This window comes from Cryptomeria japonica, chromosome 8, assembly GCF_030272615.1.
Source record: "Cryptomeria japonica chromosome 8, Sugi_1.0, whole genome shotgun sequence".
NCBI lineage: Eukaryota > Viridiplantae > Streptophyta > Pinopsida > Cupressales > Cupressaceae > Cryptomeria > Cryptomeria japonica.
In genome coordinates this window covers 631,740,151-631,812,239 of record NC_081412.1, presented here as the reverse complement: position 1 = coordinate 631,812,239, position 72,089 = coordinate 631,740,151, and the positions used below count along the sequence as shown (strand labels likewise).

Here is a 72,089-nt window from a genome sequence, read left to right as displayed (position 1 = left end):
ATATACAAAACATACAGGAAGTGAAGAATAGTGAGACAAAGGAGGAGGACCAAGAGGATGATCGATGTAATGCCTCAGTACAGGGAGAAGAAGAAAATAATGTTAGATTTGTTGAGACAGCTGATATGGATGAGGAAGATGATTTGGAGGAGGAAGAAATGAACTTGAATGATGCTGGATCCATATGCATATCCCCTAGTATAAGAAGAAGTGAGGATGAAGGGGAAGGGGCGAACCCTATCTGCAGTTTCAAGTATCATCAATCTTCATCGGTCTTAGTCTCTTCTTTTGGAAATATTCTTTCAGGATTGATTAAGACCCCCACTCTAGGTGATTCTTCATCTCAAAATTCCAATGGAGGTCATTATGATTTGGAGCAGAATATGGTCATTCTGGATTCAATGCAATCCCCTAAGGAAAAATAGAATATAAGTTTAGAGCAGATTGAGTTTGATGATGACATGAACTATACTAAATTGGAAAAGAAGAAGAAGAAAACACAGCAGAAATGTGGTGTCGATGTCACCACTTGGAATAGAGTCAAAGCGGACTGTGGAACTTCTCAGAGCACGGGAAGGAAATCCAATAGGTGGCAAAGAGAGCAGGAGTGTATGCAAAATATTGCAGATGGATCACAAAAGATGGTCCTCGAAAGTCTTTTAACTCTCCTAGTAAGAAATGAAGATTTAATCATAGAATATTAGAGGTATGAATAGTTGTCATAAATAGGACATAGTTCATAATTTACCTAGGGATCATAGACTAGTCATTTTTCTTATTCAAGAGACTAAAATGTGTAAAGAAAAAGTGGACAAAATTAAGTTTTTGAAATTTTGTTAGGCTTAAGGAAGTAGTTCTGGTGGGGCTTCTGGAGGAGCTGTCACTTTGTGGAATTCTCATTTTATCCAAGGTTCTCCTCTTTGTCATGACGATAACCATGTTGCTACATTGTTTAAACATACCTGAGATATTTTTTCTTGGATATTATCTAATATTTATGTGCCTAACAACAAAGTCTCGAGGAGAAAATTTTGGGCTAGACTTTTTTCTTTCATTGTAACCATCCTAACATCCCTTAGCTGGTTATTAGAGATTTCAACACTCCCCTCCAGGAGGTTGAGAAATTTGGGGGTTCTGAAATATAGCTTGATAGTAAATAGGATTTGGCTAATTTTAGCAATGATCAGTGCCTTATTGATCTTGACTTGACAAGATCCTCTTTCACTTGGTCAAATCATAAAGTTGGTGATGAGTTGATTCAAGTTAGATTGGATCGAGCCTTAATTTCTATTGAATGGATTCAATAACACTCTTGTTCTTTGAATACTATGATTAGAGTCAGCTCTGATTATTATCCTATTAGTCTTATGGCTGAACCCAAAGGTGGGCAGTGTAGAAATTTTCCTTTTAGACTTAAGAAGATGTGATTATCCCATCCTAGCTTGCATAATAGTGTGAAGGAGTGGTGGAGTATTCAAATTAATGGTACAACTATGTTTCATATAGCTAAAAAATAGAGATTTCTGAAGGAGGTGTTTAAAAAATGGAATAAGGAGATATTTGGGTATATTTTTTTGTAGAAATCAACTCTTCAAGTGGAGTTGAACATCATTCAAGACAAGATACAGAAAGAAGGATATGTGGGTGATAATTTTGCGAAGGAAAGTGATGTCTTGTCTAAATACCATAGCATCATAGCCTGTAAAGAAATATTTTGGAGACAAAGATCAAGGTTTTTATGGCTTAACAATGGTGATAGAAACACAAGATTTTTTCATGTCACTACTCTTAAACATAGAGAAACTAATAGAATTGATCACCTTGTTAGAAATGGTAGAAGGATAGAGAAGGAAGAGGATATTAGTGAGGTTGTTGTTGAGTTTTTTAGGGAGCTTCTAAAGGTGGACCCTATGTTGGATCTAGATGCCCAAGGTATTCTACTAGGTGTTATTCCTAAAGTTCTCTTTGAAGATCAGAATTGCAATTTCACATCTATTCCCTCAAATGAGGAAATCAAAATTGTTGTCTTTTCCTTTGATGGTAATAAATCCCCTGGTCCTGACGGTTTTCCTATGTTCTTCTTTCAACACTTTTGGGATATTGTGGAAAATGATGTTTCTAATGCTGTTAAAATTTTTTTTGGATCCAGGTCTTTTCTTAAAGAATTAAATGCAACATTCATTGTTCTCATTCCTAAAATTTATGGGGCTAATTCTTTGGATGCTTTCAGACCTATCAGTTGGTGCAATTTCTTTTACAAAATTATTTCCAAAGTTATCACCTCGCAGCTGCTATAGATTCTGCTCCTTCTGATCTCTCCTCAATAGAATGGTTTTGTCCTAGGGAGACAAATCATAACTCCATCATTACTGTTCATTATAATATTCATTCATTGATGGAGGCTAAATCTCCAAGTTATTTTTTCTAAAGTTGGACATTGCAAAGGCTTATGATATGGTGGATTGTTGTTTTCTGAAAAAAGTTCTTTGTGCCTTTGGATTTTCGGGTAAAGTCATTGGTCTAATCTGGAAGCTTATCTCTACTACTTCTACTAATAGTTTTTTTTATGGGTCGTCTTCTCATTTCTTTAGAACCTCCAAGGGGTTAAGGCAGGGTGACCCTATATCCCTGATTTTGTTTACTATCATGCCCGAAAGTCTGAGCAGATTTATTCATAAATAGACCGGATGGATCTTTAAAAAATTTGAAGCCTTCCTCTACTAACATGACTTGTTCTCGCCAGCAGTTTGTGGATGTCACAATCTTATTGGGGATCTCTTATTTGGGGGAGGCTAGAGTCATTAAATCCACCCTCAGCCTCTATGAAAAGGCCTCGGGACAAATGATCAACAAAGCTAAGAGTTTCATCTATTTTATCAATACTCCTTAGTCAAGGCAAAAGAAGATTGCTAAAATTATTGAATGCAAGATTGGTTTGCTTCCTTCCACTTACCTTGGTCTTCATCTAGGACCTAAACCTTCTGATACCTTTTGGCTCTCTCTAATTGACCAGTTCAATAGGAAGTTGGTTGGATAGAGGGGGACCCTCCTTAGTCAGGTTGGTAAGATTCAGGGGCTCAAATTCACTCTTCAGAACCTCCTGGTGTATGCTCTTAGTTTGTTCAAGATCCCCTCTAAATATGTAGATACTATTGAAAAAAATCACATAAGATTCCTTTGATCTGGAGTCGAGGAAAGAAAGAGAATTCCTCTGGATATTTAGTAACTTTAGATATTTGTGAGATTGTGTTAGGAAGTCCATGTCTTTTTGATAGACAAGAAATCTTTTATAGGGGGGAGAATAAGTATCATTTGTTCAAAGATGGTAAAGAGTACATAGTTAGATCACATAAATTTAAAACTAATCTTGCATTAGTAAATGCTGCTCAAGTGAAAATATTTGTAAATGCGAGTAAAAACCTTGTACTTATGCTTATAAAATCCAAGAATGATGATAAATCCAAGGCATTTAAGGGGTGTAAACCAGAACATTAAGGTCAAGTTGGTCAAAATTGTATCTACAAATGATGACCTTTTTTAGGAACCAAAGGGGTTGCCCCACAAGAGAGAGATCCAGCATGAGATACATTTGTAGTAGGACATGCCTCTTCCTAATATCAAAATGTATCACTTATCTATTCTACATAATGAGGAGATCAAGAAGCAGATTCAAGAGTTAGTCGAGAAAGGAGTGATTAGACCAAGTACATCTCCTTGTGGCTCACCGATTGTACTAGTGCCAAAGAAGGATGGGTCTTGGAGGATGTGTATCAATTACTGAGCCCTAAATAAGATCATGGTAAATAACAAGTATCCTCTTCCTCGTATTGATGATTTACTTGATTAGCTAAAGCATGCGATTTATTTTACTAATCTAGATTTGCGAGGTGGTTATCATCAGACTAGGATTGAAGAAAATGACCTTTGGAAAGCTGTATTCAAGACTAAACAAGGACTATACAAATGGTTGGTAATGCATTTTGGTCTATGCAATGCACTAACCAATTTCATGTGTGTAATTAATGATGTATTTCGTTCTTTCATTGACGAATTTGTAATAGTCTACCTAGATGATATCCTTGTATTTAGTAAGTCCTGGAATGATCATGTAAATCATGTAAAGAATGTTTTTCATGTTTTGAGAAAAGAGAAACTTTATGTAAAGATGTCAAAATGTGAGTTTGCAAAGACATCTCTAGTGTACCTAGGCTATGTCATAGGAAATGGTCAGTTGAAAGCCAACCCTATTCAAAGGTCTAGGTAATTGTAAAATGGCCTAAGCCAAGTACAGTAACCAAAGTCAGAAGTTTCTTAGGTGTTGCTCAGTACTGGAGAAAGTTTATTTCTAACTTCTCCTATATAGAATTGTTGTTGCATGCATTGACAAGTATAAAGAAAAATTTCCAGTGGGCAGGACCTCAGTAGAAGGATTTCAACAATTTGAAGGAGAAGTTGAGCACCACACCTATTCTAACTTTTCTAGATTTGCAGAAACTATTCGAGATAAAAATTGATGCAAGTTGGTTTGCCATGGGAGCAGTTCTAATGCAAGGAGGTAAGATGGTATGTTATCACTTTGAAACTTTCACATCTGTAGTCAATAACTATCCTACTTATGATAAGGAACTTTATGAACTAGTTCAAAGTGTAAAAAAGTGTAAGCACTATCTAATGGACAAAGAAACAATCATCCACATTGATCACCAACCACTACAATATCTATATTCACAATCAAGATCGCAACAAAGTAGGAACTTTAGATGGATGGGATTCCTTCAAAGATTTAATTTAGTAATTAAGTAGAAGAAGGGTGTCCATAATAAGATACCATATATGCTTTCTACGCCTCCTATCATGAATGCTTTCGTTATCTTTCAGGGAAGATTCCTGGTTCACGAAAGTTTTTAGGAACAATATGTTGTAGAAAAGAATTATGTATAACTATTCACATGTACTAAATAATCATGTAGATATCTATGTTAGGAAAATTATGTAGTTTACTTTCACAAAACACCTTAGGGTTATACAAAACAAAAGTGTGCAAACGCACCAAACACTTCAAACAAGGGCTTTTTTTAATGCACCAAATTAAAGTGTTATCTAATCTAATGCATACTCCCAATTATTTAGGTCATAAAAGAAAATACATCTCCAAAATGGAACCTATATGTAGCCAAAATTAACACCTAAGTTACATAGTTACACAAATAAAAGCAATTTCTCAAATAATTCTATAAATAAGTGTAACATTATATTGACTCATTATTTTATTTAATCCATCATTAATTGAAACAATAGATATTTTCTTTATTTAATAAATAAAAATAAACTACCATTCGTATAATGTTGTTATAATAATCAATGTCCAAGTAAATTTCCTAAGTTTTGGCATTATTTTAATGAAAATACGATTGTATCAATATGTTATAAATAATAGGTCTTTTGAACAATTAGATATTAATATTAACCAATTCTCTAAATTAATAAACTTCAATCCTCATAAAAGAAATAACAAGTTTCATACAAAATATACCTTCAAAGTTACGATCAAATTCACCTTCAAATTAATGTTCAAATTCACCTACAAATTTATATTCAAATTCACCTTCAAATATACATTCAATTTACTTCCAAATTTACCTATAAATAAAAAATAAAAAATAGGATATAAAAGATCATATAGGAACTTGGTCACCACAATTTTGACCAAAATAGTTCCGGCCAAACATGCTTATTGGCATCCTAAGTGATAATCACATCATCATTTTTCAATAAATTTTTAAACTTTTCACTTTTGTTGTATTTTTCTACAGTGAAAAATCTAAGAATACCCTTTTGTAGAGTTGAAAGTCAAGAATCTAGACATATATATTTTAATGTTTTGATAATTAATTTTCATATGTTTTATTTTTTAAATATTGCAATTATGTTTCTAAGTTTGAGAAGAGGCTAATTTGAAATTAAATAAAATATTAAATCAAATTAAAATATTTTACAAAATATATTTTTCACTAGAGGATAAAATATTTTCCAAAAGGGTATAATTTGTTTTTTTGCTAATGATGAATTTAATAGACAAAAAGTGACACCAAATGAAAATTATCAAATTCAGCTATGTTGGACTTTAAAATGTTATTATGAGGAAAATATACATCAAAATTTAATTTTTCCTTTTTTTCTACACTGCATATGCATGTCATTTATTTAGAGAATTTAAATCCCGAAAAAATAAGTGTGTTTTCATTCTTTTTGGTGATGCTGACTAGACCCCCTAATTTTCAACATTTTTCAACAATATTAAATTTGCTTTTAAATATATAAAAAACCATTTTTTTTAATATTCAAAACATCACAGGAATAAATTTCATGAATATTTCTAGATTTCATTTGTTTATGTCATTTTGAAATTCAAATTAGAAATTCCACTTTTATGCAATGGAAGCTGAATAGTTTTAGCTGTGTTGGCCACTTTATAAAAGTTTGACACAGGTTTGTGCTTTTAACCATGAAACCATAAATCAATAGTATATAATATAAGTTGAAAATAACCCAAAAAATGGTACCCAGATTATCTCCAATCTAAGATTCTCTATGATCTACAAAAATACGTACTAACATGTGTGACTTGTAGTACCCCTACTTGTTTGAACTCATTAGACTCATATTTTATTATTGGTTGTTTTCAGTGGATACATTACCATGATATGTTATTCAGATTTTTTATGACATTATGCTTTATCTGGAGATGAGATGTATAATTTATTTGCAGTATTTCAGTACTTGTGATTTATGGCATTTTATGGATTATTGCTATGTACTGACATTTTACTTTATCTATGCAATGTGAAATTATATGTTGTGTGTTTGTGAGTGTATTGGATGCAAGGAGACGATTTTCCTTCACTCATTTTGGTGAGATAGGGAATGTCACGATTCTCCTTCATCGATGTGTATGTCATGTTTCCTATATTATATATGTATATGCATGTGTGGTTCGGTGATGCAGGATATTGTAGGTACAAGTACTGGGTAGGTATGGGTGATCATCTCCACCTGGCTTCACAGGTCTAAGCATGCCTTATATTTTCTAATGGAAGTGGAGGAGATAGTAGTTGACCCTATTTTACTCAGTTACACTCGTGTGAGTGTTGTCAGTTGGTCATCTTGTCAGCTTGTTCGGCCTTCATATTTGTCATTTGATCTTTTATGGATAATTGCTTGAGATTTGTTTAATTTGAGTGTTTTAGTAGATTTAATTAATTAATTAATTAAGTTTATGAAATTATCTCATAATTGTATTGTTTATGCATTGAGATTATAAATTTAGTTAATTAAAAGAAATTATTAAATTAAGTTGCAAGCTGCATGATATTAGAAATATATTTTTATTTAAATGGGAAAATAAATTAGATTAATTATATTTATTGTTTCCTTGAATTTTAAATAAATAAATAATTAAATAAATAAATGAATAAAAGAATTAATTAGAATTGAAGTATTGTTTTAATTCTTTATTTAGAAAATTAATTAATTTGCATGAGAAAAGAAAAGAAAGAATAATAATTTTTAATTATTGCATGTTAGCTTATCTTTTGTTATAAAATTAGAAAAGAAAATAAAATTACTATTATTCTAAATTTAGGTTTTTTGAGAAAAAGCTATTGAACCTAGAATTTTAGTTTAAATAGGGGAATAGGTCTTTATTTTAGAATAGATAGGAGCAGGTCAGGAATTTAGGTGAAGAAATTTATTGGAAGCTTATTGAAAGGATTAGGGCTCTTCTACAAATTTCTTCCAGGAAAGCTATACCAGGTTGGATGAATTCTTAGTTGTGGGTTTTTAGTAAATATTTCTATTTTTCTCTGATTGATGTGTGTGTGTAAAATTATTGTCAAATACAAACCCTCTTCTGGTGAATTTGAGTTTTGTTTTAAAATCCATGCCTAATGTGTATTTCTAGTTTATGGGAAGAATGTAATTTTGGGAAACAATGGGAAAATTATTATAGAAAATTCATCAATATTGTATGATGCATGGAGAATTGCAAGATTTGTGAGAAAGGGTATTTACCTGAGAAATTATCTTCTCTCTTTTGATTTTGTTTTGGCTATGACAGTTTTGTTTATTAATGGAGTCTTTGTGAAATGGTTTTATTACCTTAAGAAAATAAATTTAATTAAACATTAAATTTATTTGGGTTAATTAAATCTTAAAAAAATATATATTTATGATGAAGGATTAAAATTTGTGAAAATGGAATTATTGGAAAAGTATTGTTTTTGAAATTACTGTAAAAAGGTTTTATTTTAAAAAAATAATAAATAAAATAAAATTTAAATTTAAAAAAAATAAAATTTTAAAGGTAGGGAACTACCTACGATAGCATAAGCTATCGGCAGTAGTACGTAGTACTACCAATGGTAGCATCTGCTACTAGCAATAGTACGCGATACTACCAACAGTAGTAGTGCTACTAGCGGTAGCGCTTGGTACCTATGGTAGCAGTGCTACCGGATGGTAGTACTTGATACCATGTGGTGGCATGAGCTACCGTGCACAGTGGCAGGGGTTGTTTTAATGCCTTTTTTTTTATCATGTGGTACAGTCCGAAAATAGTGTTTTCGATATCCATGCAGGGTTTTTTATAAATTGTTGTTCTTTTTAAATTGACTTTGTCTGTGTGTGTGTGTGTGTGTATAATTATATAAGTTAATTTTATGAAGTTTGGTATTATATTTATAATACTATGGAAATTACATTTTGAAGTGATAAACATATATTCTGTACTATAATTAAAAGTAAATTATATATTGGTATACATATAAATATATTATATGAATATAATTTAATCTATAATTACAATTATATTTTTAAATTATAGTTTGGGTGTTTTCAAATAAGCTTGTAAAGTCTAGATTTAGATTTATGCTTGAAAACATTAGGAGATAAATTCATATGTGAATTTATTTAACTTTATTGGACAAATGACAAAATTGATTTATTTAAATATGGTTGTATTTCTTATGTTCTAGGAAATTTTTATTTGCAAGTAATTCATGCTTTGGCTGTGTTGAGAAAAGATTGCTTGTAATAGGATCTAGTGTAAATGGTATTCTCGGTCAAGCTTAAATTCGTTGAAAAATTGGTTGTGTTGTTGTCATTATGTCCTATGTTATTATTTCTCCATGGTCAGGTGTTGTTGTATAGCCTTATTGATGTGAGCCATTGTGCGTTTTGTCCAAATGGTCAGACTTTGGTTAGTGATTGTGTATCTTTCACCCGTGCTTTGTCAGGATTAGGTATGGCTGTTTGTTTTGCCATAGAGTTCTTGTAGAGAAACATTTCCTGTTAGTGTCCTATGAGAGAGAGTGGCTTCAAGTGGGGGCCATGCCCGAAGTGGATGACAGGATAACTCATCGAAAGTTAGTTAAAAAAGTGATAACCTAATAATATATTGGGGGGGAGTGAGATAAATATTAATTAAGATAATGTAGCTCATGCATAGGTGCAGTGCTAGTATAGGGCTCATAATGTTATGAGAAGGCCTGGAATGGCAAACTTACCACCCTGTCTTCATGAAAGGATTGGTAGGGTCCGCATAAGACTTAGATGGAACCGGAGGCTCGGGAGAGGTTACCAGGAGAAACCCAGGATGGGGACTGGGACCTATGGAGGCTGTACCATGGTATCCACCGTAAGACATGTAATGACACTCTCTCCTTAGAGTCACTAGTGTTTTGTGAGTTGAGTCACATGGATGTTTGTGAAGTCTTGTAGTCCTTTCGTACTTGTTTTCTTTGCTTGCTTGAGGGTTTACTACTATCTCCTAGCACGGTGGGGTGGTTCCATTTCGGGATCACATGGTCAGGTGGCAGTGCCACTTCCCATTGAATATTATGGATTGTATCTTTAGGCGAGGAAAGGCTTTGTTGGTGTTCCTTGGTTCGTGGTTCATGTACAAGCTCTTGTTCGTGATCATTGTTCAGTTGAGACCTTGTGGTCATTGTATCAGACTTTTATGTAACCTTGATATTGTAACTTTGTAATCAGTGGCATAATTGGAAGCCATGTATTTATGGATATTGTAATATTATGTCAGTGAAATGAATGTTATTGCTTTGATCTTATGTTTAATGGTTTATGGTAATTGGATACGTTGGAATACTTTTATTTCTTTATTATGAAATTTGAATGTATGTGTAGTTTTAATCTTAAGCATTCAATTTATCTAATTAAATGGATTAACTATGGTGTTAATATAATCTATGAATTAATCTTTGTTGGTAACCCTTAGGAAAACATATGTTAGACTTCTGCCGTGTTATTAAACGTGCAATGGTTTTAGTTAGTGCACTTAGTCTTTAACAAAAAAAATAAAATTATTTCACCCTTTAGTTGCCTAGTTGTGTTGTTTTTCTTTAGGGTTCTTGGTGGGGCATTACATGACTCCCCCATACAACACCTTTATGTATCCAACAATTTTTTGCATCTCCTATTTTAAGAGATCCAAATTTCAAACGACATAAGTTTTGATCAAAATTTTTGATTGATGAACTATTTGAACTATCAAAAAGCTCATGAAGTTCTCTATCATACATAACTCGCTACATTGGTTACAACCACTTTTGGTCTCAAAATGTTTCTTTAACGCATTCAAATTGGAGAGGAAATTTTTGGAAAAATTTTAAAATCACTAGAAATAATAAGCTTATGTAATTGGAATGTTGGGGCACCATTTTCCCAACAAGATTGAAATGGATGATACTTGGGATGATATGGATGAGGATGTTTTATTCATATTTATGAATGGTTGAGTATGTTGATGTAGGAAGAATGTTTTGTGTAGTATGATACATGATAGAATATGATATGATATGTTATGATACAGATGTAGGATGGTGTTATAAACCTAGGATGATAGTTGGATGTAAATGTTGATACTAATCTAAGTTTATAATTATGGATGTATATGATAATGTGATTGCATTATCAAATGACAAAACTTGGGTGATAAAATTTTAATGTAAATAATGGTATGGTATTGTATGAATGTAAATACAAAATGTGATTGTCTATGTAGATTCCAGCCTAAGTTGTGGACAAAAGAGGGGTGTATGAAGGTTGATTCCTACAATAATAGATGCATATGCTAATGTAAATGACAATGGATATTATAATGGAGATATGGTGTAGATATACATGTTGGTATGATAGGGATATCGATTTTTGTCTAATCTAAGATATTAATGTCTATGAAGGATGATATGTGACTGTGGATGTTAAATTATGTGATAATATGGATGTGAAAAGTAAAGTGTAAATAAAGGATTGTCAAAGATTTAAAATAATGGACATATATTAAATGATAATGGATGTTTATGATGTGGATGGGGATAGTAGTCTAATTTATGGCAAATGAATCTATGTGAAGATGGAAACCTAGAACTAAATCAGAATACTAGTATATTATGCATACAGATAATTATCGAAACCTATGGTGATGGATGCATGTTCTAATTTAATTAAAATGGATGGGGTATAAAATGGAGGTAAGTGATGGTCAAACATAAGGTATGATTGTCTAGGAAGGATTATATATGAATATGAATATTAATGTACTTGATGGTATGGTTTTGACAAAGTGGTGGTATGATATGGAGGTGAGAAGAAAGGTTTATGTGAATGATGGTCGAAGATGTTGGATAATGGGTGTTTAGAAAATTAAAATGGATCTATCTGGGAGGTCCTTGCATCTTTTTGGTGTGGTCTTTTTGAGTTTTCTCTTGCAGATTGTGAGTGCTTTTATGGATCTATACTCTATACTCTAACGAATATACATATCCTATTCCAAAACATTGAATAAGATATACTTGTAGACAAATTAAATAAGATATGCACATATAAATATTAGAAAATAATTTAATTATATAATAAATACAATTTAATTGATTACTTCTTTATTTTTGTTTATTAATTTCAGAAAATGTATCCATTATATGATAGAACACCAAGATCATGTCACCTCAATGTTAAAATGGAAAAGAATTAACTCATCATATGTTAAAATTTATGATAAATTACAAATTAAAAAAATTAATTTAAAATAAAACAAATGACATGTATATTGAATATTTAATGATGGAACTAAAATTTAAATATGCACGTTACCCCTTTGTAAGACATAAAAGCCACAAAATAAAGTTACAAATAAAGTTGGTAACAATTTTTTTTTCATTATCGCACGACAATCCTTTTTTCTGGTTCAGTCCAACACGCGGGGCAGAAAATTCAGAGCTATAGCACAGAGGTTCCTTTCATTATATATTTCCATATATATAGTGCCGTATGACATTGGAGCAGAAATTATATGATTTTTTTCTCTGTTAGTTAGCAATGATCCTCTTCTCATTGCCGTATGCCACAATTCACATACGTATCGTCTGCATTCACTTTATTTTTATTCAAATACATTTAATAGTAGACTTTCAAAATCAAGAGCACGTGAACTTTTTCTAAAGACAAAAACTACCAAATTATTTCAACGAAATGTAGTTCATAATTTTAGGTGATGTTTACATTATATAAGTATTGAATTGGAAATTTTATTTACTATCTATTAATAATGTTACTTTTAACTTAAATACAATTAATGATAGTGTATTTCTTAAGATTGAAAAAACTTAACTTTCTAAAGATAAAATTTATCCAACTATTTTAAATTTCCAGTTAAGTGTATTGATTTATATTTTAGCACTAGTGGCTAACAATAATTCATTTTTTGAATATGAACATTTTATTTAACATTTATTATATTTCCTTGATATTTGGTAGGGTAAGATATTGAAATCTTCTGTACCCACCTACTATTGTTAAATTTTTTATTCAAGCACATTTAAACATAAAGTTCCTTTCAATATCAATAATAATCAACTTTCCTACAAAGACAAAATCTACCAAACTATTTAAGAAAAATGAAACACAAAATTTTAGGTGATGTTTACATTGGTGAAAACATTAGATAATTCCTTTCACATCTAGTACTACCATGTCTCAAAATTTTAGGTGGTATTTAGAAGGGTCAAGCATTGAAACTTTTATCATTCTGATACCAATGATCTAGATCCTAGGTGGGCTAAAAGATAAAACTCTAAATAAGGATGTATATACGGCATATGAATGTGGAAGCAATATAGAAAGAAAGGTTTGAATTGGTGAGAATATTAAAAAAAAAGAATAAATTATTTTATTAAGCTACATGTTGTGTACATAGTATACTCTCAAGGAAGATAATTTTTTGTATTTCCCTGCTTCCTTTGTATTTTCCTTATGTCTAAATATATGCTTACTATTCTTTGCTCATGTCATAGATGTAAATTTATATATATATTATATACATGTTCATGAAGACATAGCTCACTATGGAAGTTGAAACTATTGGGCTTCAATGTGTAACATTTCATCTTTTGATGCTTAGAATTCTTGTTTTGCAATATGAAAATAGATAACCAGTATTAAGCAATGGCTCCAAAATTTGTGTTGGAGTGATGAGTGGTATTTAAAAATATTGTGTGATAATATGTATTAAAATATAAAATATGTCATGTGTTCATTAATAGGAATAATTACGAATGTAGCATGAAACTCAAATAGAATTATCCATAATGTTTTGTGGCATGATCCTTAACATTTCACAAGTGACACATAATATAAAAATTTATTCAAGATTCAAGATGTTTCTTATGAGTTGTGGCCCATGAAGTCTAAGTGTTACAAGAATGGTGCATGAATCAAGGAGCTATATTTGATGATGTTGTATGATTCTTGATATAAAATAGGGAGCATTAATATTAAAGGGAATTACATGTGTTGGTGTGACATGATTATTAGAACAATTTGTATGGAGATGCATACCAAAATATGTATTATTTTGGATATGATTAGCACTAATGCATAATCTTGTGTAGTAGCACATGAATCATGTAGGGTAGTGTTTATAGGGGTGCCATTTAGGAACTTAGTAAGCAAGGGTCATGTTCATGTTCTCATTAGCTTACCCATTAAGTGGACTAAACTAATGGTGATGAACTATGATTAAAGATATTGAGAAAGTATGTATGATGCCTAGAATGATGTTGCAAGCTAATGATGCCCTTACTAGGATGTTCCATGATGTTTATATTATGCATTCATGTGAATATTATTTTGATTATCTGATGATATTTTAAATGAAGGTTAGTGCTTAAATGCACTAATGTAGCTTGTAATGTGGAATAAATTGCAATCTAATTGAATCATAATGGTTAAAAATGGATGAAACCATCAACCCAATTTTAAAGTGTTTGGTTCATATATGCATGCATAGAAGTGGCCTATGTCATTTATGCATTTGTGGGTCTAAACTAGGATAATGAATGCTGGATATTAGATATGATTACTTTAGTTTCAACAATGTTATTTTTTTCAATCAAAATTTTGCATCACACCATTAATTTAACAAAATATTGATTGGCAATTATACATTCCTAAAATTGAAAGCAACAATATCAATTCCTCATGGACTAGAGAAATCTCTTGTCAACTAATGGTGGACATTGTTTATAATGTTCATACCTTTGAGATGCATGGAGATGGAATGATATTAGGATAAAATTATTGAAACTCCATGTAAAAGTATGCTAAGGCATATACTAATCAATACATAAAAGACAACCTAATCAAAGTAGACCTAAAACATAAAAGAAAAGGACATGAATATACAATTTTTTCAATTACATTATGGATGGACATAAACATGAATACACAATTTTTTCTATTTCATTATGAATGGACATAAAAAATAACAAAATTAAAGAAAAAAAATTAAAACAAAGAAATTCAAAATTTTCTTGCCAATCCTTGAATCAGTTTCAACAAAAGGATGTTTCTACTCTATGCATGACTATAATTTTTTTCTTTTAAATGTACAAGATTCACAAATAAGAATTGAAGGTAAGATTCCAACTTCTATAGGTAATTTGTTGTCCTTGCAAAATCTTGATCTATTAGTGACCAAAATTGAAGGTGAGATTACAACTTCTATAGGGAATATGTCATCTGTGAAGGATTTTCTTCTCTCAAATACAAAAATTGAAGGTGAGATTCTAGCTGCTATAGGGAATATCTCATCTTTGAACCTGGATCTTCTTCTCTCAAATATCAAAATTGAAGGTGGGATTCCATTTTCTATAGGGAATGTCATCCTTGGAGAGTCTTAATATGTATGATACTTCTATCGAATGTGAGAGTCCAGATGCTATAGGGAATATGTCATCCTTGAAGGATCTTATTCTTTTAGATTCCAGAATTGATGGTGAGATTCCATCTTCTATAGGGAATGTGTCATACTTGAAGTGCCTTGATCCGTATGATACCTATATTGAAGTTGAGATTCCTCTCTCCATGGTCAATATCTCTAAACTTTTTGAATTGGTCTACCTATCTTACAACATGTCAACTGGGGTAATCCCACCTTCCTTGGACACACTTTCTTGCCTTGTTAGTCTTCACATTTATGCCAATGAATGAAATGTTATGAACACATCTACAATTTCAAATCTTGTTAACTTAAGAAGCCTTTGGCTCAACTCCTATAGTTTAAGTGGCTTCATTTCCCTTTCTATATTTAATAATCTCACTAGACTTAAAGAGTCGTATCCTTCTACCAAACACTTAATTGTAAATATTTATTCAACATGAATTCCATAGTTTAAGATTTCCTCTTTGGGATTAGGTTCTTTCAATCTAGGTCAAGTTAATTTAGTCACACTTCAAAATTATTGATTTTTGTGTAGGATGAAAATAGAATCTGGTAAACTAAGACCTAATCCCACTCTCATGAACACATTGGAATACAAAAGACCCTAAGGAGATGATTTACTTTGACTACTTCTTACAAGAGAGAGTCAAGGAATACCTTTAGGGTTTATATTTGTTTGCTTCTATGAAGAGGAGATGTGTAAAATGTAATTATATGATAAATTAAGAAAGGGAGTTGACTAAAAGTGCAAATGTAAATTGAAATACAAAACAAATCCAAATCTGAAACTGAGATACAAAGTATAGAACAAGAAATTAAACTCAAACATGCACCTGTCACCAAAATTTGACCCTGATTGAGCAGGACCAAGTTGCTAGGTGCCTTGGTCCCTAATACTGCACTGAGATGGAATCCTAAAAACTATAGATTAAGATCCTTGCAAGTTGAACTACTAAAAACTGTAGAAAAATGTTGAGGACTAGGGTGCTGGGCACCTTGGTCCTAGTGTTATGGGGCCTATTTTTGGATCTTGGACTGCACTTGTGAGTTCCATCTTTTTGAAAGATTGTGTGTCTATCAGATTCATGTATCTACACTTGTAACTTCAAAAATGGTGTTTGGGTGGCTATATAGTGTTTTACCTTAGTCAAACCCTTTATTTTGGTGGTTTTCACCTCCACAATAGCTAATAATGTATTGCAAATGTGTTTTTAAGAACCTTATGTGTGTATAAGATCCTAAATGTGCTAAAATATAAGAATAAGATTTCTATCCTATGATATGAGCATACAACCCTAAATGAACATGATGTAAATGAGAATGCTTCAAATCACAAATACAAAAGTGGATCGAAAGCAGCAATGTAGATCTGAAAATAAGTATTGTGAAACTCATACAAAGATATGAAAATAACATGAAATCATACCAAACCCTAAGGGAGAGGTACAAGCCAATCAACAGTCGATGATCTCCTATTATTCTTCAATATCTTCAATATCTTCAAAGCTTCAATTGATGATGAAAGTGGCTGATGTAGACTTGATAAGAAGCTTGATTTTATAATTGAATACCTCACATAAACTTTCACTTTCACTTCATAAGAGGCTCCTTCAATTGCTAAAGTTGTCAGATCCTTCAAACGAGGAAAGGAAAGGTTGTATGTATGAAACCCTAACTTTTTTTTTGATCATAGGCTGATCTAGAAATCATATAATTTCACACCAAGATGATTTTAGATTTAATTAAATTGATTAATTAAATTCTTAAAGGGAATTTAAGCTGCAAAATGCAACACACTAAGGCAGGTGCTAAACTAAGCATGGAATTGTACCACCCAATTAAGGGTGTACAATTTACGACGCTACAATATTATACGATTATTTTACTATTTGATTCTTATTAATGATATTGACATTATCGTTATCAATATTCATGATTTGATGAATTTATGTGCTAGAATAGTGTAGGGTAAAATTTGTTAAGCAAGTGTTTGGTTAATCTTTTATTGGGTTTTAGAAGTATCACTAACTAGACATCCAAAGGTAATTGAATACCTATAAGAATCTTACACATAACCTCCATCTCATAAACCTAATTTATAGGATATAAAAAATGACATCCATACCAAAAACAATTATTTACATGGGGAAAATCCTTTCAAAAGAAAAATAGCACACTCCAAAGATACCCAATTTATTATTTAGAAAGAAATAAAAGAATACAATATACTTGCATAGAAAGTTTCTCATATAAGTATCACTAACTAAACATCCAAAGGTAATTGAATATCTATAAGACTCTTACACATGACCTCCATCTCATGCACCTAGTTTATAGGGTATAAAATACAAGAAACTGTCAAATGGTATTACAAAGCCATGAGCTAAAACTAGCTAAAAGTGGTGTCCAAAATATTTTTAATTGAAGATTCCCTATGATGTGTTAAAACAAACACCAACACATGTAACTCCCTTTTACAACTCATTTATGTTCCAATACATTTTTATATTTCCCATTTCTAGAGACCCAAGTTCTAGAGGTCATAAATTTTTATCAGAGAATTTGATTGACAAACCACTTGAAGCACAAAAAATAGCACAAAGTGATCCTTTAATCTAAAACCCAATATGTTAGTTACAACCACTTTTAGACCCAAAAATGCCTCTAAGGCATTCAAAATTGACTTTGAAGCTTTTTTTTCAAACTTAAAAAAATGGAAAACTTAATGTGTTCAAATCTAGGCATGATCTTGAGAATAAATTTTACCAACATGCTTATTTAGGAATCTGGAGCTCTAGGTAAATTTTAGACCAATTCTTCCTCAAATATAAAATTACTATAAATAGGAAAATTATGTATTTCCAAGGTTGAGACACCATTTTCCTAACAAAAATATGGATCCATATATAAAGAATGCTATTTTTTTGACATATTAAATAAATTTCATCACATTGAAGAAAAGATTGCAAGATACATGAAGAAAATAGATTTGTCAACAATGTAATAATCTCTCAAGAAAACACAATGAGTAGATGGAAAGCTAAATTGTTAAATATAAACATAAGATCCCATTTATTAACTTAAGAATGAAATGGAGAATACAACATAATTCCTCCATAAAACTTAAGGAATGAAGAAAGTAAAAATATAAAAATAGTAGAAAGGGATCAAAAAATATAAACAAAACAAGGCTTGGCACCTAGCTTAATTGGTGAGAGATTCCTATGGTAGGCACAACATCACATGTTCCAGTCTCTTGTAGGCCACATGCTACTAGAGGGCATGTTGCACGAACATCATAGGTTACATTAAAAAGTTTACCTAGTGCACTATAATTTATAGGGGACTACTTGATTCTCATGGTCTAAATAAATACAAAAAAGAAAATAGAATTTCTTAGAGAAGAAAATAAACACAAGAAGAGAGTTTACATAAATTTCAATAGAGTTTACAATACATCACTAACACCCTTCACTTTTTGTCTTCATTTCAACATCATCTATTCTTTGATATGAACTCTCTGTCTTGTTGCAATCTTAATACAATGCCCTCATTAAAATGTGTTTCCTTATAAGGAAACAAAGCCTACCATAATTTCTATGACCTAATGATGAATGATCTAGATTGACTAAAAAATTATATAATTTTGCAATGCAATTTTCTAAAAAATTCCATTTGGGAGCACTACCCTAGAACCCCTGCTTAGGAGAATCTTGGAGGGGCAACAATAGTGCGGGGTAAGTCTCCCCACCCCCCTTTTTAGGTATTGAGATCTAAATATAGCTGAAATAAGACCATTGCTTAGCGAGTACATATTCCATTATGGAATTTTACAAATAGTAGGAATAATTAATTATAGAAGATTTACAAGGTTGATGGCACCTTAATCATAACAAATGAGACATATATACATTGCATTCATAGAAATTGGACCATTAAATATACTTGTCTTTATTTTTTTGTACCTTTGGACCTTTCTCAAATATAAATTGCTAATTGAAACATTGAATGATTTGAATGAACTACTTTTGAAAACAATATTATATAACCTCATTACAAGTATGTAATTCTATTACATTTAAAAAATAGTGGATGAAATAGGTCATATTTTGTCTATAACAATTGAGCTTAGGTAGACTATTTTGAAATTGTACAAAGTAAATGGGTGAACTAAAAGTGCTCTATAAATATTGTATCAACTTACAACTGCCCTTTGTATGGCTTCTTGCTTTCATAGAGCTCTCATTGTTATGATGCTAGATGCAACCTACACTAAAAATTTCAAAAGTGACAATCTAAATTTTACTTATAATATTCCTAACTACAATACTATTCATATTTATTGACATTTCAATTAATGATTTATTCATCTATTTAATTTTTTAAATTCATAGATATAAAAGAAACTAAGACTGACTACATATTTACATCAAATAATTAATCTTATTTCTTTCTCAATAATATATTTCACTAAAAATCAATATACTATTATTAGAATTAATCGATAGGCTATCTCATGTGGGACACTTCAGATTCCAAAGAAACAAAAATTTCTCACATTGCAGTTGTTTCATTTCAGTTGTCTAAAAGGGTGCGGTTACTGATTTTTCTATTTCTTTGCCTTTACACAGGTTTTCCCTTGTCTCCATGCATTGCTACACACTCCCCTTTCAACATTACACTCTTCTTCTCCTCGTGCACCCAACCATGCTTATCTTTTCATCTTTTGCGCATGTTACACACTCTCCTCACACAACCATCAAATAATGAGCTCACTATTTTATTTTACACAACCTTCTCTTGTCTTCTCATGTGCTATCAACTCTTCTACTTTTCATTGCGGGGTCTCTTCCCCTTCCTCACACATGAACCCTCTTTATTTTTGTGCATGTTTAGCCAATTTTCTTCACCTCTTCTAGCTGCTGCTTTCATATGAGTCTTAACAATTTTTGTGGTATACGACTTATCTTGATCATTAGATAGTATAGTGTGGGTTGTTAGTGTGATCCTTTTTTACACTCTATAAGGTTTTGATGGTCTGTGATTCAGCCAACAAAACATAATTTTTTAGCCAATGACATCCATTTCATATGACTCATCATGATCATCTAGTATGACATGGCTTGTTATTTTGATCTCTATTGTTGTTTACACTACATAAAGAATTTATTATATAGTAGAGTGTGTCTTGCTAGTTTGATTTTTGTTCTTGTTTATTCTTCTTAAGGAATTGGTCACCTAATATAGTGTGGCTTGCTAGTTGTGATTGTTTAACATAGCAATATATGGATCACCTAACATAACATAACTTGTTGGCTAGTGGAATCCATATCGTATGCATGTTCTTGCAAGAAGTTGAGTCCACATAAAATTTCAAAGTGGAAGTTCTTGTTTCCGATTTTTAAAATTTCTCACAATTGATCGAAAAAATTGAAATACTTCAAAGATTGAATCTTGAAAAAGTTTAGAAATATGAAATGTATTACTCCAAGTCTAGTTTTCAAACATGTAATTTATTTTAATACCCAAATGATATAAATTGATTTTCAGAAAGCATTTCTAAAGCCTACTATTTAAAAATGTATGTTTCAAGAGCATACAATACATGTGTATGGTCACCATATTTTGATCTAATTTTTATTTTATTTTTTTCCTGAAACCTATTGGAAAAAATATGTGTAAGACATCGAAGATTGATGAGGATTTTTTTGGTACTTTTTTTCTAAATGTTTCAGATATCGCTTTTTGTAATTTTTATTCTTAAACCTAATAAATAATAATAATGATTTAAGCTAACACAATAAACTGTATACTAACAAGAAATTAATTATAGATTAATTAATTGTGATAGTAATTGAAATGCAAGTATTTTGAGGTTAAAATATGTTTTGTGATCAAATTTGATGTTGGCAAATTTTGACACTTATCAAATTTGATGTTGATAAGTTTTGACTTAAATTAAAAAGAAAAATCTTACAATATGCTAGTATGTTCTAATTTTAGTAAATGTTCGTATAATCTTATGAGGATGTGATAGTAAAGTTGTATTGATGTTCTTAATTAGATTTTAGTATGGATTAGTTTGGATCAAAATTAATTAATTAGATGACTAAAATTGATTTGTGGTTTGCCTTTCCATGTAACACTATAATGTGCAAATCACATTTCCATGCTTATTTCAATGACGACTTCCAAAAAAGAGGTATAAGTTTGGGCCAATTTGTTAAGGAAGTCAAAATAACAACAATAATTCTAAATTAGATCTAGTGTTCAACAGAAAAGGGTTAAGTTTGGAAATCACTGATTCACCCCCATCTCAATGACATCTAGTGTTCAACAGAAAATGGTTGATGTAGACTTGATAAGAAGATTGGTTTTCCAATTGAATACTTCACATAAAATTTCACTTTCACTTCATAAGAGGCTCTTTCAATTGCTAGAGTTGTCAGATATTTCAAATGAGGAAAGGAAAGGTTATATGTATAAAACCCTAACTTTATTTTTTATCATAGGCCAACCTAGAAATCATATAATTTCACACGAAGTTGATTTTAAACATTATAATATTTCCAAAACATGATCCTGAAATTTGAGGAGAAAAAGTAGGGGTCGATGTGAACCACATCGGTCTGACCAATTTTTTTCCAAATTTTTAGGGATGCAAGGTATCATGACTATAAGGTGATCCCCAACTCGATGCGATGATGCAAGATGTTTGGATATATGAAATTAGGCCTTGAAGGTTAAAATATGACATAATTAGGGCTTTGATGAATGAATTAATTAAAAAGATAAAATAAAAAGGGGTGCACTTATAGTTAAGGGCCCATTTTTATGATGTGTGAAGTGATAAAAGAGGATTTTAGATTTAATTAAATTGATTAATTAAATGCTTAAAGGGAATTTAAAATACAAAATGCAACACACTAAGGCAGGTGCTAACCTAAGCTTGAAATTGTACCACCCAATTGAGGGTGAACAATTTACGACACTACAATCTTATACTATTATTTTAATATTTTATTCTTCTTAATGATATTGACATTATTGTTATCAAAATTCATGATTTGATGAATTTATGTTATAGAATAGTATAGGGTAAAATGTGTTAAGCAAGTGTTGGGTTAATTTTTTATCGGGTTTTAGAAGTATCACTAACTACACATCCAAAGGTAATTGAATACCTATAAGACTCTTACACATAACCTTCATCTCATGCACCTAATTTATAGGATATAACAAATGCCATCCATACCAAAAACAATGATTTACATGGGGAAAATCCTTTCAAAAGAAAAATAGCACACTCCAAAGATACCCAATTTATTATTTAGAAAGAAACAAAAGAATACAATATACTTGCATAGCAAGTTTTTAATAGAACTATCACTAACTAGTCATTCAAAGGTAATTGAATATCTATAAGAATCTTACACATAACCTCCATATTATGCACCTAGTTTATAGGATATAAAATACAAGAAACTATCAAATGGACGATACAAGAAACTATCAAATGGTATTACAAATCCATGAGCTAAGACTAGCTAAAAGTGGTGTCCAAATTATTTTTAATTGAAGATTCCTTATGATGTGTTAAAAAACACACCAACACATGTAACTCCCTTTTACAACTCATTTATGTTCCAATACATTTTTATATTTCCCATTTCAAGAGACCCAAGTTCTAGAGGTCATAAATTTTGATCTGAGAGTTTGATTGACAAACCACTTGAAGCACAAAAAATAACATGAAGTTCTCTATCAATCTAAAACCCAATATGTTAGTTACAACCCTTTACAGACCCAAAAATGCCTCTAAGGCATTCAAAATTGACTTTGAAGCTTTTTTTCCAAACTTAAAAAAATGGAAAACTTAATGTGTTCAAATATAGGCATGATCTTGAGAAGAAATTTTACCAACATGCTTATTTAGTAATTCAGAGCTTTGGGGTAAATTTTAGACCAATTCATGCTCAAATATAAAATTACTATAAATAGGAAAATTATGTATTTGCAAGGTTGAGACACCATTTTCCTAACAAAAATGTGGAACCATATATAAAAAATGCTATTTTTTTGACATATTAAATAAATGTCATCTCATTGAAGAAAAGATTGCAAGATGTGAAGAAATTAGATTTTTCAACAATTTAATAATCTCTCAAGAAAGCACAATGAGTAGATGGAAAGATAAATTCTTAAATATAAACATAATATCCCATTTATCAACTTAAGAATGAAATGTAGAATACAACATAATTCCTCCATAAAACTTAAGGAATGAAGAAAGTAAAAATATACAAGTAGTAGAAAGGGATCAAAAAATATAAACAAGACAAGGCTTGGCACCTAGCTTAATTGGTAAAAGCTTCCTATGGTAGGCACAAGATCACAAGCTCCAGTCTCTTGTAGCCCACATGCTACTAGAGGGCATGTTGCATGAACAACATAGGTTACATTAAAAATTTAAGAAAAAAAATTACTTGCTTCTACCTTATAATGATAATAAAAATATTTACCATACTATCATAATCCTTAGAACCATTGCAACATTGTAGGGAGATGGGATATGAACCATTTTGATACCAATGATCTAGATCTAAGGTGGTCCAAGAGATAATAATCTAAATAAGGATGTAATTGTGACATATGAAAGTTTAAGGAATATAGAGACACAGGTTTATATTAAGAAAAAATTTAAAAAATAGAATAAACAATCTTATTAATCTACATATTGGGTACATAGTATACTCCGAAGGAAGATAAATGTTTGTATTTCCTCCTATCTTTCCTGTTTTTCTTATGTCAAAATATATTCTTCCAATTATTTTCTTATGTTATCGATGTACATTTATATATTGTGTACATGTTCATGAAGACACTTCTCATTATGGATGTTGAAATTGTTAAGCTTCCATGTGTTAGAATTCATCTTTTGATGGTTAGAATTCTAGTTTCTTAATATGCAAATAGATGACCAATATTATGTAATGGCTCCAAAATTTGTGTTGGAGCATTGTGTGGTATTTTAAAATGTTGTGTGATAATATATATTAAAATATAAATAGTGGGATGTGTTCATTAAGAGGAATAATTACAAATGCTGCATGAAACTAAAATAGAATCATCCATAAAGTTGTGGCATGATCGTTGACATTTCACGAGTGACACATAATATAAAAAGCTATTCAAGATTTAGGATGTTTCTTATGAGTTGTGCATCATGGTTCCAAGTGTTACAAGAATGGTGTATGAATCAAGGAGATAAATTTGATGATGTTTCATTGTTCTTGATATAAACTAGGGAGCACACATGTTATAGGGAAATACATGTGTTGGTGTGATATAATTCTTAGAACTATGTGCATAGTGTATGGTGCATGGAGTTGCATGCTAGATTTTGTATTTTTTAGAGATGATTAACACTAGTGCATAATCTTGTTTAGTACCACATGAATCAAGTAGGGTGGTGTTTACAGATACCATTTCTAGGAACTTAGTAAGTAAGGGTTATGTTCTTATTAGCTAGTGCATAAAGTAGACTAAATGAATGGTGATGAACGAGGATTAAAGACATTAATCAAGTATGTAGGACACCTAGAATGATGTTGCAAGCTAATGATGCCCTTACTAGGATGTTACTTGATCTTTCTATTAAGTTTTCATGTAAATATTATTTTGATTGTCTCATGATAATTTAAATGAAGTGAAATTAGTCCTTACAAACACTAACCTAGGTTGTAATGTGGAATAAATTAGACTTTAATTGAATAATAATGTTAAAAAAGGGATGAAATTATCAATCCAATTTTAAACTGTTAGGTTCAAATATGCATGCATGCAAGTGACCTACATGAATTGTGCATTTGTGGGTCTAATCTAGGATGATGAGTGGTGGAGATTTGATATGATTACTTTTGGTTTTAATTGTTTTTTTTTTCAATGAACATTTTGGATCACACTCAGTTAAAATCAAACTGACGATTCATAAATATGCATTGTTAAAATCAAAAGTAATAATATCAATTCTTCATGGACTATGAAAAAATCATGCTAACTAATGGTGGAGATTATTGATTATTTTCATACCTTTGAAATGCATGGAGATAGAATGAGATTAGGATAAAATCATTGAAATCTGATGTAAAATTATGTCTGGACATATACTAATCAATACATTAAAGATAACCTAATCAAATTAGGCCTAAAACATAAAAGAAGAGGACATGAATATACAATCTTTTCTATTACAATATGGATAAATATAAACATTAGAAAAATTAAAGAAAAAATTAATATAAAGCAATTTGAAATTTTGTTGCCAATCCTTGGATGAATTTGGACAAAAATGATGTTTCTACTCTATGTATGATTTTTTTTTTAATATACGAGATTCACAAACAATTTTTTTTTTAAATATATTAGAAACTTGAATTTAATTACTATATAATCATATTTAATTTTTTAATCATAAAATAAAATTAATTTTTTATCAAAACTCTATTACCTATATAATTTTATAATGATAAACAGTTAAAATTTGTACAAAATTATTCAGATATATAATTAAATTTGTTATCAAATATATCTTAGTGTTCAAATATCACATGAATAAACCATAATTAAAAAAATTGCTTGATATTCAACATAGATTTTTTAAAAAAAATGCTTTGCTTGAAAACATCTCAACTCCGAAAATTTAGTTTGTGCCCCTGATTTCTTTATTATTCTTGTATTTTTGAAGTATGTTCTATTTTTGTGTGAGTCGTATAATCTGGTCTATGTTTTCCAGCAATCTTAATTTTATGTGAAAGCTTTTCCTGGTCGATACGAATATTTGTGGAAAGGAAATGCACGAGATTTAAGTCTAATAAAAATTGTCGGTCAATGTTGGAATTATGTAGTCACAATTTACATAGTTAATTTTCCATATTGACACGCCATATTCTTGTTTTACACGAGACCCATCACATTCAAATTGGAAATATCGCTCAAGGACCCTCGAATTTGTTGTGCCTTCCTTCACGTGACTTTTCCATCCATTAAAAACGACAAAAATGTTACTATGTTGATGTGACACTCTTTCTTTGCATACGTGGCACTCCTCACACAACAACACTTAACCACAGTTAGCGATATATTCATCATTCTTCTCCCATGATTTCTGATCATCTCTTTTCTTTCAAAGTAAAGATAACAAGAATTTTAGTTTCCAAAACAATGGAAGCTATGTTTTCATGTGGCAGAGTTGCATTTGCAATCATAACAATATTATGCTGCTTCACTTCCCCTGCAATTGCATGCCCCCTCTCTGAAAGAAACCTTCTCCTGGATTTCAAGGCAGCAGTTGTAGATGAGTATAACACTCTAACTTCCTGGCACGGATTCAATTGCTGCTCGTGGAGAGGAGTCAGTTGTAATCTCCGCACAGGCCATGTTTCTCGACTGGATCTGAGTGGATACAATTTGGAAGGTAACATCAGTTCATCGCTGTTCCAACTTGCACGGTTGGAGAACCTCGATCTCAGTGGCAACCTCTTCAAGGGTAAAATTCAGTCCTCCCCATAATAGAAAGTTGAAGAGTCTCACTTTTCTTGACTTGTCATATGCTGGTTATGTAAATGAATCCTCTTCGGGTCTTGTAAGGGAATTTTATGTGAGTTTGGAAAGCTTATCAAATCTGGTGAGCTTGGAATACCTCTCTCTTGCTGAAGTGAACATCTCTGTAAACAAAGAGTGGGGTGAAGATGTTGGCAGTCTATCCAACCTTCAACAACTCAGCATGTCTGACTGTGGGCTTGGAGGACCAATTCGCAATTCCCTTCTCAACCTCACCTCTCTCCTTCACCTCGATCTATCAGAGAACTATTTGTCAGCACATATACCAGCTTGGTTTGAAAATGTGACTGGGCGCTTGGTCTCTCTTGATCTCTCTGGGAATTACAATCTTGGAGGAGACCTTTCTTTCATTGGACAACGAAAGTCTTCTTTGTCACTAACCAGCATTGATTTTTCAGGGACAGGCATGAAGGGCCGAATTCCATCTGCTATATGGAATATCTCATGCTTGGAGCATCTTCGTCTTTCAGATACTAGAATTGAAGGTGAGATTCCAGCTTCTATAGGGAATTTGTTGTCCTTGCAAAGTCTTGATCTATCAGCGACCAGAATTGAAGGTGAGATTCCATCTGCTATAGGGAATGCGTTGTCGTTGGAAAGTATTTCTCTGTCGGATACCAGAATTGAAGGTAAGATTCCATCTGCTATAGGGAATGTGTCGTCCTTGAAGAGTCTTTATCTATATAATACCTATATTGAAGGTGAGATTCCTCTTTCCATAGCTAATCTCTCTAAACTTGTTGAATTGGACCTGTCCTACAACAAGTTAACTGGGGTAATCCCACCTTCATTGGATTCACTCTCTTCCCTTGTTAGTCTTGACCTTTATGCCAACAAATTGAATGGTACGATTCCATCTACAATTTCAAATCTTGTTAACTTAAGAAGCCTTTCGCTCGGCTCCAATATGTTAAGCGGCCTCATTTCCCTTTCCGTATTCGACAATCTCACTAGTCTTGATAGCCTGTATCTTTCTTACAATCAGTTAACTGTAAACATTGATTCAACATGGATTCCGCAGTTTAAGCTTTCCTCTTTGGGACTAGGCTCTTGCAATTTAGATAGAATTCCATCGTTTCTTGTGACCCAATATGACTTGACAGGTCTGGACCTATCTGCTAACAGTATCCAAACAAATATTCCATCTTGGATATGGAACTTACCCAGCCTTTATAGTTTGAACCTTAGCTGTAATCAATTAACTGGGTCATTGCCATCTAGGCTAACCTTACCCATGTATTTTGACTCTCTAGATTTGCACAATAATAGCCTAGAAGGTTCTCTTCATCTTCCTCTCGCTGGAGCTTATCTGCTAGATCTGTCGATGAATCAGTTTAATGGTTCTATTCCTAGTCACATCGGTGCGTATCTTGAAAATGCAAGGTTCTTATCCTTGTCGCGGAATAATCTCAGCGGAGCGATTCCAGATTCTATTTGCACTCCATATTTGCAGGTTCTTGACCTTTCAAAAAATACGCTGAGCAGTGTCATTCCTCCTCATTTAACCAGGAATTGTTCTTCTCTTAGTGTTCTAGATTTGGCAGAGAATCATCTGGAAGGTAAATTGCCAGCAGAGTGGGGCAACATTACAAAGATTCATACATTGAAGCTCAATGGTAATCATTTGAGAGGAGTTATTCCCTCATCCATTTCAGAAGGCCGATCTCTGCAAGTATTGGATTTGGGAAATAATGATTTGGAAGGCACCCTTCCCCACTGGATTGGAAAGATATCACAGCTGCATGTGTTGGTCTTAAGGTCTAATCATTTTCATGGCAGTATCCCACGCCTGGTAATTGGCCTTCCGAATCTTCAAATTCTGGATCTTTCTGGCAACCACCTTTCAGGAGCTATTCCAAGCAACCTTACAAACCTGCTTGCAATGGTCAATGCATCGCAGAATAATTCAAACCATCTCGAAGAATACAGTTCAACTGGTGCTACATATACAAATCAGATCAGAATTTCCTGGAAAGGCTGGGATGTTGAATTTGTGAAAGTTCTCTTTATTCTTAAATGTATTGATCTTTCAAACAACAGTTTATCAGGGAGCATTCCTTTTAAAATGGGATCTCTTCAAGGCTTGATAGCCCTTAACCTTTCAAGGAATCATCTCAGTGGCCGAATCCCAAAAACATTGGGACACATGGATCAGCTAGAGTCTCTGGACCTCTCGCTAAACAGGTTGAATGGCAACATTCCCTTAGAACTTGAGTTCCTGAGTTATTTGGAGTTCTTGAATCTATCTTACAACATGCTTGATGGAAAAGTACCCCATGGAGGACAGTTTCTAACTTTTGGGGAGTCCTCCTACTTAGGCAATTCTAAGCTAAGTGGGATTCCATTTACCAATATAAGCGTGTGCAACAACTCTTCTGGCTATGGCAACTGCACAAGTATTGAGAGAATTGGTGAAGCAAAGAATTCAGATGGTGAAATGATAGGATGGGCAGTGGGACTTGGATTGAGTTATGGTTTGGGATTCTTTGTTGTGATTGGAGTATTGACTTTAAATAAAAGGGTGAGAAAGAGAGCCTTCGATTTGTATGATGTTGTACTATTAGCTATTGATGGGTGTATAAGAGGTTAATAGATGAAAGTAGATACAACTGTATAGAGGGTTTTGTTAGTATAATGACAAAGTTTTCTTTTAGTATATGGCCGCTGCAAATTTATTAGCATGAGGTGTGTAAGAAATTGTTGGTGTTAATGATGACAGAAACATTTCCAGGGGTAATATATGAAATTCAAAATGATTCCTTGGTTTTAGCTTTTCTAGTGTAAAGGTGTTTTTTCTTCATCGGTATATATGAAATTTTTTTTTTAAGTGTTTTTGTTTTATTAAATAATTTGATGTGTAAAATGTAATTTTAAGGGATGAAATTGTATATTTTATTAGTTTAAAAATTATAGTATTTAATTTAATTTTTTGTATTCTTTGATTTTTATTTTAAAATTTATTATGTTTTATTATAATTTATTTTGATCTCTAACGATTTCTATTAATATATTTTTTTAATTTACAAATATGTTATATTATAGGATCATTTTTTTGGATCAGGTAATATAGTTCAACCAAATTTATGTCTATTTCAAAATGTAAATATCTTGATTTGTGGGTGATCTTTCTACAATATGTGTTTGAGCAATTGAACATCTCCTCCCCTCCGTAGGATGAAGTTCACAAACCCTTATTTAAAGGAAATATCGTAAAGACTAAAATCTTTGCTAAGGAAAAATTAAGATTGACAAAAAATAGAAAAACAAACTAGATTGAGATAAATAATGAAAAGGAACATGGAAGAAAAGTTTTAAAGTTTCATTTATGAACTTCTACAAAGTAAATAAAGTTTGAAATAAAGGTAAACATCTATAGAATGATAATCTAGTTTTAGTAATTATAATTATTGATCCAATGCAGAACCAAATAGACGATGTGACTGTCCGCATTATTAAAATAAACGAACAAAACAACAGTCGAAGGTGAACGGATAAGGTTAATGGTGTGGACTTGAAAGCTCCACCTAACTGTGATTCATACAGACCTTAGGTTCTCTGAGGTTCTTCCAGAAGGATGATGAAACAAGATAGGCATGATATGAGGACGTCATTTGTATTCTTGTAGATGCGTCAATTCTTAGCGTATCAAAATTTAATGAGATCTCAAGTCTGAACATGAATAAATGACTTAAACATTACAGAGATGAATGTTCATGTTCAAATAGATTAAATAAGGACATTCGGTTGGAGCACCCTGGACATGAAACAAATGTATGTCTAGATGCAAGGGACTGAGTGAAACACGACCTATAACATCTGAAAACAGGTTGCGTTTCATTTGTGGCTATTATAAGTTCTGTGTGAATCATGTATGTTCTAAAGAATATTTCATTTAATTTCAGAGGATTTTTATCGAAGGGGTGTCAATTGAAATGGATTTTTGTCAAATCTTTGGTAGAGTTTCTTACACGTGCCTATCAAAATATCAAAGAAAGAAAGTTAATTTGCTTTATTTTTTGAAGGATCAGATGAAGTTATTTGAAAATGCTATTTTATAAATACGTAACTCTTATAAGTAAGAATTAAAAATCTCATATTTTTAAAGACCATAAAAAATCTTGTGGTTCTATTTCAAATTTACTTCAAATAAAGCTAGAATAGATACTCTCAATGACCCCGTGAATCCAATTTTTATCCTAGTCAAATCAAGATCTTTTGTGAATTCTTTACCAAGAAGTTCACGGTTAGATATGTCTCATTAATTTCACATCAACTAGTATGGGAATTAGTAACATGACCCCTCACTATTGAGTAGTGATAACTTTGAATTCTTTACCGAGGAGTGAGGTTGAATAGGTCTCATTAACTTCTCATCTACTAGCACGAAAATTAGTAACATGTGACATAATTATTGAGTAGTCATAATGGTGAATTTTGTACCAAGAAGTGAGGTAGAATAGATCTCATTAATTCCTCATCTACTAGCACAAGAATTAGTAACATGACTGCACACTATTGAGCAACAATCATTGTGAATTCTTTACCAAGAAGTGATGTTGAATAGGTCTCATTAATTTCTCATCTAGTAGCACAAGAATTAGTAACATGACCCTCACTATCAAGTAGTGATAATTTTGAATTCTTTACCAAGAAGTGACATTTAATAGGTCTCATTAATTTCTTGTCTACTAGCACAAGAATCAGTAACTTGACCCTTCACTATTGATTAGTGATAATTGTGAATCATTTACCATGAAGTGTGGTTGAATAGGTCTCATTATCTCATTTACTAGCATAGTAATTAGTAACATGAACCCTAACAATAGAGCAATGATAATTTTCAAGTCTTTACCAAGAAGTGAGGTTGAATAGGTCTCATTAATTTCTCATCTACTAGCATGAGAATTAGTAACATGACCCCTCACTATCGAGTAGTGATAATTGTGAATTCTTTACCAAGATGTGAGGTTGAATAGGTCTCATTAATTTCTCATCCACTAGCATAGGAATTAATAACATGACCCATCAATATCAGGCAATGATATTTGTGAATTCTTTACTAAGAAGTGAGATTTAAAAGGTCTCATTAATTTCTCATCTACTAGCATGGGAATTAGTAAGATGACCCCTCACTATCAATCAATGATAATTGTGAATTCTTTACCAAGAAGTGAAGTTGATTAGGTCTCATTAATAATTTTTCATCTACATGATAATTGTGATTTTTTTAATCAAAAAATAAGGTTAAATATGTTTCATTAATTTCTCATCTACTAACATAAAAATTAATAAAATTGTTTGATAATTATAATTTTTTAAATAAGAAATGAAGTTGAATAGATCTCATTATTTTCTTATCTAATAACATGACCCTAACATCCAAATAGTGATAAAAGCAACATTGAAATTTAGGTTTCACACAAATGTATTGGTAAAGGCATCTTGACATTAATGTCATTAAATAAATTTCATATACACATTCAAACTCAACTACAAAATCTGATTTGAATATTATCTCTCATTTAGATATTCTCTCACCTCTACGTGTCAAATGATCAAATTAATAGCCAAGCAAGTCTTATGTGACGTGAGAAGGATATAAACCAAACTCCACGACTTTCTAGGTCTACATGATATCGAGAAAAACATTATTTCTCGAGAAAAAATTGACATAGGAAGACTCTCGAGTAAAGCGGGTTGAATTTTTTTTAAGAATAGTGTAGAGATGACATAGGGGTGCTTCAGAGATGACGAGGTTAGTGTCATTGACTTGAAAGCTCCACTTAACCGTGATTCATAGTGGTCTTAGGTTGTTGCAGATGGATGATGAAATAAGCTCCACTTAATGGTGATTCATAGGGAACGAAGGGATAATCTAGAATTGTTTAGACTTAAATCAAAGTTTTTTTCTAATAAAATATTGAAAAAGAATACTTCTCTTTTTAGGAGATCAAATGAAAATGCTATTGTTCCTCATTATTAAATTTCTAAGAAGGATAGTTTGCTTTATGTTTTCTAATGTTTCATTTTAAAAATGTTCATGATGAATGTAAGTCCATTACAAAGATAAAAAGATTTCATTCAAAACATTAAGAAAAATGTGAAATATTGTTAAGAAAATCTTTTAAAAAAAAGTATTCGTTTGAACATGAATGTCTTTACTTTGATTAAATGAAAATTATATATATGTTAAGAGAAATGTGATATGCTGAAATATATATCTAATTGTTCTCGATTGATATCAATTAAAAGTTAATGATCTAAATATAAAATTCAATAGAAACTTATCAAAAATATTCATATCTTAAAAAATGACATTATTGATTTAACTATAAGAAATTGTTAAAAGGTTTTATTTGTAGAGAATATTCTATAATATGGTAAACTCTCACTCAAATAAAAAGTAATATAAACTCAAAAAGAAAATTACATAATAAAATTAAAAATAATAGAAATATTTTATAAAAGATATTCTTAAAAATTACAAATTGAATGTACTCAAAAGTTACACAATTTGTTAGTTTAGATCGTCTTTAAATTATTGTCTATCTCTTAGTATAATTTATCCCATTGGTTACAGGTTCATCTTTGAGGCATGGGCTTATTCGATGCACATGGTTTGCAGGCTATTGGGTGCATCCCCAGGGGATTAGTCTCGCCCCATCTCACCCCTTTCTAAGCCCAACTTGGCAATAAGTAAGACCAAGGTAAGGTAGGTTTGGCATTGGACTGGGTCGTCAGGATACACCTGCGGTGAACAACAAAAATATATATTAAGCAAATTGAGAACTATTAACAACTGATTTTGGCTACTCCATAATGTAGTAAAGTAGGAAGAACTATTGTGTTGTAACCTCATGAAAGAAAACTAGGAAATTCATGAGCAAAAGCATAGTCTCATATTCATTGTAGATGGAACATTCCACCAAATGAAACAAGATAATACTTACAAAAAAAAGATAGAAGCAAGAAAAAAAAACATTCACATGATTTAAGAGTTCCAATTAAAAGTCCAAATATAACTTTGGTGTATTGAGACATGAGATATCACGTTTAACAATCATGAAGAAAAAATAAATATCATTATGACATATTTATATGGTATCTCATTTATAGTCTCTTCACAAACAACTATCTTAATTTTTATTTTTTTGTTTCAAGGTTATTATTAAAAGAAAAAGCCTAAATTTAGAATGAGTTTAAAACCATAGCTATAAAAACTTCTCTACATCCTTCCCTATACAATAATGACAAGAAATTTAAATTGAGGTGATGATGTTAAGAGCAAAACTATTGAGATTGTATCTTTATAAATAAGTAATTGTATATTCGTGATCGAATAATTTTACAATTATTACTTTTCCTTTAGTAGCATGAAAATATATTGAAAAGAATGTGAGGATCTAAGATATTTTAAGGGGATAAAAGCAGTTTCTCAATTGTCACAAAAAATTATTTAATTAATAAAAAATTATGCTATATAAATATTTCACACTTGATTAAAGGACACATGTAACATTAGAACCCTTTATACATCATACCCATTTAAACTAAATTTTATCATCTCCTCAAAAAATATAGTGTGAGGTTTGAATATTTAATCATTGATTTATATTATCATTTCTCTTTCCATTAAAAATTAAACTATTTCCACATGTTCAATATTATTTCCACATGTTCAATATTATACCCTTTATACACTGTTACCCTTAATACTATTATTTCTACTGATAATGTTATTGTTTCTAATGTTGCTGATCCATCTTTGTCTTTGGGTTAGTGTCATTCTAATAGTAATAATGGATCTACCTAGACAATTGTTCAATGCAAGAAGAAGCATCCCACATATAAGTCTTCTTAGGATAAGATGGTTGATAAGCAATCTTAGATATTTGCTTTGAAATAAGAAGTAAAATGTTTGGTTATAGCTCTAAGGTTTCGCTAGTTGCTCTATTTTGATATCGTTGTGACTAGTTTTATTCCATTTTTTATTTTTGATGGTCGATACTAGATCTATAACGCATTGGAGCCCTTCTCAACTAACTTTAATCAAAATATCATTTTGTAAATTAGTTTCTCAATTGTCACAAAATTTTGTAAATTAACAATTATTAAATTTTGTTCTATAAATATTTCAAACATTTGATTAAGAGATACATATATAACACTAAAACCATTCTATATCATATCATTAAAAACAAAACTTGATAATCTCGTAAAAAATATCATATGAAATATGAATAATTCTTGTTTTAAAAAAATGTTATTTCTCTTTACAATAAGAAATTAAAATTATTCTGACATATTCAACATTTTTCTCGTATAAGAAAATAATATAAGATATATCTTTAGCATGATCGACTTTGACAATGCCCTTATATTTCTAAAGTCGAGGAAATTCCGAAACTCTTTAACGTTAAAATCTAAGAATCAGATTTCGGCTATCAAACTCGTTGAATATGGTTAGACGTTACTGAGACTTGAATACACGGCTCTACCACTTGTTGGTGTAGCAACTATATACACGATGAGATCCCTCTCAACCAACAGTATGTGCTTTTGGTGTGATGGCTAAATCTATATGGTATCAGAGCGCAGGTCATCGGTTCGAGTCCCTCAAGCCCTAGACCCTTCATCTGCGTAAGCTTGGCTTATCGATGTGGTACGTAGTGGGTATGAATCCTACATGGTACATGGTTGTATTCGGCTCTATCATGTGGGGGGCTATTGGCGTAGCGACTATATCCACGATGAGATCCTACTCAACCAACAGTACGTGCTTTTGGTGTGATGGCTAAATTGTGCTTTTGGTGTGATGGATAGATTCAGCCATCACACCAAAAGCACGATTTAGCCATCACACCAAAAGCACGTACTGTTGGTTGAGTGGGATCTCATCGTGGATATAGTCGCTATGCCAGCAGCCCCCCACACGATAGAGCCGAATACAACCATGTACCATGTAGGATTCATACCTACTACATACCACGTCGATAAGCCAAGCTTACGCGGATGAAGGGTCTAGGGCTTGAGGGACTCGAACCGATGACCTGCGCTCTAATACCATATAGATTTAGCCATCACACCAAAAGCACGTACTGTTGGTTGAGAGGGATCTCATCATGTATATAGTTGCTATGCCAACACCACTCCCCTCCCACGCGCCTCCATTCTTCATACAACATTATTTAAGCATTGGAAGACATTTATTTATCATTCATTTTCCACAACTTCCGATCATCTTTCTTCTTTTGAATCAAAAGAAGAATTTTAGCGAGTGGAAGATATGGAAGGTATGGTTTCATCTAGCAGAGTTGCATTTTCAATGATAACAATATCATGCTGTTTCTTCTACTTCACCTCTTCTCTTGCAATTGCATTGTCCCCTCCCGGAAAGAAATTATCTACTGGATTTCAAGGCAGTCGTTGTAGATGATAACAGCACACTAGGTTACTGGCACGGATTCAATTGCTGCACCTGGAGTGGAGTCAGTTGTAACGTCCACACAGGCCATGTTTCTCAAGTGGATTTGAGTGGATATAATTTGAAAGGTAACATCAGTTCATCGATTTTTCAACTTGAACAGTTGGAACATCTTGATCTGAGTTACAACCTCTTTAATGGTAATTTCTCTCTACCCCATTATGGCAAGTTGAAGAGTTTCACTTTTCTTGACTTGTCATCTGCTGGCTATGTGGATGAATTCTCTGTAAGTGAGTTCTTTGTGAATTTGGAAAGCTTATCAAATCTGGTGAGCTTGGAATACCTCTCTCTTGATGGAGTGAGCATCTCTGCAAGCAAAGAGTGGGGTGAAGCTGATCGCGGTCTATCCAACCTTCAACAACTTAGCATGTCTACCTGTGGGCTTGAAGGACCAATTCCCAATTCCCTTCTCAACCTCACCTCTCTCCTCCATCTCAACCTTGCTGACAACTATGTGTCACCGCAAATACCAGCTTGGTTTGTAAATGTGACAGCCCACTTGCTCTCACTTAATCTCTCCATGAATATCGATCTTGGAGGGGACCTTTCTTTCATTAGACAACAAAAGTCTTGGTCACTACCCAGTATTGATCTTTTACAGACAGCCGTGGAGGGAAAAATTCCGTCCGATATAGGGAATATGTCATCCTTAGAGAGTCTCGCTCTGTCGTATACCAACATTCAAGGTGAGATTCCTCACTCCATCACCAATCTCTCTAAACTTGCTTACTTGGATCTGTTCCACAGCAAGTTAACAGGGATAATCCCACCTTCGTTGGGATCACTTTCTTCCCTTTATTATGTTGACCTCGGTTATAACCTATTGAATACCTCATTTCCGTCCACAGTTTCAGATCTTGTTAACTTAAGAACCCTTTATCTAGACTCCATCAATTTAGGAGGCTCCATTTCCCTTTTTCTATTCGATAAGCTCACTAGACTCGAATTGCTTGATCTTTCATACAATCACTTAACTGTGAACGCTGATTCAGCATGGATTCCACGGTTCGAGAAGCTCAACTTTTTGGGTTTAGGTTCTTGCAGTTTAGATAGAATTCCATCGTTTCTTGTCAGCCAATATGACTTGGAACATCTGGAGCTCCCCCTTAACAATATCAGAACTATTCCATCTTGGATATGGAAGTTACCCAGTCTTACTTATTTGAACCTTAGTTGTAATCAATTAACAGGCTCACTGCCGTCTAGACTAATATCCAGGGCTGATTTGTATCTAGATTTGAACAATAACAGCTTAGAAGGTGCTCTTCCTGTTCCTGTTGCTGGTGTTAAGATGATGGACCTGACGATGAATCAGTTTAGTGGTTCTATTCCTACTAATATTGGTGAACATCTTCAGCATACAGAGTTCTTATCCTTGTCAAAAAACAATCTCAGCGGAGCCATTCCAGATTCTATCTGCACTTCAGATTTGCAGTTTCTTGACCTTTCAAATAATATGCTAAGCAGTATGATTCCTCCTCATTTAAACAGGAATTGCTCGCTCCTCAGGGTTCTAGATTTGGCGAGACCTGGAAGGTAAAATACCAGCAGAATGGGGAAACCTGAAAGACATTCATACATTGAAGCTCGCTGGTAATCATTTGAGAGGAGTTATTCCGTCATCCATTGCAAAATGCCCGTCTCTACAAGTACTGGATTTGGGAAATAATATTTTGGAAGGCACCATCCCACACTGGATTGGAAAGTTATCACAGCTGCATGTCTTGATGTTAAGGTCCAATCAATTTCAAGGCACTATTCCACCCCAAGTAATTGGCCTTCCAAATCTTCAAATTCTGTACCTTTCTGACAAGCACCTCTCAGGACCTATTCCAAGCAATCTTACAAACTTGCTTGCAATGGTCGATGCATCACAAGATGATCCAGAATATCTTGAAGAAGATACTTCAGAGATATTTACGGTTAAAAAGGTGTATACATATAACACTGCAATTCCCTGGAAAGGTGGGGATGCTGAGTTTGGGAAAGTTCTTTTCATTCTGAAATATATTGATCTTTCAAACAACAATCTATCGGGGAGCATTCCTCTCAAAATGGGACACCTCAAGGGCTTGATAGCCCTGAACCTTTCAAGGAACCATCTCACTGGAAAAATCCCAAACACATTGGGACGCATGGAACAGCTAGAGTCTCTGGACCTCTCGCTAAACAGGTTGAATGGCAACATTCCTTTAGAACTTCAGTTGCTGAGTTATTTGGAGTTCTTGAATTTATCTTACAACATGCTTGATGGAAAAGTGCCCCACGGAGGGCAGTTTCTAACCTTTGGGGAGTCGTCCTACATAGGCAATCCTAAGCTAACTGGAATTCCATTTACCAATACAACAGTTGGCAAGAACTCTTCTGGCATTGACAACTGCACAAGCATTGATACAGGTAGTGAAACGGAGAATTCAGAGGCTGAAATGAAATGGTGGGTAGTGGGACTTGGATTGAGTTATGGTTTGGCATTCTCTACTGTGATTGGAATATTGACTTTCAATAATAGGGTGAGAAAGAGGGTCTTCAATGTATATGATGCTATGATTTTAGCCTTTGATCTGTATATAAGAGGAAATAGATGAAAGTAGATACCACATTCAATAATAGGGTGAGAAAGATAGGGTTTTATTAGTATATGACCAGTGCAGATTCGTGCCATTGATCCTAGTCCATATATGGCTAGAGATTTTTTTTTAATGATATTGATATGTCGCCTTGATTTCTTGCTTATCTTGTAGAAAGGTTTTCGTCCGGAGTTATGTGCCCTGCAAATATTGAAGCACAAAGTGAACCTAAAATTGTTTTCATAATTATTTTTATATTCCAATAACTAATTTAATGAATAATATAAAAAAAATTATGTTTATTTGTTTATAAATTATTTTAAACAATTACAATTTATAATTAATTTGAAATAGTCTAATCTAATTATTTCAATAAATAATAAATTTGAAAAAGAAGCAGCAAATAAATGACTGGTAGAGACAATTCAATTTATCTCTTTTCAAGTGATATACAGTAGAACTCATGTCATACCATTATATAGAAACAGATTGAACAAGGAGGTTTCTATTAGGGGAAGAGTACCAATAGATAACATAGTTCCAATAATCACCACCTTATTGTCATGTTGACCCCCCAAAACATAAAAAACAAATTGTCAGTACATAAATATAAAAATTCTAGTAAATATTTATTTTAACACCAATACATGTTCACAAATGAATTAGTAGTTGACAACAAAAAAGTAAAAAAAACTAAACAACTACTGGTACATTTCCTATTTTAATACAAAACAACTTGCACAAATAATAAACATTTTTTATTTTTTAAAAAACTTAATGTTTACATTAGCCACTTTATGCAAGTGGTTAAAAAATACAAATGTACTCCAATTATAATTACATATACACAACTATTGGTGCATTACATGACATAAAAACAATCAACTTTATACTTCTTAGACACTCAAGTGTACATTCTTCCAAATATCACTTCACAGATTCATGCATTAAATGGATTTGCATTTGGTACCTACATTTGTGACAATTGGTGTAAGGCTCCCCAGTAACCACGAATTTGCATAAAATCAAATAAAAAAAACCAAGTTTCATTCAAAGCATAAAAGAAAACTGAACAATTCAAAGCAATGGAGGACTGCATATTTAATATGACATGGCCAACTGTTTCCCACAAAAATTCAAATTTGAAAATAGCTAGCTATCGCAATCCAATGCATTGCACATTCGATTTATATTATAAGATAAAATTTTCCATGTCACTTTCATTATAATCCAGTTCATTGCATATTCCTGAGCTCTGCAAATACCCTCTGCACATTTCTTATTCAAAAGACCTACTGAGAAGAATGTAATGAAGAATGATGGATTCAAGAAGAAGGAAAATCTAATCTCGAGAAAGAAGGAAGTGAGCAAAGGAAGTGAACCTAGTGTATGAGAATCGGGTTCTGGCACCTCCTCCTCTAGTAACTGAGTATATTTCTTTGGCTCAAGGGGGTTCTCTTTTGAAGGTAAAATATTTTATCCTCCCCTATCTAATTGGATCATGTTGTTGATTTGGCATGATTGAGTTTAAGAGCTATTCGGTAATTGAAGAATTGTTGCTGACATCATCAATGACACATTTCTTTGTGGTAAAACCCTAATGGGAGAATTTTGGCAAGATAAGTATCAATCTTTTGAATTCATTCTTCAGAATATTGTGAACAGTAAAAAAGTAGCAAAGCATGCAATCATGGAAGGTAAAATGATCGTCTAAGAATCAAGTAGTGCGGAGTTTCAAGTTCTAGAAAATGTGTTCTTGGATGAATTCGAGCCAAAGAAATTAGAAATGTTGAAGCTAGTCTAAGTGGTGTTGAGTTGCAGAGACTTAAGGAATTGGAGTGCAAAGATCTAAATTGATGAACATAATTCCCTTGGTTTGATGATGCGAAGGTTATCAGAGTGATCCTTGACCATGTGTGGAATTAAAACATCATGTTGGATAAGCCCTATCTAATCATGAAGGAGATTATCTTAGTTATCACCAGCTTATGCGACAATGGAGATGTTTTGGCTAAGAAGTCAATAAAGAACAAAGAAGTGGATACACTAACTGGTGTAAAGGGTTATCATCGAGCACTAATCATTGACAAGATTATCAACCCTGTTGTGAGGTAGATATTTAGATATTTGAATAGTTTAGGTAGTAAAGAGGAAGCATGAAATGTATATTTGAAATCTTTCCTGAATATGTGGAGCATCGGTTCAATATCTTGTGTTACTGGTTCTGGAGATTCTTCCTTCAAAAAGAGGAAAAGTAGACAGTTTATTCCTATAAGTGTTTCCAAATCAAAGAAAATAAATAATCTAAATGAGAAATATATTGTTGTAATTGATGATCCACAGTCTCCTGTAGTAGAAGGAGAGTTAGTTGTTGCAGAGCAGGAAGAGCTAAAGAATCAGATGATGAATCAAACTTGCTAGAGATGGTTGGTAGCAATAATGGAATCAGGAAAATTGGCAGGATATGGCTATCTTCTATTGAGTCTGATAGAATTAAAAATTTATTAAGAATCACTTAGTCTCAAATTATATCTTCATTGAAGATATCAGTAATTCACTTCTGAAGTAGATCTTTGTGAAATTATTAAGCAGAAGTTATTTGAGCAATCTATTGTAGCTGGAGTTTCAGAGGAGAAAAGTACTAATATGTAGAATTTGTTGAATGATTATGTTGATACACATTATTCTTTATCGGTGTGCATTGAGGAATTGAGAGATTATATCGACAGTGCCAACAAAGTCTATAGGTAAGTACTATATCTCTTGGCCAGTAGCTGCAGTGAAGCATAAAGCCAAAATTGATGTCATTGAAGATGAATTGTGTTTATTGGATAAATCCTTTGATTTCCTGGATGATAAGGATTGTGAGCAAAGAAAAAGAAAAAACTCTCTTCAAGATAAACTCTTATGCTTGCAGAGGTGGAAAAAAGACTTTGTAAGTATGTTTTGGAAAGTAAAAGAGATTGTTAAGGCAAGGTTGGAACATTTCTTTGCATTTCTTGGTAGTGCAATTGAGTATGAGCAGAAACCATCTGCTCCAAATAGTTTCTCTCATTTTTTGATCTATTACTGGAGTGTGGGAGTCTTTCAGTTAGCATTAAATTGGCCATACATTTTTGGGAGGTTCTTCTTCCAAAACTAAAGGAGAAATACAAGCTTATCTTTTCGAAGAAGAGCAGTTGAAGGTTCTTTTGGTTTGGTACTCAATTTTGTTTTACATTGTTTTTTTGTGGTTATATATATACTCCATTTTCTTTCTTTTCTTTTTCATCAAAGGCACCTTTTGTCCTTGATGTCAAAGGGGGAGAAAGGATTGTTGACTTTGGAATTAAGGAGATATATGAGTTAGGGGGAGTTGAGTTGTATGTAAATATGTTTTGTTATGTTTTTCCATCAATGATAAAGGGGGAGATTGATAGACTTATGTGAATATTGTTGTCATTAATGTCAAACTAGTTATCTGGTTTGGTCCAGATGGTATATGCAGTATATTGATGTCAAACCTGTTATCCGGTTTGGTCCAGATGTTGTATGTAGTTGGTGTGTGCATTTATTTCTATGAGTAGGTGATGCACAATCTGTAATGCTATGGGATGTGATGTAGTTGATCTAGTGGAGTAATTTCTAGAAGATTTTTATCTCTGAAATTTTAAAGTTGCTCTTACATTGGTCCCTATATCAGTTATGTGTTTGGGTATCAGCTATTTTTGCTATGATAGATGTATCCCTTCTTGTCTCATGGTTCGGTATCCTTAGTATGTGTTGAATCTATATTTTGGAGTTTGAAGATGTTATGCTTGATTTTTTTTATTAATGGGTCAACATCTATGGGTCTGAATGGTGCTATCCCATTCTAGTAATTAAGGTATATGCATCAGTAAATAAATCATGCAAAAGCAAGTGTGTAGAGATGTTGTAGAGGCTGACTTGGTTATCATGTTTATGTTCAAGGCTTTATTAGATAATGTATTGGGCTAGGCCGACACATTATCTCGGTGTATGTGTCCTCTGATATATATATCAATGACAACATCAACCATTCTCATTAGAGTGTAAAATGCCAACCGGTAACAGGATTCGAATCATACATTGGCAGACATTGGCGCCAGTAGGCATCCAGATTACACTGGCAATGAAGTATATCAACACTCAGGCTGACATGAGACAAGTTTTGTTTATGCAAATTCTATTGTAAATGTAATTAATTATTTGTAAGCTGACATGATGTATATTGTAAAAGACTCACATATGTATGAGCTCTTAGAGGTTATTTTGATATAATTGGGAGAATATAGAAGATACATAAGACAAGCAAAAGGTTTTGGTTAAGGTATATGGCTAAGCTTAAACCAGTACTGAATCAGGCATTAGAGATGCTATTTTGAGCAGTAGATTGTATTGGATTTAATTATCCTTATTGTAGTCAGTGAGACTCCTTCATTGAGCAGTGCGCTCTAGGTTGTTGGCCTTCCTACATGTGTAGGCCCTTATTGTAAGTAATATTTATTCATATTGGCCAGTGAGTAAATATTGTGGGTCACAAATCCCACCGAGGTTTTTCCCACACTAGGTTTCCTTGCTAAAATATCTTGTGTTATGGTGTGCACTTATGCTATCTCTGTTATTTCTATTTGTTGCATTATTTCTTGTTTACCGGTACATTGGTTTGGGTTGCAAAGTTATAAATAAGATTAAATATTTAGTTTACCGGTTAGACACTGATTCACCCCCCCTCCCCCCCCACCTCTTAGTGTCTTTGGGACTGTCATTGCATCTAACAATTGGTATCAGAGCCTAGTCTTCTATTTGCAAAAGCCTAACAGCTTGAGGAAGATTCTGAAACTGATACTATGGAGAGTTTGGGAAAACAGCTGGAAGGAGCTCTTGAAGATTTTGATGTAGAAAAATTGAAGAATATCAAACTTGAAGATGATCTAAGGATTGCACAGGAATTCATTAAAGGACTTCAAGAGAACCTGGTTATAGCACAAAACAAGAGGAAGGAACTTCATGAGAAAATGCAGAAAGATGATGATAAAAAAAAAACTCTTAGAGATATTGCAGAGAAGTTGAGACAAGAGAACAGTAACATGAGGAATGAAATGAAAGATCTAACCATGATGCTATGTAAGGATATTGAAGACAGGAAGAAGAATGAAGAAGACTTGAGTAGGAGACTTAATGATGGAGCAAATGAAAATCTGAGACTTTGTCATGAAAATGATATGCTAAAGACAGATCTGATTCACATGCAACATGATAAAGATGAGCTTAGGAGAGAAGTTGGCATTCTGGAAAATGAGTTGATCACTGCAAATGAACACAAAGACCAATTCAAGAAAAATTCAGAAAGACTTGATGACATGTTGAAAAGACATAAACCTGATGGAGATACAATTGGACTTGGATTTGAACATGGAGAAAGTTCCAGGACTGCAAATAATCAAGATCACAATAAACTGGTAAGACAACCTAATGCTTATAAATTTAATGGGAAATGTTTTAATTGCAACAAGTATGGTCATAGAGAAAATCAATGCAGATTTAGAAATATTCAGAATATAAATTTACCCACTGGTCAATGTTCCAAATGCAATAAAGTTGGTCATAACTCAGAGAATTGCGGAATGAATGTGAAATGCTATGTTTGTGGTAGATTTGGACATTTATCTAATCAATGCAGAGCACAAACCGGCCAAGGATATGGAAAAGATATTCAGAAGAATAATGTAACTTGTTATGCATGTAACAAGATTGGGCATATTGCAAGATTTTGTAGAAAGAAGACTGCACTGGCAAACAATTTTGGATTTAATGAGAAGGAAAAAGAAGAAGTAAGTGAAATAAGGCAAGAATTTTCAAAACAATGGATTAAGAAGAGAGATAAGAGAGTTGATGAATCTATCTCTGCACTAGTAGAACATAGTAACCCTCCACCAGTATGAGATTCTTCATCTAACTAAGGAATAATCCTTAGGGGGTATGACAGCAAGTTGAAAATCATGCATTCTACCCTCAGTTGATGGTGAGAAGACATATTTCTTCTTTATCAGAAGATGTGTTAAGTTTTCACTTAACCGACAAGCATTTAATGCGGTTGTTGATGAACTTTTTGGTTATAAAGCATCAATAAACCCTCATTTCAAATTCACCAAGCATCCAAGCATTCATAGAACGTGAAGAAGAGCAAAGGCATTCTAAAGGTGAAGTAGAAAGGTGTTTTTCAGGCATTAAAGGATTTTAAGCAAGAGGTATTTATTTTAGTATCATGGCATCTTCATCTTCTACACTTGAGTTTATTGCAAACCCTACTGTGGTAGAGAACATTAAGTGCCCTAGACCTGTATTTAAAATCATCCCTGAAATTGCCAAGCAAGATGATTCTATCGGAGCTTTTTCAAAAATTCCGAAAGGAGTTGGTTTTGTCAAAGACCCTAGAATTTACATTCACTGCAACATAGAGAATTTAGGGACTGATGACTTAAAGAATATGTACAATGATGTTATTACTGATGAATAAGGTTTGGTTAAACTGGAGCACAAGATTGTAGGAGACCTAGGATTTCTTGAAATACTGAACATACCTGAATTTCTGAGGGAGGTAGTTCATTTTGCATTAAGCAGAGTTCATGGAGACTTAATGTGGTTAGATTCAGTTTTTAAAATCTCAAAGGAAGCAATCAAGGCAGTTATTGGTTTACCCTCAACTGGTAGTAGGCCTGACAAAACAAAGAATATACCTAACAAGGGTGTTATGGATTTAACTAGAGCTACATTTGACAATAGATCTCTTAGGGTCAATGACATTACTGATGCAAATGTGAGATATGTGAGCATGGTACTTGGCTATAGAGTAACTCATGCAAATAGATTAAACTCTATTTCCAGCTTATGTATTCATAGTGCATATGAGATGGTCAATAAATATGATAAAATTGATATCTATGAATGGCTTAAGGATGACCTGATTGATAACCTGAAAAGGATTAAGGGTGACAAGAAGGAGACATTCCATTTTGGCAACTTACTTGTGTGTCTGATGTTGTACTTCACCAAAGAGATACTCGACATTGGTCATAAGGACTTTGGCTATGACATCTCGGTAGGCAAACAGATCATGGAAGCTATCACCGGTATGGGCTCTAATAGTGTCAACATTATAGCAAACTACTTCAAAAACTTCCAAACCAAGATGAAAGCCAGAGAAAGGATACCACAGAGCATTATTGACAATTATGATAAGCAAATTTGTTTTGTAATCAAACGTGATGAAACATGGATGGAAGATGTTACTCCTAGAACTATTTGGATAACAGAAATGGGTTATGAAGTTGATCTAAATTTACTTGAAGCTTATGCTAAGACACTTCTTGATGCACCAAGGGAACCATCTGAGAAAATCTTTGGTAGTGCTGAGAATATTGAGAGTACTATTTCAATGCAAAAACAAAGAAAAAGAAGAGAAAAATTTATCAAAGATGCATCCAAGATGGTGAAGGAGGTCAAGGAAAATGTAATGAACTTGAGTGGTATATCTGCTAATGAACTAGAAGGATTGGAATTGATAGTTCATGTTTCATCGGTTGTCACTTCTTCAGATAGAGACAGTGGAAAAGCAGCCGAGTTCAAAAGAGTTGAAAGGTGGAAGAGGAAACCATCACTAGTACCTTCTCCTTCACCTAAAAAGGTAAGGACATTCATGAAAAAGCAGCAGGTTGTAAGGGAACCTAAGAATAAGCTAACACCAATGAAGAAACAACCTAAGGCACCAAATACCCTTACACCGGAGGAAGTGGTAAATGAGATAACACAAGATGGTAATCTTTGCAATATAAATAAATATTATCATTCTTACAAGGATTCTGATAAGGAGACAATAAAGGAAAGTATAATTTTGCATCGAGATATCTATAAGAAGGTTTTGATTGAAGTTGTGGATGTTTTGCCTAATGATCTTTATCTGAGACTTGAGGCTAAACGAATGTCAGTGATGGAGTTGGACAAAAAGTTAAAGGTTGAAGCATTATTGGCAATGCACCCTATAAATTCCAGAGAGGAAATTGATGAATTGATTTCTGAAGAAAACCGATCAGTTTTTGTGAGTGGACACCGACAGGTTAGCCTAATGGAAGGAAGAGTAAAAGAGATTGCTGATGAAACTACAGACAAATGGGACATATTTTTTGTTGAAAAAGAAAAGAAAGAGGAAAGGGAGAGACAGAAAATGGATAAATCTTTTGCGAAGGTATATCTAAAGGACAAAGGTGAAAGAAAAATTGGTAGTGTACATGTTTTAAGGGTCATAGATAACCTTTCTCCACTGGCACATGACACCCCACCAATAACTTAAGAGATACCAGTACGTATAGACAATCAACCGGTTAAGGCAACTGAAGAAGTAAAACATGATGACACTAACCCGGATTCTAAGATTCTCTTTACTATGAATTTTGATACACAGGATGTTAACATTGTTGTGGATAAAGAGACTGTAGAGGTTAAGACTGCTGATGCTACAAACAATGAGATCTCTGAGTCATCGACACACACTGTTGAATCTCAGAACACTGAGATATTGGCAGAGGCTAAGGTAACTAACACTTAGAAACTGGAGACTGAGAAACCGACAAATGCAGAGGTACTTACATAGAATAAAAAACCAAAAGAAGTAGAGGTAATATCATAGAGTGAGAAATAGGCAGAAAATGTAAATAAAAAGGAAGCAATTGATGGAAACAACGAAGAAATAGTTCAGGCAATTGGGCAAGTATCAGTTGAAAGGAAATCTATTGCTAATCCAAGCACATCTACTGGAGAATTTAGACCTACTAATGTAACATATGTTCTTTTGGATTCAATCAAGAGGATAACAGATTGCAATGCCATAGAATTTAAGGCTATTGATGACACATTACCAATTTTGAAGATGATTGCACCAGCCTGTAAGATAGATCATATTAAGGATTCTTTAGGTAAATTGGACACATTGTCTAGATTTATTGCTGAAAATGTTTTAACCATAGATAAGGTGAATGAGGAAACCATAAAGGAAAGAGTAGATAAAGAGAAAGGTGAATTCTTTCAAAAAACTATCAGAGACTGTACTGAGCACATGGATTCACTATTACTGATACTTAACTCAACAATTTTGGAATATAAGGCACTATATAGAGAAGCATGCAAGCCTCACCACCTGAGTGGAGATATTAATGAGGAAATCAAGAAGACACAGAAGGAGATAGATGACATTACGGATAATATGATAGGATCTTCTGGACTTATCTCAGTTTTTGAACTAGAAAATGGCAGTTTTTGAGGAAAAGTTTGAGAAACTTGAGGAAAAGAAAGAAAGCATAAGGTCAGAGACCCGAGAACTGAAAATAAAACTTGGTCCAAGATTGGACAGTCTTATCACTCAGCAGATTGAACTATGTAAGGCAATAACTCAAGGGGAACGATCACCAGAGTAGCAAATGCACTATCTGACAGGCATGATCCAGCAGATAGAAATAATTATTTCTGATAGTAACAAATTCATGCAGAGCCTGAATCTAGTTTTGGCGGACATCTTTCAACTAGTAAGCAACCGGTTATAGGCTACGAGGTAGAACTCTTGTACTCTTTGATTCTTTTTGACATCCTTTGCCATTGATGTCAAAGGGAGAGTAGTATGGAGAAAAATGCACAGAGGAGATCACTTGCTCAAGGGGAGCAAACTTTTTTTTGGGATCAGTTTTTGGACTTCATTTTTGGATAATAGTTTTGGATTTTTCTCATGAGTGTTTCTATCAATGCCAAAGGGGGAGATTGTTGGAATTTTAAACTATAATGAGAATGGTTGATGTTGTCATTGATGGAAACCAACCAATAATAGGATTTGACATCATACACTGGCAGACACCGGCACCGATAGGCATCCAGATTACACCAGCAATGAAGTATACCGGCACTCAGGCCGACATGAGACAAGTTTTGTTTATGCAAATTGTATTATAAATGTAATTAATTATTTGTAAGCCGACATCATGTATATTGTAAAAGACTCATATGAGATCTTAGAGGTCATTTTGATATAGTTGGGAGAATATAGAAGATAGATAAGACAAGTGAAAGGTTTTGGTTAAGGTATATGGTTGAGCTTAAACCAATACTGAATTAGGCATTAGAGATGCTATTTTGAGCAGTACATTGTATTGGACTTAATTATCCATATTGTAGTTAGTGAGACTCCTTCATTGAGCAGTGTGCTCTAGGTTGTTGGCCTTCCTACATGTGCAGGCCCTTATTGTAAGTAATATTTATTCATATTGGCCTTTGATTAAATATTGTGAGTCACAAATCCCATCGAGTTTTTTCCCACACCGGGTTTCCTCGCTAAAATATCTTGTGTTATGGTGTGCACTTATGTTGTCTCTGTTATTTCTATTTTCTGCATTATTTCTTGTTTACTGGTACATTGATTTGGGTTGCAAAATTGTAAATAAGATTAAATATTTAGTTTACCGGTTGGACACTGATTCACCCCCCCTCTGAGTGTCTTTGGGACTGTCATTGCATCTAACACATATATGTAGTCACATAAATCTATCCACTTAATTAAATGAATATATACTATTTATTTGATTATTTAAACATCAATAATTAGTTAATTAAATTAATATTTAATTAATTTCATCCTCAACCTCTTCTACTATTAACTAAATAAATTATTCAATCTATTTAAATTAATTCATTAAGCCACACTCTAAACCAATTAAATGAATAAAACACATTTATTTAATTTAACCCTCTTTCCACACTTAAATAAATAATAAAATATTTATTTAAGTCCCTAAACTACCCCCCCCCCCCCCCCACTTGCATTCTCCTACAAATTCAAGTTGCACCTATTTGGTTGAAATAATAAATTTTATTTTAATTAAAATCTTATTTCCTCTCACCCACCAAACCCACTAGACTCTTCTAACCCATTCTAGAGTCTTCTAATCCACTCTAAATTAGCCTAATCACATCCCCTAATTATTTTCACATTCCTAAGCAACTTGGAGTCACTTCTCAAAGCCTCAAAGTCTTTCAAAAGCATTAAAAGCTTTATGTCTTAAACAAGTTAACCCCCAAAGTCCTCCAAACCAATAATGGTTGTTGCATAACCATTTGTGGCTCTTACATAACCATTTATGGCTCTTAGATAACCATTAATGGTTAAACTCAACTCACCCACATGGTTAGAGACTTTCCCTCTAACTCAACCCTCATTTGACTCATGGGTGTCTTCAAGCATTTATTGCTTTGAACATGGTTGTCCTCACTAACTCTTGCACAAGAGTTTGTCCATTGGATAAAGGCATTATTCATTGGATAAAGGCTTTATTCATTCAACTCAAGCCTAACCTTACCTCCTAAGGTAACCTTCAAGTCATCTCAAGCATTTAATGCTTCTTCTCTCTCCTCTCAAGCCATCTCATGTTGACATTTGTCATCCTGGGATTGGGTTGAAATCCCTCACATGGATCATAAACCCATCAATCCTAACTCTTGTTGAGATTACTCAATATCAACCATCCATTTCTCCATTTTTCCTATAAATAGAGCCCATTCCTTCTTAATCCAGATCCAGAAATCTTGTATGCATCAAACTTATACCAATTTTAAGAGAGCATTCTAGGAGCACTTTTCTTTGTTATTTTGGTTAAAATCAACATAGATTAATTAGGCTTTCTCATATTTAGCTTGCTTGCATTACATAATTAGTCATTTTCATAATCTTGAATCTCCATAAGACATCCATAATAGTGCAAAAAGTTGAGGGCTACACTCATGTAACTTGGAGAGGAGAGGAACAAGGGAGGAGCAACTATGAGCATCTTGGAGAGAATTTGGGAGGGTTTAGTGTCTTTCCTCCATTTTTGTGTTCTTTCTATAATCTGTTTAATATCGCTCTTGATATGCATGCTTAGGATTGTATTTTCATTCTTCTTTCATTTATGATTGATAATATATATATATATATATATGTATATATATATATGTATATATATATATATATATGTATATATATATATGTATATATATATATATATATGTATATATATATATATGTATATATATATATATATATATATATATATATATATATATATAAGTATATGATATGATATGAATGATATAAAGTAATAAAGGAGACAAAGATATAGAGAGACATGGACTTACCGACAAAGATATCAAAGAAGCAAGTAACAAAGTGCAAAAGTACTTGGTGCAGAATCAGAGTGTAGGTAGTGTTATTGTAATCCTTCATCGGATTTGCTACATGTGCTTAAGGATAGTTGTACAAAGATCTTTCACCGAATCTATTGTAGGGTTTATGAATTGTGATCTGAGATTCACTTGGAACTGATCTCGTGTATTTGGAGATGCAAGCCTTTTTAGTTCAATCATTACCATTGCAGTGAGCATTCTGGAAGTGAGTTGTTTTTGTAACCCAATTTTGAGCTACTCAGCAATGAACCACTATTTTGTAAACACCATATAACTAGTTATATTCTCTTGAGAGTTAACACTCTCCATTGTTTTTTCCATTTGGGTTTTCCACATAAAGTCTGGTGTTCCTTTGTGGCGGTGTTTCTCATGTTTACTCTGTTTTTGTTATTTTATGTTTGATATGCTTAATAGATGAATCTAATATATCAACAAAAGGTTGAAGTTTGGAGAAACTTTTAGAATATGTGGGAATACTGATTCACCCCCACTCTCAATATTCTAGTCCCTTCAAACAATCCAACAATGATATTAATAAAAATGAAAGAGTAATTGTTGATGCACATAGAACAAATGGAAATTTGTACATACTTAGTAAGCTCAAGGAAAGAAATGGATCCAAATGTCTCATGAGTCAAAAGGATGAAAGTTGGCATTAACATAAAAGGTTAGGGCATATGAATTTTGATAGTCTTGTCAAAATAAGGTCAAAGAAGGTTGTAAGAGGTATGTCTTCTATTACTAAACCATCAAAAATTGTGTGTAAACATTATCAAACTGGCAAGAAAACAAAGGTGAGCTTCAAGACTAACTTGAGCACTCAACTACAAGACCACTTGAGTTGATACATACTGATTTATGTGGACTAATGAGGTGATTGAAAATGAAATAAATGTACGAATGAAATGTTTAGGGTTTGATAGAGGTGGAGAGTTCACATCAGATGAATTTGAAGATTACTATGAAAAACATGGTATAAAAGACATTTTTTTGCAGCAAGAACACCACAACAAAATAGTGTGGTTGAAAGGAAAAATCAAACAATGTAAGAAATGGAAAGAAACCTATTAAATAAGTCCAAATTAACTAAAAGATTTTAGAAGGATGTTATTCATACAATAGTTTATATTCTAAACAGAGCATAGTTGAGACAAAATATCTCCAAAAAACGTTATGAGTTATGGACAGGAAGGACAACTTTAGTTAGTCATTTAAGGGTATTTGGTGTTGGTATTTTGGTATGGTTTTGTCATTGATGCCAACACCTATCACTTATCAACTTAGGCAATGTTCACCAGCAAGCAAGTGACTTATGCACAGTCACTGGTATATGGCACACCGATAGGATATATTGTTCACAAGCACTTGGAATGACATGAAGAACACCTAGTTATGTCAAAGACATCGTTTGGACACTTTGTCTTTGAGAATTGTTCATTCGTATATTCGTATTTGCATATTTGCTGTTACCAGCAAATAGGTCCAGAATAAGCACCGACGGACTTATCTATTCCAGATTAGCACGACATGCTTTGGAAATGATTTATTATTATTATTATTTTTGTATATGCATTAAGCCGACATGTTGAATCAGAGATTGCATCAGATATTGATTTCTTTATAAATTGCTTTTATTGTAATATCTTGTAGAGCCGACCTACTAAAATTGGTCTTAGGTTATGGTATATATGTAAGTTCTTATTTGTAAGATCGAATGTGGAATGCAAAATAGAATTGTGTGAAGGTATATGCGAGATTAAGTAGCGCTATACACGCAGACATCATCTGAAGGTTGAAGGAAGGTTTTTGTTTAGACAATCAGAACTACACCAGTACTGAATCTAGTAGATAAAGATGCTATTTTGAGCAGTACATTATTATTGGATTTAACCATCCAATTGTAGTCATTGTGACTCCCATTTGTGTTTGAGCAGTGAGCTCTATGCGCTTGGCCTTTCTGCATGTCTAGACCCCATTTGTATACACATACTATCTGCAGTAGTATCATCTGATTGTGGGTAAGGTTTCCCACCATGGTTTTTCCCCTTACAGGGTTTCCACGTATAAAAATTGGTGTTATGTGTTGTGGATGTTATTGTCTTTCTGTTTCATGCATTAATCTTTACCGGTACTAAGCATTAAGTTTGGATAAGTTATTTTTGGTTTAAATTTATTTGACAACTGATTAAGCCCCCCTCTCAGTTGCCTCTAGGACCTAACAACTAGTATCATAGCTAAGTCCTCTTTTTGTAGAAGTTTAATAGCTTGAGGAGATCCAATGTCTACTAACTATTTCAGGAAGGATAGTCTGAAACTTGATGGAACCAACTATGGCATATGGAAGATCGGGATGGAGACACATCTAAATTGCATTGGGAAGGATATCTAGGATGTTACAAAGAATGGCTATACTGCTGTTGTATAAGGTTAGCCTAGTCCAGCTAACTTAGCTAAAGATGAAGAAAATGATTGCAAAGCAAGAGAAGCACTTTTGAGTGCATTATCATATCAGCAAATCATGGGATTATCAGATAGGTGTACTGCTAAATCTATTTGGGATCATTGGGAAACACTAAATGAAGGAGATTCCATAGTCAAAATTGCAAAACTTGAAAGCTTCCGAGTCAGGTATGAAAATCTGAAAATGGAAGAAGATGAAAGGATTTCTGCTTTTATGGAAAGAGTTAATGAAATTGTTTTGGGTATTAAATATTATGGAGGAACCTTAATTGAAAGTGAAATTGTTTCAAAAGTTTTAAGAGGATTTCCATCAGCATACAAAATGAAAGTTACTGCTATAAATGAACTAAGAACAATGCCTAATGCATCAGTAACTAGGGATACATTGATTGGTAAACTTTTAGCTTTTGAAATTGAGGAATTTGGTCCTGTTTCTACTATAAAGATAGATTTAGCTTTTAAGACATCAACATCATCTATACCATTATTTGACAAATCTGATTGGAAAGCCTTCTATGCAAGAGAACTTGAAGAACTTGAAGCACTATTTGCAAGAAAAATGCCTAAAGGTCCAGTTGGAAGTAAGTATGAAGGTAAAACACCCTTTAAATGTTTCAACTATAATAAGATTGGTCATATGGCTTTAAGCTGCCCTGATAGACATGCTAGACTAAGAGAAGAAGCTAGAAGAACATACAAGATTAACCTTGAATATCAGAGATACAGATTTAAGAAGAATAAAGATAAATCTTGTTATCTTGCTGATGAAGGAGTCACTGATGATTCTGAGTAGGATTCGACAGACAATGGATGGGTATTTGTTGCTATTGTAGAAGATAAACTGACACCTACTGTTCAACCAGTAGAGCAGGCCCTGACAGCTAAAGTTGAAATTAAGGAGGAATGGATTATTGATTTAGGATGTTCACATCACATGACTGGAGGTAAGAGTAAATTATTATCCTTTTAGGAATATAATGGAGGTCTGGTAAGATTTAGAGATGATAAATCTTGTTCAATCAAAGGTAAAGGTACTATTTCAGTTACAGTTCAAGAATGGGAAATGCAAAATCATGAATAGAACTGGTTTGGAAATTGCAACCGGTAATCAGACTAGAGGTAATATATTTCATTTGAATAACAATGAAAAGACATGCTTGATTGCACATATTGATGAAAGTTGGATATGGCATAAGAGACTTTGTCATTTAAATTTTGATTGGATTGTGAAAATCAGTACAACTAAGGCAGTTAGAGACTTACCCAAGATTGCTAAACCTCACAATATGGTATGTAAGGAATGTCAATTTGGAAAGAAAGTTAGAGCATCTTTTAAAAGTATTCCAGAAAAATCTAATAATGTAGTTGACTTAATTCACACTGATCTATGTGGTCCAGCTAGAACTAAAAGCTTACAAGGTGATAGATATTTCATGCTAATCATTGATGACTATTCTAGAATGTGTTGGGTTACTTTTCTTAGAGAAAAATCAGAAGCATTTGGGAAGTTCAAACTATTCAAAGCAATGGTAGAAAATGAAACCGGCAAGAAAATCAAATGTCTAAGATCAGATCAAGGAGGTGAATTCACATCTAAGAAATTTAATATATTCTGTGAAGTAAATGGAATCAGAAGACAATTATCAACACCTCAGACACCACAACAGAATGGAGTTGTAGAAAGGAAAAACATAACTATCTTAGAAGTAGCGAGAAGTATGTTATCAGAAGCAAATCTACCACATGTGTATTGGAGAGAGGCAGTAAGCACAATAGTCTACACATTCAACAAAGTTCACATCAAAGGAGAAACCGATAAGACACCTCATGAACTATGGTTTGGTATTACTCCTACTCTTAAGTATTTCAGAACATTTGGAAGTAAATGCTATATTAGAAGAGATGAGTATATTGGAAAATTTGATCCTAGAAGTGATGAAGGAATATTTCTTGGTTACTCATCCAAGAGCAAGGCATATAGATGTTTCAACAAAAGATTGCAGAAAATTATTGAGAGTACAAATGTGAAGATTGATGAACAGTTTAGAGGAACCTTGAGGTATATAGACTCTGAACTGGCAACATAGATTCTGACAAATGAACCTATTTTGAATCCATCAGTACAGAATGAAGATCTAGTTACACTGGCACCATCTGAAAATTCCATAGTAACTGAACAACAACAACATACAAAGACACCCCGGTATGTAAGACTGAATCATTATGAAGATCAAATAATTGGAAACAAGTATAAAGGTGTTATGACAAGAGGAAAAATGACAAATGAAGAGGTATGTCTTATTTCTGAAATTGAACCATCATCAATTAATGAGGCATGTGAAGATAAACACTGGATTAAAGCTAAGGAAGAAGAATTAGAACAAATAGAGAAAAATAATAAATGGACATTAGTACCCCGGCCTAAAGACAAAAATGTTATTGGAACAAAATGGGTATTTAAAAACAAACTTAATGAAGATGGAAAGGTAATAAGAAATAAAGCAAGACTAGTGTGTAAGGGATATTCACAGAAAGAAGGAATTGATTACAATGAAACTTTTGCACCGGTAGCTAGAGTTGAGGCAGTCAGATTATTCTTGGATTTTGCAGCACACAAGAACTACAAAGTATATCAAATGGATATTAAATGTGCATTTTTGAATGGAGATATTGAAGAAGAAGTTTATATTGAGTAACCTGATGGATTTTCTTTGACAGACAACAAAGATATTGTTTGCAGGTTAAGGAAAGTTTTGTATGGATTAAAGAAAGCTCCAAGAGCTTGGTATGCTAGATTGGATAAATATCTTTTGAAGATTGGTTTTCCTAAAGGTAATGATGATAGTAATTTATACTATAAAGTAACTAATGATGATATCTTGGTTATAGAAGTTTTTGTTGTTGATATAACTTTGGAGGAGAAGATGGATTATGTAAAGACTTTTCTAATAAGATGCAACAAGAATTTGAAAAGTCTATGATTGGAGAGATAAAAAAATTTTTAGGATTGCAGATTTCATAGACTGATAGAGGTATATTCTTGAGTCAATCTAAGTACTTGAATGAGTTACTAAAGAAATTTGGTATGGAAAATTCTAAACCGGTAAGCACACCTATGACTACACCTGATAAATTATCTTTGAAGGATGAATCAGAACCTATTAATCCAACTAGATACAAATCTATGATAGGAGGACTATTGTATTTGACACAAACAAGACCTGATATTATGAATGCAGTATGTATTGTCTCTAGACTTCAAAGTAATCCTAAAGAAAATCATGAATCAGTAGTAAAAAGGATTTTCCGATACTTGCAAGGTACTAAAAATCTTGGCTTATGGTATCCTAGAGATGAAAACTTTGAATTATGTGCATACACAGATGCAAACTAGGCAGGAGATGTAGATGACAGAAAAATCACCACCGATGGAGCAATTTTTCTTGGAAATAGATTAGTTTTCTTGGTTGAGTAAGAAACAAAGTTGTACATCTTTATCGATAGCTGAATCAGAGTATGTTGCGGTGGCAACTAACTGTACACAACTATTATGGCTTAAACACATGTTGAAGGACATAAAGGTAAAATGCAAGGAACCTATAATTATCTATTGTGACAACACTATAACAATTAATATATCTAAGAATACAGTATTACATTCTAAAACTAAACATGTTTCTATCAAATTGAATTTTTTGAAAGAAAATATTGAAGCAAAAGAAGTAAAACTAGTTTATGTGAATACTAAAGAGTAGATTGCAGATATTTTCACTAAACCTCTGCCTAAGGAGACTTTTGAATATCTTAGAGTTCAGCTTGGGGTCATACCCCCACCGGTAGAGACTTAGACAGTTGATGTTTGTCATCAACCGACAGATATAACAGAGAAATCTTTTACTCCGGCTTTGATGAGGGAGCCACTTCTTAGGGGGAGAAGTTGGTAGAATGGAGAAGTTGATTTAATGATATTATTGGTATAAAAGTTGGTATTTTATATTGGAACTTGGTTTTTGTAATTATTTGGAATTTGATGTCAAAGGGGGAGAGATTGATATGGAAAAACACATGATATTCCTAGGGGGAGATTGTTACTTTGGGGAGACATTATTTATATCTGAATTTTGATTTCTGGTTATGATCTCTTTTAGGAGATTGTTGAATTTTGGTATTTGGCATTTTTGTTTTAGCACTTTGATGGTTTTTCCATCTTGTGTTGCCATCAATGCCAAAGGGGAAGATTGTTAGTATTTTGGTATGGTTTTGTCATTGATGTCAACACCTATCACTTATCAACTCAGGCAATGTTCACCAACAAGCAAGTGACTTATGCACAGTCACTGGTATATGGCACACCGATAGGATATATTGTTCACAGGTACTTGGAATGACATGAAGAACACCTGGTTATGTCAAAGACATCATTTGGACACTTTTTCTTGGAGAATTGTTCATTTGTATATTCGTATTTGCATATTTGTTGTTACCAGCAAATAGGTCCAGAATAAGCACCGACAGGCTTATCTATTCTAGATCAACACGACATGCTTTGGAGATGATTTATTATTATTATTGTTGTTGTATATGCATTAAATCGACGTGTTGAATTGGAGATTGCATCGATTATTGATTTATTTGTAAATTGCTTTTATTGTAATATCTTGTAGAGCCGACCTACTAAAATTGGTCTTAGGTTATGGTATATATGTAAGATCTTATTTGTAAGATCGAATGTTGAATGCAAAATAGAATTGTGTGAGGGTATATGTGAGATTAAGAAGAGCTATACATGCAGACATCATCTAAAGGTTGAAGGAAGGTTTTTGTGAAGACAATCAGAACTACACCGGTACTGAATCCATCATATAAAGATGCTATTTTGAGCAGTACATTATTATTGAATTTAACCATCCAATTGTAGTCAGTGTGACTCCCATTTGTGTTTGAGCAGTGAGCTCTAGGCACTTGGCCTTTCTGCATGTGTAGACCTTATTTGTATACACATACTATCTGCAGTAGTATCATCTGATTGTGGGTAAGGTTTCCCACTATGGTATTTCCCCTTACAGGGTTTCCATGTAGAAACATTGGTGTTATGTGTTGTGGTAGTTATTGTCTTTCTGTTTCATGCATTAATCTTTACCAGTACTGCAATTAACTGATAAACTGTATACTGACATAAATTTTGATTTACCGGTATTAAGCATTAAGTTTGTATAAGGTGTTTTTAGTTTAAATTTATTTGACAACTGATTCACCCCCCCCCCCCCCCCCCCTCCTTCCCAGTTGCCTTCGGGACCTAACATTTGGGAGTAAGTGTTACATATAGCATGATGATGACAATCTTGGAAAATTTGTTGTTAGATCAAATGAAGAATAATTTGTTGGATATTGCTTTAGAATCAAGGCATATAAACGCTATAATATGAGGTTGCATAGAATTTTAGAAATCATACATGTAAAATTTGATGAGAGTTCACTTTGTACTCAATTAGTTGATGATGACTTAGATGAACTTGAACCAATTCATACTGAGCCAATAGTCCTAGAACCAACAAGAAATGACACAAAGACACCTTCAAGAATTGTACAAAGAGACCATCTAGAAGAGAAAATTATTAGTGATAAAAATACAACTTTATAGACAAGGAGAAAGACTGCAATGGGGATACAAGAAGATCAATATGAAAGTGATACTCAACCTGATAGCTTCACTTTACTTTCCTTGGTTGAACCAAAGAAATTCAAAGTGTATCAAATGGATGTCAATTCTATATTTATAAATGGCAATCTTAAATAGAAAGTATATATTGAACAACCAGAAGCTTGGTTGTCTTTAAAAGATTAGAATATTGTATGTAGACTTGAGAAAACTTTGTATGGGCTAAAACAAGCTCCTAGAGCTTGGTACACAAGATTGGATTCATGCCTACAATAGAAAGGGTTTATAAAAGGCGTTGCAAATGGTAATTTGTATATTAGGTTTGAAGGAGATTATCAATTGATTATGGTTGTGTATGTTGATGACATAATATTTGGAGGAAGTAGTGATGAGATGTGCAAAGTGTTTGCTGAAGCTATGAAAAATGAATTTGAAATGTCCATGCTAGGTGAATTGTCATTCTTTCTTGGTTTTCATATCACCCAGACTGACAAAGGTATTTTTATTTGTCAAACCAAGTATGTAAGAAATTTTGAAAAACTTTCAGATGGAATATTGCAATCCAGCTGACAGACCCATGGTAAAAGGGTGTAAATTAAGCATAAATGATGAATCTCTATTGGCTGATCAAACAATGTATAGATCAATGATTGGAAGCTTGTTGTATTTAACTAGTTCTAGGCCTGCTATAATGCATGTTGTATGCCTAGTTTTAAGGTTTCAAGCTGCTCCAAATGAAACTCATGTGAAGGCAATCACAAGGATCTTCAAGTATCTACAACATACACATGACTAGATTATGGTACCCTATAGGAAAATACTTTAGCCTACATGCCTATAAAAATGTTAGTTGGGCAGGATTTGTTGATGATAGGAAGAGAACTAGTGGTGGTGCATTCTTTCTTGGGAACAAATTGGTTTCTTGGCACAACAAGAAACAAGACTATATCATTGTCAACTAGAGAGGTAGAATATATAATTGTTGCTTCATGTTGCAGTCAACTATATGTATTATATAGACCTTGAAGGAAATCAAGGTAGAGTATGAAGAGACAGTACCAATTATTTGTGACAATACTAGTGCTATTATTATCTCAAAGAATCATGTGATGCATTCTAGAATGAAGCATATAGCTATCAAGAACCACTTCTTGAGGGAAAAGGTTGTTGTTGGCTTGATGATGATGATAAAGTTGTAATAGGTTGTTTGATGACTTTATTTGTGTTTTCATTGATGAAAAACATATTTTTTTAGTAATATAGGTCATCTAGACCAATCGGTATAGCCTAACCAATAGTCGAATCAGTCAGACAACAAAACTGCTAAGTTGCTATCAATTGGTAAACATGAACAAAATGATGATCAAGTGACTAGTACGGACGACTGGTGAATAGTTATACACTACAGTTTTATAGAGTGTTAGAGACATGAATATGCACCTATGTTCCAATCCGTATTAGTATATTCAATGTATTGAGCAAGTTATGATGGATTTTTCAGTCACATTCAAGAAGAACAAAGAATCGGTATAGTAGAGTTAGTTTCATCTGTAACTAGTAGACTTATTGTTATGTTTTTAAGTTATGCATTGTTTTTTCGACAAGAGAAAAGTGTAATGAGAGAAAATGTAAAAGGTGACTAGATTCAATGAACCTAGGGAATTGTTCCAAGGTCCTTAACCAACCTAACATAGTTCTTTATAAGGAGATGTAAGTTGTATGATTTCATATCTCAAGAGTGAGAATTTGATCATGTGGTTGAAGGAGAAGTTAGGTATTAATGTCTAGTCGGTGATAGAAGCCAAGCAGAAGTGGATCTAATCAGGCACAAAGGTGCTAACTTTAGATCAATTGAACTTGTTGTCTTCCTAAGAGATGCAATGAAAAAATCCTCTAACAAGGTCACTCCTAACAGGGTGTGGTAGGATCCTAGCAAGTCCGAAGGTGAAATCCTCTAGCCAGGTGAACCATTAGCTTGTGTTTGTAAATCCCAGTAATGTGGGTAGCTGTTAACAAGGCTGGTTCCTAACAAGCCTTATTGTATAGCTCTTAACCAGGTGTGCCCCTAACAGGGTGGTTGTATGACCTTAACCAATCATATCTCTATACTGCAGTTAGAAGATCCTTATGGGTACTAATTCCCATCGTGTTTTTTCCTAGTTGGGTTTCCATGATAAAAATCATTGTGTTATGGTTTGCATGCTTTGTTTGGTGTTTGCTTATTTGGTTATATTTCTTGCATGCTTATTGATTTTCAAGTTGGTGAAAGTTGTTATCAGATTTATTAAGTTTTTTCTTGCACTGATTCACCCCCCCCCCCCCCTCTCAGTGCCTTATAAGTTTATCAATTGGTATTAGAGCCTAATTCCCTTAAGGCTTAACCACTTGGAAATGATCTCTAAGGCTAACATTGGGGAAGGTTCAATGAGTTACAAAGATCTTTCAAATAGGCTTGTAGAATCTAAAAAAGCCAATGATGAACTAAAGGTCAAGTACAAGCCTCATTGGCCAAGAGAAGAGAGTTGGCTGAGTAGTTGTTGGAATTCAATGAAATCAATTCATATGAGGAAGAGACCATTGATGCCTTGTCTTATGAGGTGGAAAAGGTGACTGATAAAAAGACAAATTTGACGAGAGAGTTGGAAGCTAGGAGGGCAGCTAAAGACAAAATAAGAGATATGGAGCATGAGATCTTTAAACTAAACCAGGAGATTGGTACTCTGCATGCACATCTTCATGAGACCAAAGAGGAAATATAAGCTGATCTAGACATGTCTATGTCTCTTAGAGAAAGTCTCACAAAGAAGAATGAGGAGCTTACCAAGTAGTTGGCTGATGAAAATGAGTTATTAGCTAAATTAAACAAGAGCATTTTTATTCTTAATGAGCAGATTCATACACAAAGGTAAAAAGGAGATACAAATGGCTTGGGATACACAACGTTTGAACAAGGAGAGCCATTTGGTACCAATGACACCATGCATGAAGCCAAATCTACAGCAAGGCCAAGAAGAACACCGGTAAGAGAACCTACAAACCAATATGTTTTGATTAAGTAAAAATAGGCATTTGAAAGGTGCCCGAACATTTTACAAGCTAGGATATCAGAGAAGCATGAAAAGAAAGTTACTGAGCACTTAAAGATAAAAAAAAAAGATCCTGATTGAACAAAAAGGGATCAGAAAGCATTACAAGTAAAACCTAAAAAAGACGGCAACAGGACAACACAAAGACAATAGAAAAGATAGGACAAGGACCCTAATAGAAATAGAGATAGAGACCTAAATACTTTTCATAATATCCTCGACATGAAAAACCATTTGTTTCATGTTGCTCATCGAATTCTTTAGTTCCTCCAGCTCACGACCTTTGATGTCGTCCTTGATCCTTGTATTGGCTCTGGTTCTCTTATCATGGCCCTTCTTGTCTAACTGGTCTTTATCACCTTCCTTATCGGCATTGATCTCAAATCTGTTGATCAAAATGTTCATGTTATCAACTGAAGTTTTGAGGATCTGGAAATTTTGATCCACAATCTTCTTGACATTGTGTTCCATTTTGTTATCAACCAATATGTTTTAACTGTCATAAGGTAGGTCATACTGCAAATGTTTGTAGAGGTAGATCTAGTACTTTTGATAGATATAGACCTAATACATATGAAGGATATAAGCCTAGTACTTTTGATGGATATTGCTTCAATTGAAACAAGTATAGGCATAGAGTTGTTGAGTGCAGGTCAAGAGTGCATAATCAAAGATCTTACATGGATCAGAGGTCTAATGGTGAATGGAAGAGATCTTACAATGACTGGAGGAACCCTACTTGGCAGAGTTCTTATGTGAATCAGTCTAGTTCATATGAAATGAAGAATAGATGGAATCCGACATGTTCAATCTGTCATAACTATGGTCATGTGGCTATGAATTGCTAGAGAAGAACTGATAAAGGTAATGCTGGACCCTAGAGAGAATCTAGAATGACATGTTTCCATTGTCACAACCTAGGACACATTGCAAGGTTTTGTAGAGATAGAATGAACCAACCAGTTAATCAGTCTGTTGACCAAAAAAGAAAGAAGAAGGTAGATGTGGAAGAAACCAGAAGTGAGATGAATAAGATATGGAGGAAGAAAAGTGAGGAGAAACCATCAGAGGAATTCAATTCTTCACCTGGTGTGGAGAATTCTTCACCAGAAAACTAAGATATGTATGAATTTTAGGGGGAACATATTGTCAGATCCATTTCTAGACCCCCTAAATGGTGTGGGGTAAGTCAAATCTGCGTGTTTTGATGCAAAATGATGTTATGAAGTGATTTTGAGATGTAACCAGTAAATTGGATGTTATATGTGAACCCGTAGCAATTTCTAGGGTTGAACGGTGATTAGGGTATGTTCAACCAGTTTATCATTAAATGCAGTTGGTAAAAGGCAAATAAAAAGGTGTTTTATAGTCTCATTTTTCACTTAGCATTTTTGAGAGAACATTTGGAGAGCAATAGAAACATAGAAGAGCATTTGATTGCTACTTTGGTGAACTTGATAACAGATTGTGAATATCTGTGAAAAAGTGAATCGGTGGAAGAGTATTCAGACTGGAAACCCTAGTTGCGAAGAAGTCTTAAGGTATTTCTCTGTGAATCTAAATCTGTGTTTGAATTTTCACAATGGCTACACCACATATTGTTGATATTATTGAATGACCTCAACCAGACTTTAAGAGACATCCTCATAAGTCCACAAAGGCAGATCCAGTTGGAACACTATCTAGTGTGCCCTACGGGGTTTTGCATGTTGAGGACATTTGATCATACATCCATTGCAAACAGGAGGATTTGGGCACATTTTCCATCTTTGATCAATACTTAACAATGTATGATGAACAAGGATTGATGAAGGAAGAATTCAAAAGGCTATCTGATAAGGATTTTCACCATGTTGTAAAATTTCTAGATGAGTTTGAAGAAGAGCACGTGAGATATGTTCTGAGAAGGATCCACGATTAGTTTATGTGGGTGGATGGATAGCACAAGATCACAGAAGAGGCCATTCATGTTGTCACCAGATTATGGGCCACCGATGAAGTCCCTCTTTTGAGAATAATCCTGAAGGATGAGGCTATCCGACTGACAAAGTCGAAGTGGGATGGTCATCCCATGATGATGAATGATATAGAAGATCTAGAAGTGAATTTTGCATCCATGGTCGTCGGCTACAAACTATACCATTTCAGATCGATGAATAGCCTTCCCAGAGATTCTATCCACATAGCATACCGGATGTTCAAAGATAATGTTGATTATGACCTAGCAAAGGCCTTGAGATCCCAGCTGGTATTGAATCTTGAATCAATCAAGCTGGACAAGTGACAAAAGTTCAAGTTTGGTCAATTGATTATTGGATTGTTTTTCTATTTCTAGAATTACTTTCTTGGTATAGGTGATATCCAATCGACTATGGATACATCGACAACCTTGCAAATCAAGAACAACATTAAGATGCTTGGCAATGAGTTCACTAAGACTACCTGGGGATACTTCAAGGAATTCTAGAAGAAAATGTATGTCAGAGAGAGGATAATGGAGCATGTGGTGAAAAGGTATGAAGAATCCATTTGTTTTATGGTTGATACTGATACTTGTGAGATGGAGGCTACAGATCCAAGGACTTCATGGGTCATGCTTATGGGGTATGAGGTAGAAGAAGATATCTTGATTATTTATGCTGACAACCTTCTATCTAACCTGGTAGATCCAAGTGTACCTAGGTTTGGCACATTCAAAGAAAAATCAATAAAGGTACATGCTGAATTGGCCAAACCGATAATGGCCAAAAAGATCAAGAAAGAGGTTGAGGAATTTTCTGTTGCACAAGGCTTCATAAAGGAGATGATCGATGAAGCAAGAACTAGATTTTAAGCAGGCAAGGAAGGAACCTCTAGTGCCTCCACCGGTAGACAAAATAGGAGTGCAAATGTCAAGAAGGACAAGCCCCCTCCTCCTCCAAAGATACAAATCAAGAGAAAAGAAAAGGAAGATAAGCCTCAAGCACCTTAAGTCTCAAAAGCTACAGAGAAAAGAAAGAAAGAATAAGCACAAAGAGTTTTTAAGGTTGTAGCAAAGGAAGAGGTAGAGGAAATTGAATTAGAAGGTGGTAAGAAAGAATTGAGTGCAAGTGGCAAGAAGTCTAAAGTGGTTGGTTCACCCACTATCAAATCAGTTAAGCCCTAGGTAACTAAATTTACTTCTCTCAAGAACCTGTTGAGGAATATAAGGAAGTATGGTATATTGATTGGTGTAAATAAGCAATATAACAATTTAGTGAGGAAGCACATAAACAAATTGAGGATTCAGTTGTTTGGTTTATGAATCAATATAGAAAAGCATTGATTGAATTATGAGGACAAATACCTAATTCTTTGTATAGTAAACTGGAAGCTAGATGGTAGACTACAATTAAGCAAGATAAAAAAATGATAGAGTATGTATTTATTCATTTACAACTAGAGAGCTCCAAGGAGGAAATGCAGGAAATTCTTTCAGAATCAAAACCATTATTTTGTACCAAAAAGAGGTTAACAGGATTGCTTATTGGTGAGTCCTAGTCTGTGCAAGCTGAGATTGAAGAAATTTTGAAAAAGTTTTTAGGACTTGAAAGAGAGGAACTAGAGAAGATAGATTCTCCTAAGGAAGAAGATCTCTCTGAAGCACTGGTAATTGAAGGTGAACTACCGGATGTGATTGAAATTGGTGAGACACTGGGTGTTACTCAAACAAAGAAAGAACTAGAAGGTGGTGCCACATTAGTTCCTACTGTCATAGAAGAACAACCAGTGATACTAGAAGTTACTCCAACTGGTAAAGATGAAGAGAAGAAAGATACACAAGAGAGTATACAAATATATGTTGTGCAATCTACAAAGCTGCTAGAGAAGCCAGAAGAGAAACAGAAAGAAGAGGCACAAGAGTAGAAAGTGACCGATTGGTCACTTAATCCAAAGAAAATCATTGATGATGACGAGGATGATGATACAATAGCCATCCAAGGGCCAATAAATATGGATATATTGAGTCCAACATAACTGATGGAGATTGCATCTGCAATGCAATCCAAGGCCAAGACAAAGATAATAAGATCTCAAAGGAGAGAAGCTCAAACTATACAGACTATAGTTGACATATTTTCTAGTCTATTACCGGAGATTGATACTGATATTATCACAAATCCCATTGAAAAACTGGACTGGTCACTTGGTCACAACAACAGGGGAGCAAATGAAAAGTCTTGGAGAGGCTTCTCTACATAATGTAGAGAAAGAGTATTAAAATAAAATAATTGAGACATTGATCAAGGAAAATGGCAAAGACAGATAAGGTCTTACTATGAATATTGATCAAATCAAAGAAGCCTTGAAGAATGGAGGTAAAATTCTTTCTACAATTTGCAACTTTTCATTGTTTTATGATGATCTTGATAAGAAGATAAAGGAATCTCAATAGGAGCTAAAGAGTTTGAGTGAATAATTTGATCCATTAAATAATTCAGCAACAATTTTTGGTACATCTATCATAGTGATATAGCATAAGCTTAAGGCATATGAGACATAATAGATTAAGAGGACTACATCATTGCAGGAGTTACAGACTCATTTAATCCCCAAATTAGAAATTTTGCAAAGAGGATACAAAGAGATAGAGGCAATTTTGACTGAACTTGAAATTAGTACACTTGATGCTATGGAAAAGCTTTCATACCAGGTCCAAACACACATTGAGATTACATCTACTCTTTTGGAGACATCAGAGAATGATTTGAAAGTCTTGAAGAATTAAATTGTTGATATTTTTCTCAAAATGTAATTGTAAACTTTTGAACTCTTATACATTTGGTAATGCAAATTTTGGTGTGTTATATTCATTTGTTTCAAATGTATTTTCTTACCTTTGTTGTTGTTGTCAAAGGGGGAGTAGTATAAGTTAGTCAGTCAAAATTTTGTAATAGCATGTAATTGCTAAGGGGGAGTTTTGCATTATGTATTTGTGTTGAGTTATGATTGTTGTAATGTGACACTTAGACAAAAAAATTCCTAAGTATTGCCACCAATGCCAAAGGGGGAGATTCTTGGCTTAATGATGATGATATAGGTGTAATAGGTTGTTTGATGACTTTATTTGTGTTGTCATTGATGGTAACCATGTTTGTTCAGTCATCTAGGTCATCTAGACCAACCAGTATAGCCTAACCGGTAGTGGAATTAGTCAGACAACAAAACTGCTAAGTTGTTGTCAACCGGTAAACAAGAATAGAGCGATGATCAAGCAACTCATATGAATGATTCATGAAAAGTTAGATGTTGTGGTTTTACAGGAGTGTTGGAGACAGGAACATGAATCTATTTTCCATACTGCATCAACATAATCGGTGTATTGAGCGAGTTATGATGGATTTTTCAGTCACAATCAGGAAGAACAGAGAACCGATATAGTAGAGTTAGTTTGATCGGTAACTGGTAGACTTATTGTTATGTTTTTAAGTTATGAATTGGTTTTCCGACAAGAGAAAAGTGTAATGAGCAGGAAAATGTAAAAGGTGACTAGATTCAATGAACCTAGGGAATTGTTCCAAGGTTGTTAACCGACCTACCAAAGTTCTTTATAGCGAGATGTAAGTTGCATGATTTCATATCTCAAGAGTGAGAATTTGATCATAGGTATTGATGTCTAGTTGGTGATAGAAGCTGAGAAAAAGTAGATCTAATAAGACACGAAGGTGCTAACTTCAGATCAGTTAAGCTTGTTGTCTTCCTAACTATTGTAGCAAGAAAATCCTCTAACAAGGTCACTCCTAAAAGGGTGTGGTAGGATCCTAGCAGGTCCGAAGGTGAAATCCTCTAACCAAGTGACACATTAGCTTGTGTTTGGCAATACTAGTAATGTGGGTAGCTCGTAACAGGGCTGAGTCCTAACATGCCTTATTGTATAGCTCTTAACTGGGCTAAAACACTCTTAATCAGGTGTGCCCCTAACAGGGTGGTTGTATGACCTTAACCAATAGGATCTCTATACTATACTTAGAAGATCCTCATGGGTAATAATTTCCACCATGGTTTTTCCCAATTGGGTTTCCATGATAAAAACCATTGTGTTATGGTTTGCATGCTTTGTTGGGTGTTTTCCTATGTGGTTATATTTCTTGCATGCTCATTGATTTTCAAGTTGGTGAAATTTGTTATAAGATTTATTAAGTTTTTACTTGCACTGATTCACCCCCCCCTCTTAGTGCCTTATAAGTCTATCAGTTGCAATTCAAGGAGTTTGACTAGAGTATGTGGGTCCCACAAAGGATCTGGCTATAGACATTTTTACATAGCCACTTCCTAAGGAGATATTTATATTTCTAAGATAGAAGTTGGGATTTTACACCTTTCTTCCTTGTTAAATGTTCCTATAGAGAGATCTTCTACTCAGGGGGAGCATCTGGTTTTTCAATTTGTCCTTGTAAAAGAGTTTTAGTCCTCCCTTTCTCATTGATGACAAGGGGGGAGATATTTGAATGGGAGTATTGGTAGATATAGTGGAGGAAGAAAGATCAAAGGCAAGTGGAATGAGGTGCAAACAATGAGTTGACTTTTACCATCAATGACAAAGGGGGAGATTGCTGATTTTGGTTTAATAATCTTGTCATTGATGTCAAAAGGATGTCTTTGGAATGTAGAGTGTAGAGCTATTATGTATGTAGAACAAAGAGTTTATGTGCAGAAGGAAATAAACTATGTGGGTAATGGTCTTGTCCATTTATCCCACATTTCTAATGTTGCAAGGCTATTAGCTATTTATATAACCCGACATGAGATTGGTACTTGAGAGAAGACAAGGTGATGTGTCTGATGATGTGGATGATCCAGTGCTGGTAGAGTGTTGACATGGACCATTAGGTGCAAGATCGCAATAGTCAAGATAAACTGCCAATAGAGCCTATGATGTTGTGATGGATGGTTAGGCTCAGGTTTGCAATAGTCAAGATAGACCACCAGGGGAGGTTGAAAATTTATGATCAAACCATTAACCATCATACAGGATGTCAGGTGTATGACTGTTGTGGTAAGAGATGACTGTTACTATGACCTATGAAGTTGTGATTGAAATGTCATAGTTAATATCAAATCTTGGGTGAATGATCGCGACAATCAAAGTTAGCTATCAATGTGACTTGCAAACTTATGATCAAATCTTCAACGGTAACCAAATCTACTATGTTGCAACCTCATGGCTTAGAGATGATAGTGGAAGTTTGGCCCACAATGTGGTGAAAGACTACCATGTGTTGTGTTGGGTCCAAAAATCTAGAAGGATATAAGAGAGTGTAGTGTCACATGGAGAAGTGATGTCACTAGGAAAGGCCTGTGATGAAGCAACCAGCCACCAGTTATCTAGGAAGTGAAGAAAGCACTAACTCATAGGGTTTGATGATGTATGTTGATGTCATGTCGCAATGTTGTGACCCATCACTATGTGTTCCTTTAGGGAGATTGTGTTGATAGTAATTTAATATGGCAAGTGAAACTACCATGGTGACAATAATGACCAAATATTTTTTAGTCAAATCATAAGGATCAAAGGTCCAAATTTAAAGATTGAGAACTTGTTTTGGCGTGATAACAGAGCATTCTAGGAACTTGCATAAATTGACTTAAACAAATATTTATTGAATGCAATTGGACAATTACAAAATGAGGTAGATTCTTTGTGCTATGATGATAAGAAAATAATGCAAACTGACTGAATGAGAGATCCCAATGCAACATAGAAAGTTGTGCAGATCATGTTGTATGATAATGTTGCAAACTATGTTTTGGCTGACCTTATGGAGGTGAAAATAGAGAATACAAATAGGATGTAAATGAACACAATTTCTAGTGGATGATAGATTGAGAAGAGAGCGAGTTGTGGAGCTAAAAGAGAGTGAACCAATCCCCTAAATAGACAGAGAATAACTACAAAGGTTCATATTTATTCATCAAGATGGTAATCTTGTATGTTACTGTAGGGGATTGGTGTCTCTTGAAGGTTGGTGCCTTCAAATCAAGTGATTGTAAAAGGATTGGTGCCTCAAATTCTAAAGTAAACTATAGGGGTTGGTGCTCCTTTGGATTGGTGTCCATAAAATTTTGGGGATTGATGTCTCCTAAAGGTTGGTTCCTTCAAACTAATTGTAAACAATTTCAATACATTTTTCAAGATGGATTTGGATAGTAGCTCCAAGCAGCATTTTATTACCGTGGTTTTTTGAATCTTGAGTTTTCCACGTATATCTTAGTTTTGTGTGATGCATTATTGATCTTCATGTTCTTATGCATTATACAGTTAATTATTTGTGAGAGGAAAAAAGTGGTTTTAAAATATTTAAAGAATACACTTCTCAGTGTATTTGTGAGTTCCACAATATGTCATCCTTAGAGAGTCTCGCTCTTTTATATACCAACATCGAAGGTGAGATTCCTCACTCCATTGTATATCTCTCTAAACTTGCTTACTTGGATTTGTTCCAAAATAAGTTAACATGGATAATCCCACCTTTTTTGGGATCACTTTCTTCCCTTTCTTATCTTCACATTAGTTTATCTAGACTACATCCATTTAAGAGGTTCCATTTCTCTTTTTCTATTCAATAATCTCACTAGACTTGGATTGTTTGATCTTTCTTTCAATCACTTAACTATGAGTCTCGATTTAACATAGATTCCATGGTTTGAGAAGCTCAACCTCTTGGGACTAGGTCCATGTAGTTTACATAGAATTACATCATTTTGTGTCCACCAATATGACTTGGAATATCTAGACCCCTCCCTTACCAATATTACAAATATTCCATCTTGAATATGGAAGCTACCCAATCTTAATTATTTAAACCTTAGTTGTAATAAACTAATAGGCTCACTGTTGTCTAGATTAGTATCTAGGGTTGGTTTGTAATTCGACTTGCATAATATCAGCTTAGAAGGTTCTCTTCCTTTTCCTATTGTCGGTGTTAAGATGATGGACCTGATGATGAATTAGTTTAATGGTACTATTCCTACTAATATTGGTTAAAATATTCTGTATATAGAATTCTTATCCTTGTCAAGAAATAATCTTAGTAGAGCCATTCCAAATTCTATTTGCACTTCAAATTTCCAGTTTCTTGACCTTTCAAATAATATGCTAAGAAATACAATTCCTCCTCATTTAACAACAAATTTCTCACTCCTCAAAGTCCTATTAGGCTGACCTAATAGATCCTCTTGGATGTTGTGAAGGATATAAATAAGAAAAAAATCATTTCTGAAGAAGAATGTATGTAATTTTGATTAAATTGACATATGAATATCTACTATTTATATAGGACTTTATGTGGAGTTTATGAAGTGTGAAAAGTCAATTTGGTAGAAGTAGATTTGAGCTTCAAAGAGGACTACACTATTAGCATTTGAGATGATTCTTCTATAATAATTCACCTAATGTTGTTCATTGTAATGTTATGATGTTATGATATTATATCTGGTCCTATATAAGATATCTTTTGTATGCAAGTCATTTTATGTTGCCCTAGGGTAGTGCACCTTATCCGGCATGTCTAAGCGGTAGTGAGCTTCCTTAATAGTGTGCTTAAAACAAACATTGTAATACTTGTTTCATATATCGTGAGTTGATCCTCACCATGGTTTTCCCTCATTGTATTTTCAATATAAAAATCATAGTGTCTTG

The 72,089-nt window shown here is 33.4% G+C and overlaps 1 protein-coding gene across 1 annotated transcript; it reads left to right on the top strand.

Moving 5' to 3' along the window:
- The first annotated feature begins 26,518 nt into the window (after positions 1 to 26,518).
- Positions 26,519 to 38,986, top strand: LOC131043833 (receptor-like protein EIX1). Its single transcript, XM_059210607.1, has 5 exons — positions 26,519 to 26,843; positions 27,013 to 29,502; positions 33,498 to 33,550; positions 36,337 to 37,937; positions 38,137 to 38,986. The coding sequence occupies exons 1-5, from the start codon at positions 26,519 to 26,521 to the stop codon at positions 38,984 to 38,986; spliced, it is 5,319 nt and encodes a 1,772-aa protein (XP_059066590.1).
- The last annotated feature ends 33,103 nt before the right edge of the window (positions 38,987 to 72,089 follow it).

Bases quoted from the DNA above. Each gene is read 5' to 3' on its own strand.
- LOC131043833 (XM_059210607.1), top strand. From the start codon at position 26,519: ATGGAAGCTATGTTTTCATGTGGCAGAGTTGCATTTGCAATCATAACA. The intron at 26,844-27,012 runs GTAAAATTCAGT...CTCTTGCTGAAG, and splicing joins CAGTGGCAACCTCTTCAAGG to TGAACATCTCTGTAAACAAA. The intron at 33,551-36,336 runs GTGCATCCCCAG...CTGGATTTCAAG, and splicing joins CATGGTTTGCAGGCTATTGG to GCAGTCGTTGTAGATGATAA.